Source organism: Scyliorhinus torazame, chromosome 6 (genome assembly GCF_047496885.1).
Source record: "Scyliorhinus torazame isolate Kashiwa2021f chromosome 6, sScyTor2.1, whole genome shotgun sequence".
Lineage (NCBI taxonomy): Eukaryota > Metazoa > Chordata > Chondrichthyes > Carcharhiniformes > Scyliorhinidae > Scyliorhinus > Scyliorhinus torazame.
In genome coordinates, this window is record NC_092712.1 from 221,790,757 (window position 1) to 221,862,845 (window position 72,089).

The 72,089-nt window shown below is 48.8% G+C and overlaps 1 long non-coding RNA gene across 1 annotated transcript; it reads left to right on the forward strand.

Moving 5' to 3' along the window:
• Positions 1 to 21,409: 21,409 nt before the first annotated feature.
• On the forward strand, positions 21,410 to 42,049 carry LOC140425775 (uncharacterized). The gene is made up of 3 exons (XR_011947996.1): positions 21,410 to 21,929; positions 38,778 to 39,021; positions 41,838 to 42,049. It is a non-coding gene; the product is annotated as an uncharacterized lncRNA (long non-coding RNA).
• The last annotated feature ends 30,040 nt before the right edge of the window (positions 42,050 to 72,089 follow it).

The window sequence follows — 72,089 nt, forward strand, 5'->3', positions numbered from 1 at the left end:
GCACCCCCCGGGGTCAGATCGCCCCGCGCCCCCCCCAGGACCCCGGAGCCCGCCCACGCCGCCTGGTCCTGCCGGTAAATACCAGGTTTGATTTACGCCGGCGGGACAGGCAATTTCTGGGCGGGACTTCGGCCCATCCGGGCCGGAGAATCCAGCGGGGGGTCCCGCCAACCGATGTGGCCCGATTCCCGCCCCCGCCCAATCTCCGGTACCGGAGACTTCGGCGGGGGCGGGGGCGGAATTCACGGCGGCCAACGGCCATTCTCCGACCCGACGGGGGGTTGGAGAATGACGCCCAAGATCTTCCCTCCATACCAGACAACATTCTGGTAAATCTCCTCTGCACCCTTTCCAATGCTTCCACATCCTTCCTATAATGCGGCGACCAGAATTGCACGCAATACTCCAAATGCGGCCGCACCAGAGTTTTGTACAGCTGCAACATGACCTCATGGCTCCGAAACTCAATCCCTCTACCAATAAAAGCTAACACACCGTATGCCTTCTTAACCACCCTCTCAACCTGGATGGAAACTTTCAGGGATCTATGTACATGGACACCGTGATCTCTCTGCTCATCCACACTGCCAAGAATCTTACCATTAGCCCAGTACTCTGTATTCCTGTTACTCCTTCCAAAATGAATCACCTCACACTTTTCTGCATTAAACTCAATTTGCCACCTCTCAGCCCAGCTCTACAGCTTATCTATGTCCCTCTGTAACTTGTAACATTCTTCCGCACTGTCCACAACTCCACCGACTTTAGTGTCATCTGCAAATTTACTCACCCATCAAAGGTTGCTGACTGAACGCCATTATTTTCTACAGGGGGTGAAGGGCAAACATGTTATCATGGCGCATACATCCGTGCCCAACCAGGTGCCATGAGCTACACGGTTGCTCTGGTAGGCACCGCGGGCCCCACCCACGCATGTCCTCCCACCTGCCTACCCCAGCCCCGTCGGTGCCCCCTGTCCTGGCGCACATCCCTACTGCCAGGGGCACCGGTGGCTGGCACTACCCTCACTGGGGGCAGCCTTCGGTGTGACCCGAGTGGTCCTCCGGTGTGTGGCAGCTGGTTGGGTGGGGTGGTCAGGTGTGGGGGCGGGCAAGCCATACGCACGTTGTCACTGCGTGCACCCAGGGGCCAGCGTGGGTGGCCAGCAAGATGGCCACTGTAATGGCGGTCGGTGCCCGGGCACCACCTCTGTCCTGTGGTCGTGGGGCTCCCCGGCTGCATGGACTGTGTCCCCGCAAACCCCCCCCCCCCCTCCACCCCCCTTGCCACAGCCAACACAGCCGGTATCCAAGCTGGTAGCCAGCATTCACCCACGACACCTCCTACCTCACTACCTCATACCTCCTCTCTCTGCTGCCGCAGCCAGCACGCCAGGTTCACGATTTTTAAAAGCACATTAGAAACATGCCATCAGCAAATCGGCCCATCAAAGGTGCGAAACCGCTGAGGCCCCGGAGAATCGGTCTTCTGGCCCGCTAACGATATGCCTACTGTACTTTCAGGCCGCGCAGCGAGCGCCGCAATTTCGTCGTTTTTGAGGGGCCGGAGAATCAAACCAGCGTCTACCTCGATTTCGGCATCAGAAGCTGTTTTCCGCCCAATCGGGTTCCACGATTTCGGCGTTGGCCAACGGAAAATCCAGCCCATGAATTTCACTGGCGGAAAATTTTTGTAACTGGTTGCCATCATTCAGAAAGTGCCATCAATTATCAACTGGTCACTCAGCAAAATAATCCATGAGTGACTTATTTTCACCTTGTTCCTTGGAGAATGATATGGAAAAGTGGAAGGATTTGCAGAGGGATTAACAATCTGACAGACTCCGTCGATGGCTGCTACCATCGTTTATACAAGCCAGGAAGATGATTAGACCTATATGACAGGAGCTTTTCAAAAGTCAAGAACAGGCCTCACAAGAAGTTGACTACTCTAATTTAAATGTGCCTGAAGATTGCAATCCAGAGTGAACCGTACTGACTTTCTTGCTGAAAATAAGACTTTGATAATATGTCACTTTTTGGGAAAATTCCTCCCTAAGTCGGTTTGTAGTTCAGATAATATTGTAATGTTATCTTTGGAATCTTAGAGAAGACAGAAAAATTATATAAAACAAGATAAAGAATCTCTTTAATTTATATCAGCTGCACATCCAATGAAGTACTTTTTAAATGTCCTCACTATTGTAATGTGGGAAACACAACAGCCAATTTGAACATGGCATGTTCCCACAAACAAAATGTGATCACTCTTTTTGTTTTGCTCTTCTTAATTGAAGCCCAGGGGCAGGATTCCCCGTTAGCTGACGCCAAAATCAGGAGATGCGATTGGGCGGAGATTAGGTCTCCTCACCAAATCGCAATTCTCCATCACCTTGACAGTGGCGTCAATGCGTTCCGGAACACAGGTACAGGAAACACCATTTTGCACATCATAGCGGGTTTGACCTGGTATTCTCCAGGGCTTCCACGATTCTCCTCCTCCAATGGGCCGAAATCACGACGCCGCTGTTCACTTGTGCCTTTAAAAATCGTGAAACCGGCGTTGTGGTTGATGAGGGAGAGAGAGGAGGTAGGACACAGAGAGGAGCGACCATGGGCTGCTGGGCCAAACACTGGCTGAGCTGGCTGGAGTGCGAGGTGCCCTGTCAGGGCCAGGGGGCCATGACGGAGGAATCCTCCGGCGGCCCAACTAGGGCAAGGCCCATTGTGGCCCCTACGGGGGCGCTGGACGGGGGCCAAGGAGTGTACTGCTGGCAACGGCAGCACCAGCCGATGGTATCCCAGGCATCAGGGATGGGCGCCAGGGCCAGAGGCCCCCACGGTGCCGGGGGTGCAGAGATGGGGGGGGGACATGTGAGGGCAGAACCCGCAGTGTCAACCAAGGCCAACATGTAGCCCGTTGGACCTGGTTGGGTATGCGAGTATGCACCATGCTATCTTGTCAACATTTCATGGATATTGAAATTCAACCAGCAATGGTGGCCTTCCTCCTAGTCGGCGCAGCCCTGGGGGATGCACTGCGGCTGTTCGAGCTGGAGCTGCTCAAGGAGCTGCAGCAGCGGAGCGGGCAACAACTGAGTGTGCCACAAAGGGATAGGAGGCAGCTGGCCAGGATGGAGAGCCGGCTGCCCATCAGGCCGAGGAGGTGCCATATGGGGCCTTGCATGTACCAACAGCACCTGTCATTCGAGGACCTGCCGGACTGGGCATGCCGTCGAAGACTCCGGCTGATTAGGGAGACAGTGTGACATATCTGCCAGATCATGGCACACCTGGCAGTGCAGGAATATGGGGGAGGACAACTGCTCCCAGTGGCCGACAAGGTCATGGTCACCCTGAACATTTACCCCACGGGGTCCTTCCAGGTTCTGAGTGGGGCCCTGTCTGGGATCTCACAGACCTCGGTGCACAGGTGCACCCACGCCATTATGGATCCACTATGTGCCCAATACATCCATTTCAATGTGGACCAAGCCCACCAGGATGCCCGGGCAATGGGGTTCACCACCATCGCTGACATGCCCCGGGTCCAGGGGGTGATCGATGGGATGCATGTTTCCCTACGAGCACCTGCAGATGACAGGCCGCTCAACACAAACCGAAAAGGGTTCCACTCGATGAACGTGCAGCTGATATGTGACCATCAGCAGCGCATCATACACGTCTGCGCCCGATATCGGGGCAGTGTGCACGGCGCCATCATCTTGGAACATTCAACGATTCCAGACATGTTCAAGAGACATCCTCCAGAAGGGGGTGTTGGCTCCTGGGTGACGGGTCATCCACTGCGGTCGTGGCTGCTGACGCCTATCCGGAAGTCACAGACCGATGCAATGACCGGCTACAACGGCGCCCATGCAGCAACCAAGAGCATGATCGAGCGGTGCTTCTGCCTCCTAAAGATGCGGTTCAGATGCCTGGACCACTCTGGAAGGGCCCTCCAGTATGATGCTGAGAGGGGTCGCCCGCATCGTGGCAGCCTGCTGCATCCTCCACAACACCACACAGCACAGGGGTGACGTGCTGGAGGATGCTCCATGGTGCCTCAGCCCCTAAACTGTGATGAGAAGGATGCAGGGGAGGGAGAGGATGGGCAGGACATGCTGTGACATGGAGGACGCGGGGTGGGGCAGGATGGGCAGGACATGGGGCCCAGGCAGGCACTGGAGGCCGCATGAAGTGGGCGCATGGGCCAATGAGCACAGGACGCTCTGACGGGTTCACCGAGTGGGGAGAGGGGGGGAGTGTATCCCAACCCTACACCCCTCTCCCCCTTCCTGACCATCTCTGCCACCTACGCCCAGGCACGGTGACAGCGACGGCTGGCAGCTTCCTGGGCTGGGGTACAGAGTGAACCACCGTGTCCAGGAGGGTCTCCAGCTCGGCGTGTGTGAATCTCGGGGTCGCTCTCCGCGCTGCCATCTTGTTGGCTGGGATGGTGTGTGTGGGGAGTGCAGTGTGTAAATGCGGTTGCAGCTTGTCAGCCTCCTGAGTGTCAATCTCGAAACCGGCGAATCCGACACCGTTTCTCATTGGAATCGGCTGTGTTCCACGTGGCACCAGTGCTAGCCCCTCCACAGTAACTGAATCCGACCAGGTGCGGTGCCGGCTTTGCTGTCATGGAACTCCACGAATCCTGCACCAGCACCAACACTTAGGCCACAATTTTTCGGCCCGTTGCACTCTCGCTCAAGCGAAATAAGGCAGGTGAATAGCCTTTCCAGCAAGTGGTCAAGCTGGCGCTGATTCGTACGCCTTTTAACTTGAACCTGGTGGAAGGGTTTCTGTGGGGAGCTGAGGAGCAGGGTAGCCATCTTTGCTTACAGGCAAAGAGCGCGGGGGTGCTAGGCTTGCCACCACAGTGCTCGGCGGGGAGTGGGTGACCATCGGCTGGGGGTGGGGGACCCTCCGCAGGGGTGGGCCACCATAGGAGGGTGGAGGGGATGCGCTGGGGGGGCAACCGGGGCACCACCATGCCAACCCTTGGATCATTTACCCTTGTCTCTGCCCATCTGCCCCAACAACCACCTATAACCCCTGCCGACTGCTGAGGCCTCTGGCTATGTGGTTGAAGGCTATTGCTGATAGGAATTGGCAATCACTTCACACAATCCAAGTGGGCCCAACCATTGGTGGGTGGGCCATGTAGCATTTGGGAGTCATTGTCTAGCATCCCGATCACACCTTGATGCCTGGACATTCTGCCTGAACACTGCGGGAGGCAAGCACCACCCAACATGCAGCAGCCAACATCCGAACACCCAGGGTTGGGACGCAGCTCCGGGGTGCGTGCTACGGGGTGGGAGAGATGCCTATAGACATGGGCCATGGGATCGGAGGTCAGCCTTCATTGCAGAAGAAAGTGACAGAGGCATCATAATGATGTGCACAGGGGAGTTTAATATGCAATACACTTCCCCACTCTCCTGATGGTGCTGTCCCCCAACCCTCCCTACATACACCCCGCACTTTCCATCCCCCAGTGGCCTCAGTGATCCTCAACGTGCTTGGCCACCCTAGCTCTCGCTACATCCAGGTGTCTCCCCAGGATGCACGTCTGAGGTGGAGGCAGCCAGCTGCTTACCTCGTCCTATGGCCTTCGATGCCTCTGGCGGGCATCTGGAGGCTCTGAGGCTGGAGGGCCCCGACGCAATTGTCAGCAGCACATGCACAGCTGTGCCACCCTGTCCCGTGTGTTGGTTACAAGGTGTGGCCTCATCAGAGGAGTGGAACCCTGAGGAGCTGGTGGCCATCGTCACCACTCCATGGGGGTGGTGCCGGTTGGCACCCAGCACCCCCTCACCCTCCTCAGAGCAGCACAGTGGCTAGCACAGTTGCATCACAGCTCCAAGGTACAAGGTTCGATTCCCCGCTGTGAGAGTTGTGCCGCGATTATAACGGTTGCATCTTTGGAGCTCTCCTCCGAGGTGGTCTTGTGGGAGGCAGGAGATGCTGCCACCTTGGAATGACCGTCTCCGTCGGCTGGAGGACCTGCGGGAGAATGGACATGTGGTCAGCGAGAGGGTCAGTAAGGCAATAACAACTCATCTTTGACAGGACCCCCAGGTGGATCCTGTTGGTTCCTCACCTCTGTGGCATCCGCCAGCCTCCGCGTGGGTGACTGCCCTGTCCTCAGCCACCCCAGTCACCTCCTGGGCCTGTTCATCGAAGGAGATGAGGGTTCTTGAGTCCGGCATCCCACCGCCAGTATGCCCCCCCCCCCAATGATTATGGGAGAGCTTTTCCTGAGGGGACACAGAGAGGGCATTGTTAGCTACATGCGTAGTTCACAGTGGTGGGAGGGGTGTATGAAGGGAGGGTTAGGGTAGGGTGGGGTTGAAGGGGGAGGAGGGTTGAGGGTCACATGGGGAGTTGGGGGCTGGATGCTCCCGTGGGGGTGTGGGGTGTGTTGGTGTCTACTCACTCGTGCTGCCCGGTGTAGGTCGTTGACCTTTTTTCGGCACTAGAGGCCAGTCCTCCTGGTCACACTCACCGAGCTCACAGCTGCCGACACCTCATCCCAGGCTTCACTGGCTTCCCTATGGCGCACCCTCCGGGACCCGCAGGGGAACAGGTCATCCCTCGGGGCCTCCACCGCATCTGGGAGCCTCCCCAGGTCCGCATCGCCAAATCCTGAGGCTGGTCACCTCAGTGCCATTATTGCGAGCTGGCTGGGGTTGAGCGACCAAGTGCAGCTTAAGTGCTGCTCGACCTTGTTAGTGGGGGGCGGTCCTGGCGAATCAGCTGGCGAGCCTTCATTTGCAGCGAGAAGCCTGTGAGGCCTCGTAGAGTGGACCAGTTAACGTTAAATTGTGTTGTTGGCCTCGCTGGACTGAGCGCTGGGAAGCTTGCAGCAATTCCCACTCGCTCCCACACTTCCAACCTTTTCAGGAGAATCACGCCCTTCGTCTCAGGAAGAAGAATCCCGCCGTCTTTCTGTGATTTAGTGTTGGTTTTCCGCTTCCCAACTTTTCCACCCAATGTCTGGATAACAGTGGACTAATGGATGACTGAAGGGGTTTGGTGAACATTTGCCTCTACAGATCTTCTCTGGTCTTGAGAGGCAACCATAGTATTAACCAGGAATTTCTACGGCGCCATAGTGCTTCCAATGTCCTCTCAGCTACAATGGCAATTGGGAACTAAAATCAGATGCACAAAATGAGAGAACACCGAACAATCGGCCCTCACATTTTTTTTACATAAATGCATGGCAAGCAACAGCTAACGTTTATTTACATTAACCAAAAAAGAGAACATCCTTGAATCAATTTGAGCGTTTGGAAACCCAGTTTACAACCCAGTTCACTCCAACTATTTCCCAGTTTCTTGGCTGTTTTAGGTCTGCAGACCTAAAAGCTACTCAGGAGCTTGACAGAGCAATAGGCACATTTGAGAAAAGGCAACTTGGCTGCCACTCTATCAGAAGAAAAGCAAAGATCTTGTCAAATCTTAAAATGTGTTGTGTGTGAGCGAGATTTAATCTGTAATTACTCGTCAAGGAGGTGAAGTGCATTAAAGTGTGAAGTGATGAGTAAATAGGTTTTAGACTTAGGCACCACAAAATCTCTCAAGTAAGCAACAGCTTATTAACAGACCATCGTTCGGCTCAGTAACAATTCATTACCTTCAGCTTGTGTCTGATGGAAAAGCTCTGACTGATGCTTGACTGTGAAAGGCATGTAGATGAAACGTTCACAGTACTTTTCTTCTGTAATTATTTCCCCTCAAATCTTCTCCTTCCAGTACAGTGACCACCATGGGGCGGGATTCTCCGTCCCGCCGCATCCGTTTTCTGGCGCGGGGCGCCCCCGCTGGCAGTGGAATTCTCCGCCCCGACAACCGGCCAATGGAGTTTCCCATTGTGGGCACCCCCACACTGTCTGGAAATCTGCGGGCGTGAGTGCGCTGCCGGCGAAATGAAGGATCCTGCCGACTGAGAATCCAGCACATGAATGTTTCTTGTAGTTGGAAGTGCTGATAAGATGGCTACCACGTTCTCCGTGACCATCATTTCCTGATAAAAAGCTGCAGTCAAATGTGGCCAGATGGGTAGGATCTATTTTTTAGCCACAGTTCCTCAAGTCCAAACATTTTTCTGTTAGACAGCACTAGCTAAAACTACAACTGTGCACTAAGCAGGCATACCATACTGGATTAGAGTAACATTCAGATCTGATGTTCAAGTGCATGACTTCCTGGTTGGAAGTCAAACCTCAGCTGTGAGCAATGACAATGGCAGCTACACTCTTTATAAGTCAGAATGTTGTGAATTCATGTTCCACTCCAGGGACTTGGAACACAAAACCTCAACTGATGCTACCGAACAATACTGAGGAACTGCTGCATTGTGGGAGGTACTGATTACTGTTCCTATGTGTAAAAAGTAGCAGCTGATTTTACCCAGCAAGGTTCCACAAAAACAATGAGATAATAACTGGACATTGGCTTCTTCTGTCAACATTGGCTTCTTTTAAAAATGGTGCCCGATTATGACGGCGAGGCGTCCACCATCCAGCCTGACCCGCCACGTGACAAGGCAGGAAACACCCGACTACATAATTAATGAGGTGGACTCCGCCTGTGGCTCTGCCTGTGGCTCCGCCTATGGCTCCGCCCCCTCGGGGTGGTATGTAGATCTGCAGCCTGTAGGCGGGACTCAGTACAGAGCAGTCACAGGCAGGCACAGATCTAGCTTATTAAAACCACTGTTCGCTTCTACTAATCGTCTTGTGTGAATTGATGGTCGCATCACCTCTGTTGAGGGAAACATTCTCCTCCCCACGATCTGATCTAGTTCCGGAATGGAAAACTCTGCCCGGCATCTCCAACAGTACAATGCTTCCCTCCGCATTCCACTGAACTGTTTTACAATCATATAAGTACTTCCTAGCAGTCACTTCATCACAGAACATGTTTATCAGTCACTTCGTAAAAGTTACTAATCGGTTGCAACACACTTTGGAACATTCTGAGGCTGTGAAAGATGCTATATAAAGTGGACTCATTCTTTCCCTCTTTTTTTCAAACCAGGACAGTATTATAATCATTGCCAATAGGCCAAAATTTCCATTCCTGAGACTAAGGGTGCGATTCTGCAGAAAGATTTCTGAGGACAGGAACTGTCACGCGCTTCCCAGTGCTCGGCCCAGCGAGACCAACAACGCTATTCAACATTAATTGGTCCACTTAACAGGGCGCTAATACCGAAGGTGGTGGATACTGAGTACTCGGCAATCACAATGTCGGATCATGCCCCGCACTGGGTGGATCTACGGGTTAGTGTGGAGAGAGGGCAATACCCGCTGTGGAGACTGGATGTGGGGTTGCTAGCGGATGAAGCGATCTGTGGGCGGGTTAACAAGTCCATCCAGAACTACCTGGAAACAAATGATATGGGGGAGGTCTCTGCAGCGACGGTCTGTGAAGCTTTGAAGGCAGTAGTCAGAGGGGAATTAATCTCGATACGGGCCCACAGAAAAAAAGTGGAACGGGCTGAGAGGGACAGGTTAGTTGAGGAGATACTCCAGGTGGACAGGAGATACTCGGAGGCGCTGGACGCGGTTCTACTGAGGGAGCAGCGGAGGCTACAGGCGGAATTTGGGCTGTTGACCACAGGGAAAGCAGTGGAACAGTTGAGGAAGGGGAAAAGGCAAGCAGAATGTTGGCGCATCAGCTCAGGAAGAGAGAGGCGGCTAGGTAGATAGGTAAAGTAAAGAGTAGAGACGGTAATACTGTCCTGGACCCAGCGGGGGTAAACGAGGTGTTTAAGGACTTCGATAGTAAATTATGTGAGTCGGAACCCCCGGCTGGGGTGGAAGGGATGAGGCAGATTTTGGATCAGTTGAGGTTCCTAAGGGTGGAAGAGGACCTGGTGGAGGGTTGGGAGCCCCAATTGAGATTGAGGAAACAATCAAGGGGCTGGAGGGCATGCAGTCGGGCAAGGCCCCGGGGCCTGACGGCTACCAGGTGGAATTCTATAAGAAGTTTTCAGAGATATTGAGCCCACTGGTGGTGAGGACATTTAACGAAGCAAGAGAGAAGGGAGTCCTCCCCCAACAATGTCGCAGGCCTCCTGAATTGATCCTGAATTGGGAGAAGGATCCAGAGCAATGTGGGTCATACAGGCCGATTTCTCTACTGAATGTGGAAGCCAAACTACTGGCTAAGGTACTGGCCACAAGGATAGAGGACTGTGTCCCGGGGGTGATAGGGGAAGACCAGACGGGATTTGTTAAGGGCAGGCAACTGAAGGCCAATGTTCGAAGGCTTTTGAATGTTATTATGATGCCCTCAGAAGGAGAGGCGGCGGAGGTGGTGGTAGCGATGGATGCGGAGAAGGCTTTTGATTGGGTGGAGTGGAATTACCTGTGGGAGGCACTGGGAAGCTTTGGGTTTGGTGAGGGCTTTATTGACTGGGTGCTGTTGCTCTATCAGGCACCAGTGGCGAGTGTGCGTACGAACTGGCTGAGGTCGGGGTATTTTAAACTACAACGAGGGATGAGGCAAGGGTGCCCTCTCTCCCCGCTACTGTTTGTTCTGGCCATAGAGCCATTGGCCATGGCGTTAAGAGCCTCTAGAAACTGGGAGGGGCTGGTTCGGAAGGGGTTAGAGCACTGGGTCTCGCTCTACGCAGATGACCTACCCTTGTACATTTCGGACCTGCTGGAGGGGATGGGGGAAGTAATGCGAATCTTGGGGGAATTTGGCAATTTTTCGGGGTATAAATTGAACATGGGGAAAAGCAAGATGTTTGCGATCCAGGCAAGAGGACAGGAGAAGAGACTGGGAGAGCTGCTGCTTAGAATGGTGGGGAAGAGCTTTCGATATCTGGGAATCCAGGTGGCATAAGAATGGGAGGTACTGCACAAGTTAAACCTATCCCAGTTGGTAGAACAAATCGTAGAACCTTAAGAGATAGGATGTTTGGGCAGCACGGTAGCACATGTGGCTAGCACTGTGACTTCACAGGGCCAGGGTCCCAGGTTCGATTCCCCGCTGGGTCACTGTCTGTGCAGAGTCTGCACGTTTTCCCCGTGTCTGTGTGGGTTTCCTCCGGGTGCTCCGGTTTCCTCCCACAGTCCAAAAATGTGCAGGTTAGGTGGATTGGCCATGCTAAATTGTCCTTGGTGTCCAAAAAGGTTAGGTAGGGTGACTGAGTTACGGGGATAGGGTGGGGGTGTGGGCTTGGGTGGAGTGCTCTTTCCAAGAGCCGGTGCAGACTCGATGGGCTGAATGGCATTCTTCTGCACTGCAAATTCTAGGATTCTATTATTTTATGGTCGGCGCCCATTGGGCCCTGGGGTTCACCTTGGGATTGATGAGCAGCTGGTTCAAGCCCCGGCTGCCCCTGCACCATCTGGCTCTGCCAGCCCTGGCCCTTCGCCATGGTCTGCACCATTGTGTCAACGCCCTCAACGATGCTCCCCAGTGACTGGAACATGCTCTGCATCACCTCGGCAATGCCCACCTGCGACTGGGACAAGCTCCACAGTGCCTCAGCCAGTTCCATCTGAGAGTGGGACATGTCCTGCAGAACCTCATCAAGGTCAGCCTGGTACTGGGTAACAACCCCCAGCGAGGTGGACATTCTGCCGAGACCCTCAGCCATGGCCGCCACTGACTGCGCGACGCCTTGAACACCTTCACTAACGGTGCCGACATCGTGCACTAGGCTCTCCACTGCGATCGCCAACCCTAGCAGTGTTAGCCTCAGTGCCATGCATTTCTGGCGACGTCTCCTCCGCCCGTAGCCTCTGGGACTCCTCCAAGTGGCTATGGATCTGCTGGTGTCACTGACATCTCCCTCTGAATGTCCCGGCCATTCCATATTGGTTACAGCAGCTCCGGATCCCTCTGTATCACAGACTCAGCATCAGGCTGGGACCCAGCTGGATCCTGGGATCCAGCAGACCTCCGACTACTGACTCACCTGGGGGTTCCTGCCTCCACCAGATGTGCATTAGCAGCAGTGTGGTTCTCACCAGATTGTAACATTTCCCACCGGGTTGTGTGTATCTGCGCTGGTGGAGGGTGGGGATGACAGCTGTGCCGTGATTATAATGGTTGCATCTTCGGAGCTCTCCTCCGAGGTGGTCTCGTGGGAGGCTGGAGAGTGGGCTGCCCGGAATGAGCCAGCTCCGTCGGCTGGAGGACCTGCGGGAAAATGGACAAGTGGTCAGTGAGAGGGGTTATGGGGTTATGGGGATAGGGTGGAAGCGATGGCTTAAGTAGGTCAGTACAGACTCGATGGGCCGAATGGCCCCATTTTGCACTGTATGTTCTATGCATCTATGTATGTATCTATGCTCCCGCTATCACTGGTGGGGAGGGTACTGACCGTGAAAATGACGGTCCTCCCGAGATTTCTGTTTGTCATTCAGTGCCTCCCCATCTTCAGCCCAAAGGCCTTTTTCAAGCGGGTGAATAAGATTATTTTGGGCTTTGTGTGGGCGGGTAAAACCCCGCGAGTGAAGAAAGTGTTGCTGGAGCGCAATCGGGGAGAGGGTGGGTTGGCGCTGCCGAACTTCTGCAACTACTACTGGGCGGCTAATATAGCCATGATTAGGAAGTGGGTAGTGGGAGAGGGGTCGGTGTGGGAGTGGGTGAAGGCGGCGTCATGTAAAGACACCAGTTTGGGAGCACTGATAACGGCACCTCTTCCGTTCTCGCCGGCCCGACACTCCACAAGTCCGGTGATGGTGGCGGCTCTGAGAATCTGGGGGCAGTGGAGGAGATATAAGAGAGTGGTGGGAGCATCGGTTTGGACCCCGATTTATAATAATCATCGGTTTGTACCGGGTAGGCTAGATGGTGGGTTCCGGAGATGGCAAAGGGCAGGAATTAGAAGGATGGGGGATCTATTTATAGATGGGAGCTTCCCCAGCTTGAAAGCCTTGGAGGATGAATTTAAATTGCCAGCAGGGAATGGGTTTAGGTATTTGGAGATGTGAGACTTCCTGAGAAAACAGGTGCCGGGCTTTCCGCTGCTGCCGCCACGGGGGATACAGGATAGAGTAGTCTCCAGTACCTGGGCGGGAGAGGGGAAGGTATCGGATATTTACCAGGAGCTTTTGGAGGCGGAGGAAACTCCGGTGGAGGAGCTTAAGGGAAAGTGGGAGGACAAGCTAGGCGAAGAGATAGAGGCGGGTCTATGGGCGGATGCCCTAAGCTGGGTTAATACCTCCTCATCATGTGCCAGGCTTAGCCTGATACAATTTAAGGTAGTCCACCGGGCACACATGACAGCGGCTAGGATGAGAAAGTTTTTCGGGGTAGAGGATAGGTGTGCGGGAAGCCCAGCAAATCATGTCTTGGGCATGCCCGAAGCTGAGAGGGTTTTGGCAGGATTTTGCTAAGTCAATGTCCACGGTGCTAAAAACACGGGTGGTGCCGAGTCCGAAGGTAGAGATCTTTGGAGTGTCGGAAGACCCGGGAGTTCAGGGGGCGAAAGAGGCCGACGTCTTGGCCTTTTCCTCCCTGGTAGCCCGGAGACGGATCTTATTAATGTGGAGGGACTCAAAGCCCCCGAGTGTAGAGACCTGGGTTAGTGACATGGCTGGTTTCTCAGTCTCGAGAAAATAAAGTTTGCCTTAAGAGGGTCAATGTTAGGGTTCACCCGGAGGTGGCAGCCGTTCGTCGCCTTTCTTGGGGAAAATTAAAATGCCGGCAGATGCAGCATTCTGGGGGGGGCGGGGGGGGGGGATTGTTGTTGTATGGTTGAGATGCATGAAGATTCGGCTGGGGGGGGGGAAATGTTTATTTTACCATGTTGATGTCATTGTTTATGTTACTGTTATAAATTTTTTTTCAAATACCTCAATAAAATTTTATTTAAAAAAGAAAATTGGTCCACTTAACGAGGACCCACAGGCTTCTCGCCGCAAATGAAGGCTCGCCAGTTGTTCTGTTGGGATGCGCTCGCAGCCTCCCGCTAACAAGGTCAAGCAGAACTTAAACAGCATTTTCACAGCCAAAACTAAGCCTTGGCGCCAAGAAGACCGGCCCCAAGATGTGGCAATGCAGACCTGGTGAGGCTCCTGAGATGTGGACGAGGCTAGGAGATATGTGCTGTCCCCCGAGGGTCCCGGAGAGTGAGTTAAAAGGCAGCCAGTGCTGCTTGAATGAGGTGGCGATGGCTGTAAGTTCGGGGAGTGTGACCAGGAGGACTGGCTTCCAGTGCGTAAACAAGGTCAATGACCTACACCGGGCAGCACAGGTGAGTTGACACCAATGCCGCCCCTTCCCGCCCCAATGCGAGCATCCACCCCCTCAACACTTCATGTGCCCTAACCCCCCCTTCACTCCCTTCGACCACCCCCCAACGCTTCCTTCACACACACCCTCGCACCACTGTGGACCACGCACGTGGCTAATAATGCTCTCTCTGAGTCTCTGCAGGAGAAGATCTCCCACAATTGCCGGGGGAGGGTCAGAATAGCGGAGGCGTGCCGGACTTAAGAATCCTCACCACATTCCAGGAATGAGCCCTGGAGGTGACAGGGATGCCCGAGAACAGAGCAGTCACCAACGTGGAGGTTGGCAGAAGCCGTAGAGGTGAGGATCCACCGAACCCCACCTGGAGGATCTGTGAGTTGGTATTGCCTTACTGACTGATCCATCCCTCCCACTGACCACATATCCATTCTTCCGCAGGTCCTCCATCCGATGGCGCCGGCACATGGACGTGGAGAGGATGTTTCCACTTGTGGAAAAACTAGAACCAGAGGACACCATCTCAGACTAAAGAGACGATCCTTTAAAACAGAGATGAGGAGGAATTTCTTCAGCCAGAGGGTGGTGAATCTGTGGAACTCTTTGCCGCAGAAGACTGTGGAGGACAAATCACTGAGTGTCTTTAAGACAGAGATACATAGGTTCTTGATTAATAAGGAGATCAGGGATTATGGGGAGAAGGCAGGAGAATGGGGATGAGAAAATATCAGCCATGATTGAATGGCGGAGCTGACTCGATTGGCCGAGTGGCCTAATTCTGCTCCTATGTCTTATGGTCTTATGGAATCCTGGGGGGACACCTAGATGTAGCGGTAGAGCTAGGAGGGCCAAGCATATCGAGGGTCTCTGAGGGCAGTGGGGGAGGGGAGAGAGGGGGTTAGGTATGGTGTGAGGAGGTTGAGGGTGGTGGGAGGTTGAGGGGTTGGGGATGGTGGCTGGGAGGGTGAGGGGGTGATGGAGAGAGTAGGGCAGCACCATCGGGAGAGTGGGAAATTGAATGACACTTGGGACACATTAAAAACCCTTGAGCATAACCAGTATGACACCTCTGTCACGTTCTTCCGCAATGCGGGCCGACCTCCGAACCCTTGGCCCGTCTCTCCAGGCAGCCCCCACCCCCCCCCCCCCACCACCACCTCCCCCTGGGCACATCGCATGAAGGTGATGGGTGTGTGCGAGCACTCATCTCTCTGCGGGTTATCATCACCCCCCTGCCCTCGACAGTGACCTGCTGACGGTGCCAACACAGTCCCAGCACCCTGGAGTGATGTAACACATACCCTGGGAGGTTGGGAGATGGGGCTGGGTAGGGGGGTTAAGGCATCAATGACAGACGAGGCCACATCCTATGTGAACCGGGCGAGCATGTCCTGCAGCCTCTGCTGATACCTCATCATTCTCGTCCTCCTCCTCCTCGGTGGCCACATGTCCCTCATCACCAACCTCCAGCTCATCGCCCTGCTGCTGTGCCAGATTGTGGAAAACACAGCAGACCAGCACAAAGCGGGCAACCCTCTGGGGGTTGTACTACAGTGCGCCACCGGAACGGTCAAGGCATCGGGACCACATCTTGAGGAGTTCGATGCACCGCTCAAAGACAGCCCAGGTGGCTGCATGGGCCTCGTTGTACCGGGTCTCCCCTTCGGTCTCCAGCCTCTGTACTGGTGTCATTATCCAGGTCCTCAGCGGGTACCCTTTACCTCCCAGGAGCCAGCGTCCATCTGGGGTGATCCACGGAGAGGCCGGGGACTGCCCCAGGATGTAGCTGTCGTGGATAATGCCTAGGAAGCACGCACCTCATGATCTTCATGAGGTGGGCACACACAAGTTGTATGTTCAGCGAGTGCAACCACTTCCTGTTAACATAGGGCACTCCCTGATGGCCCGGTGAGCATAAGGCAACATGCATGCCATCCACTATCCCCTGGACCTGGGGCACTCTGGCGAAAGCGGAGATACCTGCTGCCCGGGCATTGGTCCATGTCAAAGTTGATATTATTTTCCACCCGGGCAAACAGGGCAGCCTTAACCTGTCAGATGCACCTGTGGGCTGTGGCCTGCGAGATGCCGCACAGATCCTTGCCCGGACTCTGGAAGGATCCTGAGGTGTAAACATTCAGGACTGCAGTGACCTTGATGGCCACCGGGAGGGCGTGTTCTCCTCCTCCATGTGGTGCCAAGTCCGCGAGGACATGACAGAGGTGCCGCACCCCCTTCTTGTTGAGGCAGAGACTCCTGCGGCACACGCTGTCCGTCATCTGTTCGAATGGCCAGCGACGCCTGTGCACCTTGGGTCAACACGGGACTCTCCCTCTTGGTCCCTCCCTGACCTGATGGGCGGCCGGGTCGTCAGGGTGTGGGGCAAGGACCGACACATGGTCTGCCGCCTTGAGAATCTACAGGCACTGCTGCTGCCGCCGTCCCTGGCATTTTTCCACACCGCTAGGGCAAGTTCTGTGTCCAAATTCCCGTCCAAATCATTCAATATCTGTAAGGTACTGGGGAGGGTGTTGGATTGACAAACACAGTGGCTCCCTTTTTTTGAACAGGGGTGTAACATTTATCATTCTTCAGCTCTTTAACATTCCGGTAGCTAAGGAGGTTAGGAAGATTATGGCCAATCCCTCTGCAATTTCCTCCCTTACTTTCCTTGGTATTCTCAGATGCACCCCATCTGGTCCTGGGGACTTGTCAATGTTTAATACAACCAGTCTTTCTGATATCTCTGCTTTTAGCCCGTCCAGTGTCTCAATACTAATTTAGTACCTCAGCCATGCTCCCTGCCTACAAATATAGATCCCTTGCTGGTCCTGAATTGACACGACTCTTACTACCTTTTTACTCCTTTAATGCCTATTTTCATGGAAGCCTTTCACATTCCCTTTCATATTATGCATCGCCTACCCTACCACCTTCATTGTATTTTTTTTAGCTAGTTAGGGTTTCAAGTTAAGAAATACCACTCAACAATCATTTGTTGTATATTAAGTAGTGTAACTGGTTAAGATATGAATTTGATAAGGTATTAATATCTCTTCTCATGCTCTCTGTTGGCCTACCTTGTTTTTTTTACTACTTCCCTGCTGAATGTCCTATATTCATCCTGGTTTTTACTTCTATTATTAACCTGAAATCTGTCAGAGCAACTGTACCCTAACTATCTCCTCTTTAAAGGCACCGCATTGTTCTGTTGCAGTCTTTTCTGCCAATCTTTGACTTTAATTTACCTGGGCCAGATCTGTTCTCACCCCACTGAAACTGGGCCTCCATTCAATTAAGTAAGTTTTACTCTGGATTGCTCCTTCCCCTTTTCTACAGCTAACCTAATCCATACAATATAGTGATCACTGATCCATAAATGTTTCCCTCCTGTCACTTGATCCACTTGACCAACCTCATTCCCAGAATTAGATTCTGCCATGCCTCATTCCTCATTGTCCTGGAAACATACAGATTAGGATTTGCTTCCTGTACACTCTTCTGCTTTCTGCCCTGAATGGGGTTAGTATTGTTATGGATGTCTGCATCAACTCTCAGCAGTGGATAAGATTCTGGACCAGAGCCGCAACTTTTTAAAGTTGTTAAGGCAGTGCGAAAAGATCAATTTATTCCGGGAGTGATAATCTAAGAAATAGGGCTTAGTTATTTTTTTATTTTTTTAATAAATATTTTTATTCTCCATTTTCACATTTTCTTCAGAATTTACACTCCACCAACAAACAGTAAACGGTAACGAATACAATGCCAATCCCCTTATTAACAACAACGATCCCATCCTCCCACCACCTCCCAAACAACGGCCCACTTGACATTATAAGCATCAAATAAAACAAACCCTCCGAAGGTGGGAAAAGAAAAGGAAAAAGAAAAAGGAATCAGGAATCGCCTATGGTCACCATTGACATAAACAGTCCACCCCCCAACCCCCCCTAATATTCAATGGCATCCAACCCCCGAAAGACTACCATGAATGACACCCATGAATTGTAGATACCCCCCCCCAGACTCCTCCCCTCCACTTCCTCTTGTAAACTCCTCCCCCCAACCTCAGTTCCATCCCCCAACTTTTCACCCCGACTAGACTCACCAAAACCTGTTCTACCAGGCTCCGATGGCCGCAGCCCCTCCCCCCACCTCACTCCCGTTCACTGGCCGGCTTAAGCCAACCAGCGTGGAGGCCCCCGCCTGGGTCTCCTTCCCCCTTGCCCGGTCCCAGGAAAACCAACAAATCCCCTTTAGCACACAACCTCTGCATACACACCCAAGCCCCAAAGAACCATCATTGCAAATGAAAGTCCCATCTCTTCCCTTGTCCAAATACATACAGTGTCAACTCATTTAGTACATACACCAACACGCAGTGAAAAAATAATGTTACATGAGGCTACGTCGGTACACGACCATTTCTCAATTCTGCCACAGTCCTTCTGCCTTCGCAAACTCCTCCGCTGCTTCTGCCGTCCCAAAATAAAAGTCCTTGGATTTGTAGGTCACCCTCAACTTAGCTGGATATATTATGCCGCACTGCACCTTGCTGATGTACAGTGCCTTCTTCACCCGGCTGAAGGCAGCCCGCCTCCTCGCCAGCTTCACCGTAAAATCCTGGTATATGCATATACCAGCTCCAGCCCACTGCACCACCCGCTTCTGCTTTTCCCAGCACAGGACTTTCTCCTTCACGCTACACCTACGGAAACACAGAGTTACTTCTCTTGGTGGCTCACTCGCCTTTGGTATAGGCCTCCGCGACCGATGAGCCCAATTCTGTTCATATCGGGAGGGATCGTCCCCCTCCCCCAATAGCTTCGCCAACATTGTGGCAAAATACTCCGTCGGCCTCGGGCCTTCCACCCCTTCGGGCAGATCCACAATCCTCTGATTCTGTCGCCTGGATCTGTTTTCCAGGTCTTCCATTTTGGCTCACAGACCCTTGTTGGTCTCTATCCCCTTCCGCAACTCCTTCCCCATTGAGGTGAGTTGATCACTGTGCTGCGATAATGCCTCTTCCACTTCCTTCAGTGTCTCACCTTGCTCCCGCACCTCCGTTGCTGCGCTTGATACCGCCGCCCTGACCGAGGCAATCGCCTCCTCCACCAGCACTTTCAATACCGCCCCCATCTCCTTCTTCATCACTTCCATGTGTTTTGTGAACTGTTTTTCAAGTTCCACAGCCATTACGTTGGTCATTTCTTCTGCTGTGAGAAATGCGGCCTCCACTGGTGCTCCAGCCTCCACTTTTCTTATAGTTCCTGCGCTGACTTTTTCACTCCCCGGCGGACTTCCGTTAACCCCCTTTTTTACAGCCGTTTTTCTCCCAAACTTGGAAAAGGGGTTAAAACTCCGAAATTCCTATTCCCGAGCGGGAGCCCTCCAGTGTGCGCCTGCCTCCCACCTGCCGTCACCGGAAGTGACTTAGTTATTTTATAAACAAACTTTATTAAAACAAAAGAAAACAAAACAATATTTAAACTTTTAAACTTCAACTCAACACTAACAGATTACATGTAGTTTCATAACCTTAACACAATAGTTCCCATTAAACAGCACTTTAAATGAACATGCAGCTCTCACTCCACTTACACAGACAGGTAAAGGCAATACTTGCATTTACAAAGTAATTTTTCTTCTTATGGGAAATTATTTCAGAACCTTTTCCAAAGCCTGCTACTGTGGCAACTTTCATGACCTCACTATGTCGCTTTCCAAAGCCTTCTCTCTGTACATGTTTAAAACAGGATTATTCTCTCTCTGTCTCTGTCTCTCTGTCTCTGTCTCTCTCTCTCTCTTTCTCTTTGTCTCTTTCTCTCTCTCTCTCCTCTGCCCAGCCCCTCAAACAAAAGAACAGAGCCATGCTATTGATATGCAACTAACCTCTCATTGACAGACAAAGAGGTTTTCAGACTATGTAATGGGCTCATAGCTGGTCAGACAGGAGTCTCCCAAAGGACAGTGAATCTCAGATGATTCATCCTTGCTGAACAGGGCCATCCTGTGTATTCCCACTAATGAGTTTAAGTCTGAATGGGACAATGTAACTCCTGCCAGGTCTGACTCCATGCTAGCAGTATTTTCCCCTCAGTCTGTTTCATCCTTAAATTGTCTGCTATATCTTTGAACTAATTTCTGGATGAAATTTCTTAATATCTTCCTCACGTGACAGTACTCCAGTTATATGAGTTTCATTATAATTTTCCATTATACCAACAGTTTTTGCTCCTCTGTAATTTCCCTAACAATGTGCTCCTTTATATCTTTCTGACTAATCAGATTAACGGTATTTCTATTGTTTCTTAACTCTAACCAAATGGATTCTGTTCTTGACCCCTCAAAGGCATTGTCTCTCTCCAACACTGTAATATTCTGCTTAATCAATACTGCCACCCCACATCTTCTCTTTCCTTCCCTATGTTTCAAGAACACCTTGGGTGAGATCTTCCAGTTGTTCATGCCAGTGGGATGTTCCAGTGCTGGAGGTGGCGCACTCCCATCGCGACTTGGGGTTTATTCAGTGGAAAATCCCATTGATAGCAGCGGAAACAGACAATCCCGTCACCGGCCAGCAGGGGTCTGCCTCGTACCACCAGGAAAGATGCCGCGAGAAGGCTGGAGAATCTCACCCCTTGTATCATAGAACATAGAACGTACAGTGCAGAAGGAGGCCATTCAGCCCATCGAGTCTGCACCGACCCACTTAAGCCCTCACTTCCACCCTATCCCTGTAACCCAATAACCGCCTCCTAACCTTTTTGGTCACTAAGGGCAATTTATCATAGCCAATCCACCTAACCTGCACGTCTTTGGACTGTGGGAGGAAACCGGAGCACCCGGAGGAAACCCACGCAGACACGAGGAGAACGTGCAGACTCTGCACAGACAGTGACCCAGCAGGGAATCAAACCTGGGACTCTGCTGCTGTGAAACCACAGTGCTATCCATTTGTGCTACTGTGCTGCCCCAGTATCCTTGCATGCTTGCTGGTTGTGAAAATACCGAATTCACAATCAAGATAACGGACAAAGTAATAATGTGAGAGATGATGGGGCATTGTTCCTCAGCCAAAAGGGAAAAAGCAGCTTTAATGAGATGAGCCATACCAAACTTAATGTGTGCTTTAGCGTGTTTATTATAACAAAAAAACTTAAAACAAAGGCTTAAAAACAAATTAAATAGTTGTATAATTCCACTCTAGAACGTCATCCTTGCTCTGTTCTTTCAAATCTGTAATGTAAACAGTTTCTCAAGACCGTTAGCAAAGTCAAGTTAAATCTATTAATTTGGAACCTCTGATCTGATTAGTGAGTTAATAGTGGATTAAACGAAATGATTTTCTTCCTCTCTGAATGTCGGATGTTCTATTTACATTAGAAACACAAAACGTCAATTGCCCAGGACTACACAAACTCCAGTAGTATTGATGTACCAATCGCTGAGCTTCCGCCATAGGTGCCCTTGGCTCAAGTGATTTTTCTTTCCTTAGATAAATATGTAACGTTGTGGCTCACTGAAGTGTGGGTGGTAGAAGCTAGACTTGGCTGTTCCTGGAGAATCAAATCTTTTGTGAGTTGTGCAGTCTAATGTTACCCAACAGTTTATTTTTTTGGTGAACCACAGCACCCACCGTCATTCTTCTATGTCAGTAGCTGATGATTGAATCTTTCAGGAGCTGTGCATAAGGTATGATGTGTCCAACAATTTCTGTCAGGACTACCAGATTTCTTTGCCTTACAACCTTGTTTCTTTATTTACACAATGTGCCCAGTTTCTTTAGCCGGTACTTATATTCACAAATCTCTCAGTCTGATTTAATTCATCTGCATTCTTGATTCATATGAAATTACTTTTTTTGTAAACTTCAGTGTTTCCCTGTTTCTTGATGTTTGCTTCTGCAATGTGTCTTTCCAAATACTCTGGCCATCGGATACCGAAATACAAGTGGAAGACCACCAGGTTCACCATTAACAGTCTAATACATTGACACTCCTGCTCTCTCTTACATCAGATCTGGGACAATGGGCAGACAACCTGTGGTTTCAGGCTTTTCTGTGCTATCGAAAGGAAAAATCAACCATTTAACATTAACCTCTAGTTTCTTCCTGTCTTAGTCTGTGGTAAACAGGCTGCCTGCTAGTGGCAGCTGCACAGTTAGTTAATTTGGTTGCCAGTTAAAGCTGGTTCCCAAGCCAGCAGGGCATGCTTCTAAAAGCAAAATGCTGCAGATGCTGGAAATTGGAACTAAAAACAGAAAATGCTGAAAGGAAGCTCAGAGGGTTCTTCTGGGAGGCTGGAGAGAGCGCCACCCGGATAGACCGGCGCTGTCGGCTGGAAGACCGTTGGGAGAATGGACTTGTTGTCAGTGGGAGAGATGGGTCAGTCAGTAAGGCAATACCAACTTACATTTGACAGGTCCTCCAAGTGGGTCCCAGTGGTTCCTCACTTCTGCTGCGTCCGCCAGCCTGCACATGGGTGACCGCTCTGTCCTCGGCCACCCCCGTCACCTCCTGGGCCCGCTCCTTGAAGGAGGTGAGGATTCTTATGTCAGGCACACCACCGCCAATCTGGGCCCTCTCCCAACGGTTGTGGGAGAGCTTTTCCTGAGGAGACACAAAGAGAGCATCATTAGCCACGCACGTGGTTCACAGTGGTGGGAGGGATGTGAAGGAATGGTTGGGGGGTTTGTAGGGAGTGGAGGGAGGGTTGGCGATCACATGGAGAGCTGGATGGTGGATGCTCGCGTGGAGGTGGAAAGGCCTCATTGGAGGGCGGGGGAGGTGTTGGGGGTCGTCTCACTCATGCTGCGTGGTGTAGGTCATTGACGTTTTTCCGGCACTGGATACCAGCCCTCCTGGGCACACTCCCGGCACTCACAGCTGCCGTCACCTCGTCCCACGCAGCGCTGGCCGTCCTGTGACTGACCCACTGGGACTCTCGGTGGAACAGGACATTCCTCCTGGCCTTCACTGCATCTAGGAGTGTGACCAGATCCGCATCCCCAAATATTGGGGCCAATCTCCTGGGCACCATTATTGCGAGTTGGCTGGGGTTAGCTGAGCAAGTGCAGCTTAAGTGCTGCTCGACCTTGTTAGCGGGGCGTTGGCAACCGCGGTCCCGGCGAATCAGATGGCGAGCCTTTATTTGCGGCGAGAAACCCGTGGGGCCTCGCTAAGTGTATCAATTAATGTTGAATGGCGCTGTTGGCCTCGCTGGGTCGAGCGCCGGGAAGCTTGCGGCAATTCCTGCTCTCTCCATCCTCTACCCTCCTTTCATGGGCATGGCCCCCCTTGGGCCTCGACCTTTGGAAGTGACACCCTGGCATGTGGGCACCCTTGCACTGCCACCCTGGCAGTGCTCCTGCTGACTTGGCAGTGCCACGCAGGCACCTTGGCAGTGCCAGGTCAGCAGCGCAAAGGTGCAAACCTGGCAGTGCCTAGGTGCCCGCATTCCAGGGAAGGGTCAGGGAGCCACTGTGCACTGACACTAACCACCCAGGGGTCTCCGATAGCCTGTGAGACCCCCTCGGTGCCGTTCCACCTGGTTCACATTTGTGTGGGCCAGTACTAAATGGCGTCCGGCTGCGGTCTCTGTTCCCACGAGGCCAATGGATCACAGATCATAGAATTACAGTGCAGAAGCAGGCAATTCGGCCCATCAGAATTGCACCAGCCCTGGAAAGAGCACTCTACTTAAAACCACGCCGCCACCCTATCCCCATAACCCAGTAACCCCACCTAACGTTTGGACACTAAGGGGCAATTTAGCATGGCAAATGGACCTAACCTGCATATCTTTGGACTGTGGGAGGAAACCACGTAGACACAGGGAGAAAGTGCAAACTCCACAGACAGTCACCCGAGGTTGGAATTGAATCTGGGCCCCTGGAGCTGTGAGGCAGCAGTGCTAACCACTATGCCACCGTGCTGCCCATCCCGGGTAAATCTGCCGAAGTCGGTTTAAAACCAGCTTCGGCGCACACCGTTTGATCCCGCTCTTTGTCGGCGTGTTTCTAACTCCAATGACAGGAGGTCCCTGCAATATGTTTCAAAGTGTATGTCATTTATCATCATGTTCTACTGTGCTCTGCACAATTTGCGATCTGGCACTTGGGCATGAGGTCACTGAGGCACCTCCACACACCTCACAGGAAGACTCCACAGCTGCAACTAATGAGGAACTTGGGCAGGCTGAGGGTGAGCATGAGGAGGCAGCCTTGATGATCCTTGATGACACCAGGGAGGCATTGATTCAATGCTCCTTCTGCTAGGGTGCCAAGGCTTGGCTTCCATATCAGTGAAAGGGTGCCATCTCCATCAAACACATTTTTGAAAAGGCAATCCATGAGCCCAATGTCTCCTCACAACTTCTCTAAGAAGGTTTACTGTCCTTGCCTTCCATCATATGGTACCAATGAGGCTTGCAGCTCTGAGAGACATGAAGGATGCTCAGGTCATTACAACACAATACTTATTTATATTTTTAGCAAACTTGAAAACAAGGAACAGAACATAAAATTGTTGGTACGATTACACAGAAGCAAAACATTACTTTGATGAAATTAACAAAAGTCACCCATGAAAACCCATCCTGTGCTGTGCGTTGGTGCCACCCCTCTCGTTGGTAACAGCAATTGAGGCAAATTGCAGTCTCTGCTGTCCTGTTGGCCCTGATTACCTTGACAGACGTCCTCTGGCCAGCAGGGCCTGAGGAGTGCCCAGCGACATGGTTGGGCACGCCTTGGTCATTGCTTCCTGACAAGATGCCACAAACACTTGCAAAGAAGCAGAGGAACTGCCCCCTCGTGCACAGCGCCTTGAGAGGAGCACACAGATGGTAGGGAGTTTGTCTGCCAGCGTGAGGCACGTTTGGAGCTCTCTGCTCACCAATAATGGACGGGAACCTAGCAGAGAGACCAGGTGCCTGATTCACAGCTCACACTGGCAGCGTCCTGCTGAGATCACTGCCAGTGTGTGGGCTTGCAGGTCCAAGTGCAACCCCAGGAACCCCGATTCTGCTCATGGAGCTGCCTCGCTCAATGAAGAAGATTGTGCGGTCGGTGCCCAGGGTCGACGCAGTGCTCAAGCTCCTCATAGACTTCTCCAAGACTGATACCGTGGCATGCAGACCCTCAGGGATCTCCGCCAGATTGTCTCACACATTCCACTGGATATCCAGCAACTGCCCGCTCACCAGGACTGCCACCTCCATCCAGGCCTTCTTAATCTGAAGGAGTGGCCTCTTCTTGCCATGCCAGGGCACGAGTACTCCACGCTGGGCATTCACTCCCTCCACCAGAGCACACAGATAGTTGTCAGAGAATCGTGGGACAAAGTGCCCAGTGATACTCTCCTCCCACCTGCCATGCCCGCCAGGTGCTGAGGCCATCATATCTGCTAAATTGTGAAAGTCTCCTCCATATACTTTCATATATTCCAGGGGCTGTTTAGCACAGGGCTAAATCGCTGGCTTTAAAAGCAGACCAAGGCAGGCCAGCAGCACAGTTCGATTCCCATAATAGCCTCCCCGAACAGGTGCAGGAATGTGGCGACTAGGGGCTTTTCACAGTAACTTCATTTGAATCCTACTTGTGACAATAAGCAATTTTGATTTTTCATTTCATATACTTTTGCATTGAGAATATTACTGTCTAATGGTAGCGTTTTCTATATGGTGGGATTGTTTTGATCCCTGAAGGAGCACGCCACATTTATCAGCACTTTGTGCAAACACACAACAGTTTAAATTGATTTCGAACTGCCAGTGGCTCAAGGGGTTTTAAGTTCACTCATGTACATGGAATAAATTTGAGGATTAACTAATCTTCACATCTGGTTATTCATAGAATCAAAGAATTTACAGTGCAGAAGGAGGCTATTTGGCCCATGAGTCTGCACCGGCTCTTGGAAAGAGCACCCTACACCATCCCACACTTCCACCCTATCCCCATAACCCAGTAACCCCACCCAACACTAAGGGCAATTTTGGACACTAAGGGCAATTTAGCATGGCCAATCCACCTAACCTGCACATCTTTGGACTGTGGGAGAAAACCGGAGCACCCGGAGGAAGCCCACGCACACACGGGGAGGATGTGCAGACTCTGCACAGACAGTGACCCAAGCCAGGAATCGAACCTGGGACCCTGGAGCTGTGAAGCAATTGTGCTAACCACTGTGTTACCATACTGCCCTTATTGATTTTAAACTGCCGACAAATCACCTCTGGACTGATGACCTGTGTGAATATCTCCGCATATTGACTTGAAGAATCTGACGCAGGATGGTAAGGCTTCTGTGCGTCAGAATACTAGCTGACTAATAAAATATGTGCCTTAGTCAAACCTCCTAAGAGCTCCCCTGTTGTTGTATAATTTTTGATTTGTTCCTGTGATAACCTTCCTCTGACCTCTCTGAACCAGATCACAGAATGTGAGTTCACACTGAACCATGTGCAGTTTTGTGCTATGGACTGAAACCCACTTGAAATTTGGTTGCTATTCATTTTATATACTGAATGGTGGTAAAGCGAGGCATGTCTGGATTAGATTTAAATCCAGTCCTATGAGGTGAAAGGGTAATGAATTAATTGTACATCAGAACAGATTGAAGCCTTCAAAGCACTCTTCAGCAACACCTGGGCCCTGAATTAATTTAATACCTGCCCTTCTTTGTGACATTCCAGGTATAACTTGCAAGAGAACAAAAGAAGGGGAATAGAAGAATTGAAACCATTTGCCGTCAGTAAAACGTGTTTCTATCATGAATGCTGTTCATATGTGAAAATTGCAGTGTTTAGATGGGAATGCTGCAATTATAGACCGGATTGCCAGTCCACATTTAAGCATAAATATACTTATTTTTAGGACCAAGCTTCAGGATTAAGGGATTGAATTGTGTCTTCTCCTTTGTTATATATAACAACAGAAGCCGATGCACTCTTCTCTGTGTTATGTTAAATTGTCAGTGTTATAAATTCATTTGCATCCAGACAGGTGAAAGTTAACTATAACAGGGTTAGTAATGTCTGGAGGCTGTATAGTACCAAGCCCAGCTATTGTGCTCTCATCATAAAGTTATCATAGAATTTGCAGTGCAGAAGGAGGCCATTTAGTCCATCGAGTCTGCACCAGCCCTTGGAAAGAGCACCCTACTTAAGCCCACACCTCCACCCTATCCCCGCAACTCAACCTAACCATTTTGGACACTAAGGGGCAATTTAGCATGGCCAGTCCACCTAACCTGCACATCTATGGACTGTGGGAGGAAAGCAGAGCTCCCGGAGGAAACCCACGCCGAGATGGGGCGAACGAGCAGACGCTGCACAGACAGTGACCCAAGCCGGGAATTGAACCCAGGTCCCTGGCGCTGTGAAACAACGATGCTAACCACTCTTCTTTACCTCTTTCAACTTCCCCTCTCCCACAACTTTGTTAGGCTATTCACCTTTAATCAGGTGAAACAACACTTAGCTTAAAATGACAAATTTGACTATTCTGCCAGAAATATTCTGTCAGACCCCAACCAAAACTTGAAAACTGAAAGCAAACTTTTTTACCTTACTAATCACTAAGGATGGCCCGGTAGCACAGTGGTTAGTACTGTTGCTTCACAGCGCCAGGGTCCCAGCTTCGATTCCTGGCTTAGGTCACTGTCTGTGCGGAATCCGCAAGTTCTCCCCGTGTCTGTGTGGGTTTCCTCCAAATGCTCCAGTTTTCTCCCACAAGTCCCGAAAGACATGCTGTGAGGTGAATTGGTCATTCTCAATTCTCCCTCTGTGTACCCAAACAGGCGCTGGAGTGTGGTGACTAGGGAATTTTCACAGTAACGTCAATGCAGTATTAATGTAATCCTACTTGTGACACTAATAAAGATTATATTAACCGCAAAGGACAAGGCCGAGGCCTACTTCCTAACTTGATGTAAGTCAAACTGAAGTAAGGATAATGAATAAATAGTAAAATGTTGTCATAATTTTATCACCTGTGCCTCCTGTTATAACCTGCCTACTTACGATTGGCTGGGGACTAATGACTATCCCACAATCCTATGGGAGTATGAACTTCCCCAATGAGGGGGGCGGAGAAACTCCTAGTACAAATAAGCTGGCCAGTTCAGGAACCAGCAGGAAGGAGAAGGTAGCAAGGGAAGTTACTGCTACTGTTATATATATATATTGTTATAGTAAATAAACGTTATTATTTTGTATCCTTAAAACTCGTGCTGGATTCTTCGTGGCCCTTACAAAACCTCCATAAAATGCAAACCCAGCCTGCTGACTGGACACTTCGATTTATTGCAATATAGAAACCCAAGTTTAAAGTACTCATACCCAGTTTCCAAATTTCATGACAGTATAATTTAGTATTTATTGCAGAACAGCCAGCATTGAGTGCGGAATGGCTGAGGAGACCGAGACAAGCAGGTTTCTGAAATGTCAGGAATGAATGATATTTTATGACAGATAAATACAGTCAGCATACATTTTGAAACATAAGTAAGAACAAATAAGTGGCAAGTAACATTTGCAGCAACACAAATGCTAGGCAATGACCATCCCCAGCAAGAGCGAATCTAACCGTCTCCCCTTGATGTTCAACTACCCCGCTGTTAACATGTTGGGTTTACCATTGACCAGAAACTGAACTGGACCAACCATTTAAATACTGCAGCTCCAACAGCAGGTCGGAGGCTGGAATACTGAGGAAAGTAACTTGCCTCCTGACTGCCCAAAGGCTTTCCATCATCTACAATGCATGATTCAGATGTGTGACAGAACATCCTCCAGTTAGTTTGGATGAGTGTAGGTCCAACAACACTCAAGAAGCTTGGCCCATCCAGGAGAAAGCAACCCAACCTCATCCACAACTGAAATATTCACTCCCTCCACTACTGGGTCACAGTGGACGCAGCGTGTACCATATACAGCACAAACTTGCCAATACAGCAATGACAGCACTTTCCAATCAAGGGAGCTTTCGAAACTAGAAGGACAAGGGCAGCAGAGTCCCCTCCAAGTCACATATCACCCTGACTTGCAATTATATCACTGTTTATTAATTGTCGCTGGGTTGTAGGCGCATGGTAGCACAGTGGGTAGCATGTTGCTTCACAGCGCCAGGAGCCTGGGTTCGATTCCTGCTTGGGTCATAGTCTGCACGGAGCCTACACATTCTCCCCATATCTTCGTAGTTTCCTCCGGGTGCTCCGGTTTCCTCCCACAAGTCCAGAAGGATGTGCTTGTTAGGTGAATTGGACATTCTGAATTCTCCCTCTGTGTACCCAAACAGGCACCTGAGTGTGGCGACTACGGGCTTTTCACAGTAACTTCATTGCAGTGTTAATGTAAGCCTACTTGTGACAATAATAAAGATTTAAAAAACAAATCCTGGAACTTCCATCCTTACAACACTGTAGGTGTACCTACAGGGGCTGGTTTAGCACAGTGGGCTAAACAGCTGGCTTGTAGAACAAGGCAGCAGTGCGGGTTCAATTCCCGAACAGGCACCGGAATGTGGCGACTGGGGGCTTTTCACAGTTACTTCAGTGAAGCCTACTTGTGACAATAAGCGATTATTATTATTATATTACCACATGGACTGCAGCAGTTCAAGAAGGCTTCTCACCACCACAATCTCAAGGACAATTAAGGATGCGCAACAAACGCTGACCTTGCTAACAACGCACTCGCAATTATAAAGTGGCAAAACTCTTTTATGCCTCTTTCTTTCTCTGGGCGCACATGTGTGTAAAAGAATGAGTGGGTTGCTGAGTCAGTCCATGTTGGGGAATGAGTGTTTCCATAAGCTGAAACAGCATTTCAACTGCTGCAAAATAAATCTTAACTTTACTTTTATAAACATTTACTTCTCCATTACACCAAATGAAAAAAAAGCTGATGACAGATACAATTAAGTACAAACTTCTTGTGGGAGTCATGTTACAATATATTTGATTCACAAAGACAATTAATAAACCAAAGAATAACAAACTTTCTGGATATATTTTCTGGAGCAAAATTACAGCATGTGAATGATATATTACTGACAGAACAATGAGGGGAAGTGGAAACACATTTGTAACTAAATATATTGAGAACATTTCAAACTTATAAAGACCCAACTTGTTAGTTGAAGGGGCCTGAACATACGGACGTACAAATTAAGAGCAGGAGTAGGCCATTTGGCCCCTCGAACTTGCTCCAGCATTCAATAAGAATACGGTTGATCTGATTGTAACCTGAATCCCACATTCCTGCCTATCCTGATGACTTTCACCCCCTTGTTAATCAAGAAACTAACTAGCTCTGCCTTAAATATATTCAAAGACTCTGCTTCTTCTGCCTTTTGAGGAAGAGGGTTCCAGAGCTTTGTAAGGTCCACATTCGAAGCTCAGGATCAAATAATGGCCCATTTCCATTTTATGCCTGATGAACTATTTGATGCTGAAGGTTTATGAACTAGAAATCTGGTAAATACAGATCCCATATACTCCAGTCAAACTTACATTTATTACCTTGGCTGACACAATGGGCAATGTCTAAAAGAGGCAACGGTAGTCTCGTCCGCCTGTTGGTGAGCTGTTGGGAGCCCCACATCACTTCTTTTGGGGAATGCCCACTGATTTAAATGCCAAACATAACTGGCCAATGGCAGGCCTTTCCCAGAATCAAGGATCCCTCTGGGACTTAAATCCCATTCCTGAGTCCTGCTGGCAATCAGAAGCTGGCAGTTGTTCACTGAAGACAGCGCAACAGGAACAGTGGCAGCTGACAGCAATGCACCCAGGAAGTGGCCTAGGATCACAGATGGAACCAAGATACTGGTGAGGGTGGGATGGGCATCGCAGGGTGAGGATTGGGCAGTCGGTAGGGGTGGGAGTGGTTTGGTTCTCAGTGGGACCCCCTCTTCCCTTGCCAAGTCCCTCAATCGGGCGTTGAGAGTCTTTGAACACACTGAAGGGCAAATATGTCAGGGTTTATTAGTTTTCTGAAGGGGTGACTCCTGTAATATAAGGGGTAATTCTTTTTTTTACATAAATTTAGAGTACCCAATTATTTTTTTTCCAATTAAGGAGCAATTTAGCAAGGCCAAACTACCACTCTGCACATCTTTGGGTTGTGGGGGTGAGACCCACACAGACATGGGGAGAATGTGCAAACTCCACACGGACTGTGACCCAGGGCCAGGATCGAACCTGGGACCTCGGCGTCATGAGGCAGCAGTGCTAATCATTGCACCACCATGCGGCCTTATATAAGGGTTAATTCTAATTGTGCGAAATGCTAATGAGACAGTATACATCATCACAGGAAGTGATGCAATGTCTCATGTTCTTGCTCTCTCTTTCAGAACTCATGACAAAGAAGCCATAGTAAGTGATATGCCAATAAAGTTAATGCTTTCCTTACCTCAGCAGACTCCACATTCTGTGCTAACACAACAAACCAAAAATATAACACCTGCTATGCCTGCTGCTGTATGAATTCCAATGGTGCGGGATAAGGCCCTTAAGTGGGCATTAAGTACCTATCCATAGACCTCAATTGGTGGTTGGGCAGGAAGGCCATCCATTAGCCTTTCTGGCCTAGGCTTAATTGGGGCATAGGAAGGAAGGTGGCAGGGTCTCCACCGGGCACCCTGCTATCCGATTAAATGGCCGCTCGCCTCCAAACTCATGTTGGGTGAGGGCATTAAGTTCCACCCAATAATGATCTTTATTATTGTCACAAGTAGGCTCACATTAACACTGCAATGAAGTTACTGTGAAAAGCCCCTAGTCGCCACATTCCGCCGCCTGTTTGATACACTGAGGGAGAATTCAGAATGTCCAAATTACCTAACAGCGCGTCTCTCGGAACTTGTGGGAGGAAACCGGAGCATCCGAAGGAAACCCACGCAGACACGGGGAGAACGTGCAGACTCTGCACAGACAGTGACCCAAGCCGGGAATCGAACCTGGGACTCTGGTGCTGTGAAGCAACAGTGCTAACCACTGCGCTACCGTGCCACCAAATATCACTGATGACAATGAATGAGGAACTATATGAACACTCCTGTAAGTTCTTTCAACAGGGTCTGCTTTATATAGATGTGCTGTAAAGATTGGCTGAGCAAGCATAAATTTATGGAGACAGCTGCAGGTGATCTCAAGATAGTCCTGTTAAAATAATCAATTAGTTCAGCGGGGGAGATGAAAAAGATAATTAGAACTAGTCAAAGTGTATCTCGATATGCCACCAGGTTTTCATGCAGTTGAATAGTTTTCTCCTACATATCAGTTCTATCGTGTTTTATTTCTTTCAAAATAAATAACTTTTATTTTCTGTCAAATAAACATGATGAAAACTATTTTGCTTAGCTTTTCTAGGGGCAAACATTTATGCACCCCCCCCTCCCATGGTGGATTCTGAGTGGGTTGGGGGGGGGGGAGGGGAGGTGGGGCAGGGAGGAGCGCCAAATTGAATGGAGACGATTTATCCGAGGAATCTGCCCACCAAAATCCAGATGCAATTTCAAGCCAGGACAGCAGGACCTCAGGTGGGAAAACCACCCTTTTACGCTTTTCCCACCCAACCTCAATATTTAGGCTGTCAGGAGCAGGCACGAGTAGGCCAGGAAACTGACAAAAAAGCCTTCTTCCACTGGGGGGGGGGGGGGTGCCTCATTCTAAAGGACCCCTCAGAATTGGGATGCCCTTCCCTCTGAGACTTTTGGTCCCCCCCACCTCCTCCCCCCACCCAACCCACCCTGACACCACTGTGGTGTTGGGTGTTCTGACACACAGATGAGCCAACACGGTTGTATATGGTACAACGCTATTTTATTCAAACTTACTATGTACAGTTTGGTCTTTGCACTCTGCACGTGGGGGTTCCCTGCTTGTGATGTTTTAACAGCTCTTTCTTGTTTCCTTGTCCCCAGACCTACTGACCACCAGGTGTCGTGCTCGTGCTTTTTATGTGGTTGGTGTTCTTGTCTGTGATTGGTTGTGGTGTTGTGTGCTCTGATTTGCCTGTTGGTGTGTCCATCATGATGTGTGTGTTTGAATATCATGACATCCCCCCTTTTTACAAAGATATGTGCCTACGTGGTAATAAATATGATCTTGTCGTGAGTGCATCTAAGAGTGTGTGTGTGTCGTGTGCAGCATGTGCATATGACGGAACTATGTACATGGGGCGATGTCGGGTGCGTCACATGAACCAAGTTGTACCATAACATAACATAAATGCGAACGAGAGAAGAAAAAAACTTGAACAGTTGTCCAGTCAGACGACATCTGGAACGATAAACAACAACAGGTTATCATGTAAAATTGTGCAACTTGTTAAACATATGAACGGTATTATAAGTCCAGTCTAATGGGCTTGCGACGAGTTCGGGTTGACCGTCAGGGTGGCACACCACTCATCGGCTGGATTGATGGCATTGACCTTGTTGACATCGATGACGGAAACGCGGAAGGCATCCTGGTCATCTGCATCACTTAACTGGAAGTCTTGATGCGTGGGCTGGACGGTCCTGACTTGTCTGCGAGATTGTCGAGGATGCGCCGGATCCATGGGTTGAGCCAAACGACAGTGGGCTGCGTAGTGGCCCATCTTGCCACATCTGAGGCACTGTCGGTTTTTTGCAGGACATTGCCCTTTTAAATGTAGAGCTCCACAATTGCCGCACGTCATGACGTCACGGCGTTCGTTGCGCCACTGCGCATGCGCAGTGCGATCTTGCGGTGGGCGCGCCTGCGCAGCGCGTCCCTCATTGTGGCCGTTATTTTTGGCGCGCACCTGCGCGGGAAACCGCGAAAAGCGCGGGAAGCGGCCGCTGTCGTCCGGGCCGTGGGTCGGGAAGTAATCGACGGCCTGGATGCGTTCGACGTCGTGGGCGGCCTGGCTTGCCGACTCGACGGCTGGGGACCCCCTCTGTGCCAACTCGGACGCCTGAAATCTGGCAAAACGGCAGGTAGCATTTTCGTGGAGGACACAGGCTTCCACAGCAGACGCTAAGGTGAGGCTTTTTATTTTAAGAAGCTGCTGGCGTAGGCCACTAGAGGCAACGCCAAAAACAATCTGGTCCCTGATCATGGACTCTGTGGTGGTGCCGTAACCGCAGGACTGCGCTAGAATCCGGAGGTGCGTCAAAAAGGGTTGAAAAAGCTCCTCCTTACCTTGCAGGCGTTGCTGAAAGAGGTATCTTTCAAAACTTTAATTTACTTCAACTTGAAAGTGCTGGTCCAGTTTGAGGATGACCGTGTCATATTTAGATTGGTTTTCGCCTTCTTCGAACACCAGTGAGTTGAAGACGTCGGTGGCGTGCTGACCTGCGTAGAAGAGGAGCATTGCAATCTTCGTTTCATCCGAGGCACTCTGTTTTTCGGTGGCACGGATGTACAGGTCAAATCGCTGCCTGAAGAGCTTCCAATTGGTACCTAGGTTCCCCGCGACTTGCAACGGCTGCGGTTTGTCGGTGCGGTCCATGTCCAGAATGGCAGGTTAGTAGGCAGGTATCGATCCACTCCTGTACCATGTGGTGTTGGGTGTTCTGACACACAGATGAGCCAACACGGTTGTATATGGTACAACGCTATTTTATTCAAACTTACTATGTACAGTTTGGTCTTTGCACTCTGCACGTGGGGGTTCCCTGCTTGTGATGTTTTAACAGCTCTTTCTTGTTTCCTTGTCCCCAGACCTACTGACCACCAGGTGTCGTGCTCGTGCTTTTTATGTGGTTGGTGTTCTTGTCTGTGATTGGTTGTGGTGTTGTGTGCTCTGATTTGCCTGTTGGTGTGTCCATCATGATGTGTGTGTTTGAATATCATGACAACCACGATTGCTACGCCTCCCGACTCCCTGTGGCATCCCCCTGCCCTCCCATCCCTGGGACCCCTGGGGCTTTCCAATGGCCCCGTGACTGTGGGCTGGATTCTCCGCCCCGCAGTCTCTAGGATGCTCTGTTACGCTGGCCAGTCAATGGAGTTTCCCAATGTGGGGCAGCCCCACACCGTCGGAAACCCTCGGTTTGCCGGCAAAATGGAGCTTCCCGTCGGCGGTGAATCCAGCCCTTTGTTCCAGGCAGAGATCGGCAGTACCGTTTCTGGCCACTGCAGCACTGTGCCTGGCCGGGTTAGAGAGCTGTGGGCTAATCTGACTGGCCGACAGCTCTCACAAACAGGACTTCCTTCCAAAGGTGGGTGGGGGTCCTGCCAAATGCTAATTGACACTCAAGTGAGGATTAAATTGCAATGAGATTTTGAGGGTTTGCTATAGCGCATTTCATGCTGACTCTTGGGATGGCGAGTGCTGTGGCGACTTATTATTGGAGCTCATCATTCCTAAAATTCTACCCTAGATGTTCTAAGACAGGGGTTTTCAAACTCAGGGTCGCGACCCGCGTGTGGGTCACGATCAGGTTTCGGGAGGGTCATGGCGCTCGGTCGTGGCATTCCCAATCGCGGGAGGTACGTCCAACAATCACAACTGTTTTTTTTAAATGCCACCCCATGCACGCATGCCATATCAAGCAGTGTGCAGGCCCGGAGCCCAGCAGGGTGAACCGCCTCCTCGTGATGTCAGCGCGCTGTCCAGGGCCAGCTTTGTTCAGCAAACAACGGTGGCGGTGGCAGTGAGCAGGTCACGCGTCTTGTACGCTTATGTCACATGCTCTGGGTGTGAGAGAGATTCCTCCATTTTATAGCTGCCAGCAGTGCTGGTGTGAACTCCTGGACCTTTGGTGAACAACCCATAGAGAAGAAGCTGAAAACAGGAACAAACAACATAAAGATGATTTCCTGAGGTGTGGGTTTCTAAATTGTGCCACTGTAAAGCAGGATTCAAAGTTCATGTGTGTTATAGCAGGGAAGCACTGGCAAATGAAAGTTTAAAACCCTCAAAATTTCAAAGACATCTGAAGACTAAACCCCATGGCAAATTCGAGGACAAACCTCTTGATTTTTTCAATGGATGCAGTGAGAACTTAAATCAATAGAGGAAGTCATTATCAGAAATGTAACATTGATGAACAAAGCAAATGAGATTGTGAGGACCAAGCAGGTTCATCTGTCACATTAAAGGTAAGTGAAAATGGTGGGTCGCTAAGGTCGACCGATGAGGGTCACTAAGGTCAGCCGACATGGGTTGCGAAGGACTGCCAGTTGGTAAAAATGTTCCCGGGCAAAAGAGTTTGCGAAAGCCTGAACTAATGTACCGATTAAAATATTGTTCCAGAATAAAGACAAATACATTAATATGCAGAACATTTTTTTCTGAATGGTATCCTTTGAATGAAGTGACCCTTGCTTTATTTCTTTGGAAATTGTTTCAGCACATAAAACAAATTGAGGCTTTGGAAAGAACACATTACAGGTGAAGTCACCCTGTGCTTTATTAGTGTGATTGTATGAAATGTCACTGAATGTGTCACTGAGTAGACCAATAAAAATGTTTATAGTATAGCCTTAGAAAGTCCAACAGCAGTAATGGGGTGCAAGTTGTTATGGTTACAGCTAGTGGCAGCTTCCAGCTGTTTCATTTATGACTGAACATCTGGTTGCTCAAGGGAAAGTCCTTCTTGGCAGATTGTTCACTGATGCAGAATAAATAAATTCGGAAAAGTACATGCATGGCGCGATAAGTATTCATAACCTGAGATATTTGTCTACATCTGTTATGTAATAATCTTTCCAATATAATGTTCTTTCTATTGATGATGTATTTTGTTAGAAGACAATAGTGGTGCTAAAATACTACAACTCGAGGAGTTGAATATCCTACTCCCCTGTTCTTTTGTTTATAATGGACAAGTGTGTCTTGGGGAGGTTTTGTGATGGTAGAGTTTCCAGGAGCTCAGGGTTCAAGTCCCACTTAAGAACTTGATGGCCATGGAAGAAGTGTTCCTAACTTTGCCAAACTGGTTGATTGTCAGCCTGCAAATCCTTTCCACATGCCCGATGAGCGGTGGTAAGAGTGGGGAGTTTCCTGGTCAGTCATACTGCAGAAGGCAATGGCAAACCACCCCAATTCTTTTCCAAGCATGGGCCAATCCATTGGTGGAGCCATGGAAATCAGGGGATGCACAATAGGATGGAAGTGGAGAAGGGCAGAGATCTCAGAGTGGTCTAGGGGCTGGAGGTGGTTACAGAGTAGGGGAGGCTTGTGGAAGCTGGAGAAACTCCCTCCCTAACAGCTCTGTGAGTATACCTACACCACATGGACTGCAGCGATTCAAGAAGGCAGCTCACCACCATTTCATCAAGGGCAATTAGAGATGCACCACAAAGCAGGCCGTAAATCCTCCTTGAACCCCTGAGGCCATTACTGCATTAGGAACCTGGAACATGGATTGCCACCTTGTCACTTGCAATGCAATGCTTAGGCCAGTGTTTTTCAAACTTTTTTTCGGGATCCATTTTTACCAACCGGCCAACCTTCGGGGCACAACCCGGCCGACCTTCGCGACCCATGCCGGACGACCATCCGCGACCCACGCCGGCTGACCTTCGCGACCCACGCCGGCCGACCTGCGCGATTCACCATATTATCTTACCTTGTTTGTTGCTGACAGAAATGGAGGAAATGGTTTTGGGTCCGTTTGGCCCCAATGGCCCCTTTGTCCCGTTGGCCCCCCGAACTTGGAAAAAAAAAGGCTGCCACCATATAAAAACAAATGCAACCGCACTGCGCATGCGTGCCCGATCACCGGTGCGCACTCGCATAGTTTTGCGCATGCACACTGATGATCGGGCACGCATGCGCAGTGCTGCAAATTTTTTTATCTGTTCCTGGCCATTTTGAAGGCCGCTTGCAGCTGCCATTATTAAAAGCCGGTTGCTGCGGCTGTTGCGTGCGGATTTGCGCGATCGGGAGCGCCGCGACGGACGGCTCCGCGACCCTCCCGACACCCGCCCGCGACCCACCCGGCGGGTCGTGCCCCCGAGTTTGACAATGCCTGGCTTAGGCCACCAAGTTTGTCCTGACCATGCGACACGTGGAGCATCAACTTCCCCTTACACTATTGCATCCCACAAAGCTCATGACAAGGAAATATGTAAACACGCCACATGCTGACCCCTATGCCTCCTCTTCCCTTAACCTGGGATGGCCAGAGCATAGATCAGCCAGGAACCCTGGGAAGGAGATGTACGCAGGTTGTCAGGAAATGAGTTGGAGATTTAGTAGCAGCAGGTGGTGTCCCACACAGATGTCCTGTTCTCCCTGGGGCCCTGGCTGCCTCCCAAGACCACGAAGGCAGTCTTGCTCAAGATAGCTGCAGTGGTCAGTGTCTAGGCCACATGTCCAAGGCGCTGCTGAAATTGCCCAGGCAGTGACATAGGCTGATGGGTGGAGGGGTATGGATGGGCCTTGAGGATGGCATCTTGGGCGCTAATGGTGAGGGGTGAATCCAAGTTATAAAGGCACTCGGTTTGGGAGGCACTGACTGGCAGCAAACACAGTCTAGGTACAGCTTTGTAAGAAAATAATCAGAATGGGGATTCGGTGCATGACTTCACCTCATGTCTTGTGTTTCTCTCACAGGTGTCAGAACTTAAATACTACCACCTACACCCAGCCCCAGAGAAGAGCCCGACTTCAGGCAACAGGACGAGGTATACATGTTGGGGGGTGCACCATCACCACCTTCGGAGACAGCAGAGAAAAATGAATGAATGGCTTGCAAATTGAAGATCTGAGGGGGTTTAAACACAGTTGACTGGTTTTCTCTTTCCAGGAATTGACAGATGCTGCTTATTATGTTTGAGCCAGCAGATGCATTTCCCAGGTGAGTGTTAAAGCAATGGTTCTTTTCATTGCCTCTGTCTGGACTGTTTTCTAGCTCCCAACAGGGTTCTCACTTCTGGGGGACTTCCTGATGGGGGTCTCTTTTCTAGGGGCCTTCCTGTCAGTGGTCTGTCTTCTGGGGCTCATTCTGACAGGGATCTCTCTTCCAGGGCTTTTCCTGATGGGGTTTCTTTTCTGGGGGTCTTCCTGACAGGGGTCTCTTCTGGGGGGCCTCTCGGGGTTTCCTTATTTAGGTGTCTCAGTGGGGGTGTCTATTTAGGGGGTCTCTATATTTAGGGGTCTTTGTGGGTGGCCTCCTTTTTTAGGCGGGCTCTGTGGGCGGTCTCTTTAATTAGGGGGGGCGCTCTGTGGTGGGGAATGTCAGACCCATGTACAGGGGAACCTTAAAAATCTGGGGGTGGGGGCCTGAAATATGCTCAATTGCAGGAAGGCCGCATTATCGTGCCACTCGCTCAAAATGGCAGTCTGATAGTGGGATTCCCTTGGAAATCCTTAGTAATCCTCGCCATGCATAAATTTGCATGCCTAAGGATTGGGAATCGCTTCCTGATTTGCGTTCCCATGGGAAAGCACAGTCTCCAAAATGGAGAGGTTTTGTAGAGTAACATAACAGACATGTGTAAATTTAGATAAAATCTTTACCATTGCAAAATTATAACTACTTACAATATATTCACAGTTAATTGGATTCTCTGTACAGTCAAAAGTTTTTTTATGTCACATTCACCACCTGCATCCACTTGGCTGCCTTCAATCCTCAAATAGGTTTGCTTAAAGTATGCTTACAACTTCATTACCAGAGTGACAACAAATGTCCATCCCTACCTTGCACATTAACCTTTGCATTCATTGAGTGTTTCCATCATGTGAAACACCGTTGTATCAGAAGGTCTCTGGCCATGATGTGTCCTGCATGGACTCCTCATAGATTCTAAGGCAACATCACCTCTCACTGGACTCCATCCTCCTTACTTTCATCCATACTCTCCTCATCCACCTGGGAGTAGTTCAGTTGGCTGGACAGCTGGTTTGTGATGCAGAGCAAGTCCAACAGTGTGAGTTCAATTCCTGTACCGGCTGCGGTTGTTCATGTAGGCCCTGCCTTCTCAACCTTACCCCTTGCCTGAGGTATGGTGATGCTCAAAGGGGAAAGCAGTCTATGGCCACCTGGGTCTATGGTGACTTTACTTCCCTAGAGAAGCTATTTTTCTTTGAATACTAGCAGGCTATTTGGCTAAGAATAAATTAAAAGTGCACCAGACTCAAGTTTACTTTCACTACGCCCGAATGTAGGTTAGAAAAGGGAATACAACTAGAGAGGAAAATGCAATCTTGGGCAAGATGATAAAAATGTGCACTAAATCACACAAAATTATTTTACTGTTGCAATACTGCATTAGTGCCCTCTCTAACTTAATTTAATGGTTTAAAGTTATAGTTTAAAAGGCATTATTGAACTATAAAAGGTCAAAAACAGAATGGAAAACTAAGATCAAACACATAAACAGCATGCAATCTCAATTTTACATTAACATCTCCTATTATTAGATTCTTGGGCTATACTCAATACGTTTTTGGAACATTGTTGATGATAAAATCAATTATATACCATGTGAGAGCTGAACTTATAACCCTGCATATAGTGCAGCAGAAAACCATTCATACAATGGCAGTCATCAAAATCTTTAACTTCTATAAATATAGCAAATCAGTAACACCTTTATTTTGCATCCAGTCTATTTTTTTCCATTAATTCTTCTTTAAATGTCTAATTTCCTCCCTCATTTATTTTTCCTGTATTCTTGCTGGCAAGAAACTCTTTTTTTTTCACATTACATCTGCTTTCTCACCATTGATTTCTTGGATTTGATTTCCCATTTTTTTTCTTCTCTCAATTATTCTTGCTTGTTTTCATTTTCTAATTTCTCAAATTCCTGGTCCAGTAACTTGCACAGCGACTAGGAGAAGATGAGTCTATTATTACCAGAGTGACAACATATTTAGGTTAACATCTTTATCCTTGTCATGCTTTAACTGATTGTTAGTATTTTCAGCAGATATTGAAATTATTTGTCATGGTTGCAAGCCAGTTAAGTGATGCATATTGACAATGATCAGTACAATGATCTACAGTTGGGGATTTATAACCAACATTCCTAAACTTATCAGACAAATACATTCTCCAATCTGTTACCCAGGGGCTGGAGGTGGTTACAGAGTAGGGGAGGCTTGTGGAAGCTGGAGAAACTCCCAGGGGGAGGGGAGGGGGAGGGGAAGGGGAGAGGGGAGGGGGGAGGGGAGGGGAGGAGGGGAGGGGAGGGGGGAGGGGAGGGGAGGGGAGGGGAGGGAAGGTGGTTTCAGAAAGCAGTCCAGAGATCAGTTTGCCAGCAGGAAATCGACTAAAGTGTTGCCTTGGCAGTGAAAAGCTGCCCAAGGCCAGAAAACAATGGCAAAGTGCCATTGAATAGAGGGGTGGTTCTCGGCAGTGCAGTGGAGAAACACCCCGCCAAACGTATCAAAGAGTGGGCTTAACTTTTGTCAGCTGAATCGTGCCCTTCAGGTTTGCTTCCTGATATGTTGACACATTTGATAAGTTAACAAATCTCAATATGGGAACTACAGTATAGCCTCAGTGCAGTAGGAGGGGAATCATCCAGGGTTCCCGTATCTAATGGCTATCTATCCATTGAGCCTTGCTGGAACATGTATGTGTACGAATGTATGAGTATGTGTGTGCATATGTGAAAATATTGGGTAAAGGGGTAAAGGCATTAACCTACTTGCGTCTCTCCACAGATGCTTTTCTTTTTGATCACAGGCCCCCTTGTCAGATGAACTGAGTATCTCAATTTGCATAACTGGTTAGCTTCATTCCCAGCTTCCACTCATCAAAATAAATGGCTACACGACGATCAATTGGCCAGGCTTTGGAGAAATTGATTCTTAAGACGACATCATTAGTGTAAAGATTGATTGTGAGTTTCTATTTCCCCTCCATTGCTATGCGGCTGCATTTTTTTGTTGACAGCAAATAATGTTGTCATGCGTTTTGTTGCTGTGGCACCTGTATTGTTGAAAATTTGTCTTTTAACAGTTCACTTAGTTGCTGCTACAATTGAGCTTATGTCTATGTGGCAAAGATAGGAATTCCTTTGTGAGTTCTGAATATGCTGCATTAACCAAGTGACAAAGATGAGTTCATAAGGAGGCAACAATACGTGATTTGTTATATCTGTACCCATCTGTATTCTCTTAATAAATGCAACGTCTTTACCTGGACACATTAGAGAAGACCAATTTTTGTTGTCTCCACTTTATAAGAAAGGTTGTCACAAGTAGATTTCTAGAATGAGGACAGCTAATTCTTGTAGCTGCAAAAATGACCACAGAATTTACTCTTACTTTTGCAATGGAATGCTCCCACATCTGACATGGTGAGTCAGTCCACCGTGCTCAGATGTATCAAGTAAATGGCAGGTGTTTGCAAAATTTTATCGGTTTCCCTGCAGCTCAATTGGATATGACACAAATCAAGGTGGCAATGTTCCCAAGAGAACAAACCATATATTAATAATATTAATCATAATAATCTTTATTATTGTCACAAGTGGGCTTACATTAACACTATAATGAAGTTACTGTGAAAAGCCCCTAGTCGACACATTCCGGCGCCTGTTCGGGTACACAGAGGGAGAATTCAAATGTCCAAATTATCTAACAGCACGTCTTTCGGGACTTGTGGGAGGAAACTGGAGCTCCCGGTCTCTGATGGTTGAGTCTCCGATATGGGGGTCTCTGACGGGGGGCTCTGATACGGGGGTCTCTGATATGGGGTCTCTTTTATGGATGTCTTTGAAAGGGATGGTCTCTGATATGGGGTTCTCTGATGGTTGTGTCTCTGATGGGGGGTCTCTGATATGAGGGCCTCTGGTATGGCATCTCTGATATGGGGGTTTGATGGGGGGAATCTAAAGAGGAGTTTGGGGGGTAGGGTAGGCAGGATTTGCATTGCATTGTGGGAGAGGGGCCCCTCTGATAGTCTTTGGGAGCACCAAAATGAAATATTTGCCCCTTTACCCACTGCGGAGTCCACTGCGTCAGGGCCACACTTGAAAATACTTGTCCCAATCCATGCCCCCATGAATCCTGGCTAAGTGGGTCGGAACATGACAGGGGCGTGGTGAATCAGTCTTCCAGTCCATTAATCAGATACAAATGGGTTCAAATGACCATTCGCATTCCCCTGCCAGTGCAGGGGGTGGAGCTTGCTGCCGCTGGCGGGGTACCGGAACATCAGAACGGGCTCCGATCCTGATTTTTGCCCAATGCTCAATTCTCTGCCACTACCAGAGAATCCACCTCCAGATTTTCCCTCATATCGGCAAAGTCTAATGTCAGGGCAAAGGCGGTGTTGGAGCCAACAAATGCATTGGTGGTTTTCTCCATCATATAATGCAGCACTTTGAAAAAAAAAGGTTCAAGTCACAGATGGATTGTTCTTCCTTCAACAAACATTCAAACCCTCCACCACCGGCGAACAGTGGCCGTTGGTGATACCATCGACAAGATGCACTTCAGTAACTCACCAAGGTTCCTTCGACAGCACCTTCCACTACCATCTAGAAGGACAGAAGCAGCAGCCCCGATCTGCGAGAAGCTTTTCCTGCTGACGTTGGCAAGACGCCAACAGGAAATCACTCTAACTCTGGCCTTGGTGGAGAGAAACTCCCAAAGGCCAAAATAAATGGCAAAGTGGCGTTGAATAGCAGGGTGTTTCTCGGTTCTGCAGCCGTTGAGAAGTACCCCTCTAAATGCACCCAAAACCGAACATAGATTTTTTTCCTGTTGAATCGCACCCTAAAGGGTTTACTAGTTGGAGTAATAGTGTGCATAAAGTAAATTGTACCTGCTGTTACTACATTTCTCGTGGGCTGACGGCAGTGATGTTACGTTCCACTTGATAACAAGGCAATTCTGAAAATACATCATATGTTATTACTGCTGAAAGATTGGAGCTGTCCCACCACACATTCTGGAACAAATTAGCAGATCTTCAACACTTACACAAAAGATGTTTTCCTCAATGAGCTCTTTTCTGAAGACAGGCTCACCAAGGTGGAAATAGTTTCTCTGTACTTCACTCAGCTCGCCTCAAAACGGTTATGTAATCTGTGCTGGCGTGTGAGTCACTCAAGTTGTGCTATGAAGATTTCCGGCCCAGGCTCCTACCAGCTGATATTGCCTCTTGTTTTCAATAATCTGTTTGAAGAGAAAAGGCTGATAATGTTAATTTGATTTCAGGATTGAATCTGTTGTAATGGATTCAGATGCTGTGATTTAAAGATGCCGTTTTATAACGTAAATCTCCATGTTACAAAGAAAGCAAGAGTAAAAATGAGACTAATGAAATAAAAATGTCCATTAGTTGATGGAAACCCACCTCCAAATTCTCCATCCCATACTAAAATTCCGTGCCAAAAAATGCTGGCAGCCATTTTGTCGAAACTGTAACAGTTGGCGGAATTTTCAAAACAAATGTCAGGTTCCGACTGAAAACTGTGTTTCAATCCAGAAACACAGCCAGATTTTCTGTCCAGGTGTTCGACACGGTCAGAAAAAAATCAGGGCAGCGATGTTTGCGCCAACACTCTGGCGGGGCCTAATAGAGCCAGCAACCCGGCTACACGGAGATCGGGGTGCCATCTTCTTTTTTTAATATAAATTTAGAGTACCCAATTCATTTTTTTCCAATTAAGGGCAATTCAACGTGGCCATTCCACCTACCCTGCACATCTTTGGGTTGTGGGGGCGAAACCCAGGCATTCACGGGGTGAATGTGCAAACTGCACACGGACAGTGACCCAGAGCCGGGATCCAACCTGGGACCTCGGCGCCGTGAGGCAGCAATGCTAACCACTGCGCCACCGTGCTGCCCCTGGGGTGCCATCTTCATAGAATCATAGAATGTACAGTGCAGAAGGAGGCCATTCGGCCCATCAAGTCTGCACAGGATCTTGGAAAGAGCACCCTACACCCTACCTGTGCCTCCACCCTAATCCTGTAACCCAGTAACCCCACCTCACCTTTTTGGACACTACAGGCAATTTATCATGGTCAATCTACTTACCTTGCATATCTTTGGGCTGTGGGAGGAAACCGGAGCACCCGGAGAAAACCCACGCACACACGGGGAGGATGTGCAGACTCCGCACAGACAGTGGCCCAAGCCGGGAATCGAACCTGGGACCCTGGAGCTGTGATGCAACTGTGCTAACCACTGTGCAGCCGTGTTGCCCGAGGATCTTTAAAGGATGCTCTGATCAGCTCTCACCTCCGGAACCTCCAGGCACCTCCGCACCCCATGGTCATCATGACTGTTTTTCGTTTTTGAAAGGGGTACATTACGCGGGGCTGGAAGGTACGGTGTAAAACCAATTAATGCGATTTAAATCAATGTAAATTTATGGTAATCTGATTCCCGCCCCTTCTGGTGTGAACCTGATCACATCACAAGTGGGGGGGGGCAGGGAAGATCTCAAACTGAGTTCTTGCTGGCACAAATCCCATTTGGTCCTCTCGCGAGATCTCACAGCTATAATGGGATTTGCGCCCGTAGCGAACAGACTCAAAAAATCACCCAGTGTCTGCATTCCTGAGCCGGCTTCTTGTGGAAGCCCACACTCGACTTTGTGTTAATTGTTAGCACAGGGATGGCCACACAACATCCCTTCTTGTGACAGTGCATTTCAATGTGCATTTCAACTCCAATTCTATTGGCTGTCAGCACACCTTTTAATGCTCGGGTACCACTGCAAGTGCTACTTATGTCCTCTCCACAGAAACTGTGCCCAATAGTTTTCCTATTATTAAGGGGTGTGTATAAAGCATCAAGACTGTTCTGCATTATGCTTGTCTAATGTTGCCGCAGCTGAGCATTTGCATTGTACCATGCATAAATGTGGAAGAGAAAGGAAAAGACTTGCATTTATATAGCTGCTTTCATGACCTCATAATGTATGCAAAATAATTTAAATATCTTTAAATAAACATCTTTTGATGCACAGTCAATGCTGATGTAGAAATGTACATGTTAGAATGTAGAAACATAAGAAACATTCGCCCATGAAACCCCTTGAATTTGATCTGCAATCCAATAGTCGCATAAATAACAATGATTAGAAAATTAAGGATTTGTGAAAAATGGATTGCATTTATTTTGGCACCAGAAACATCTTACACATTTACAACCAAGTCCTATTAACCTGGCTGAGTGCATTCAATTTTTGGATCTAGGCAGGATGTCCATTTGCTATTACTGTACCTCGACAAGAGGAGCTCCAAGGAAGAACCAGAATAAAATGCTTGACGTTCCTCTCATTTTCTTTGGTTCCAATGGGACTTTCAAATCAAACAAAAAAAGCACATCCTCCAATCTGCAAGCAATGTCCTTTAAGACATGTTGCTGTACTCAATTTCCTCCACTCCCTCCAACCAATTGCATTGCTAGTTCCGTTTATTGCATCTTCAACTTTATGTCCAGAAACTTTATTAAATGTGAAAGGTTGGTTTGACTTAGAAATATTGGTGTTTAGGCCACCTTGATGCTGGCACACATCTGTGATGTGCACTGTCCCATGTCTGTTCCATTCTCGGGCATAAAGAGCAGTTAGATGATTTCATAGAATCATAGACTCTACAGTACAGAAGGAAGCCATTCGGCCCAGCGAGTCTCCACTGGCTCTTGGAAAGAGCACCCTACTTAAGCCCACACTGCCACCCTATCCCTGTAATCCAGTAACCCCACCTAACCTTTTTGGACACTAAAGGCAATTTATCATGGCCAATCAATCTAACCTGCACATCTTTTGACTGTGGGAGGAAACTGGAGCACCTGGAGGAAACCCACGCAGACACGGGGAGAACGTGCAGACTCCGCACAGACAGTGACCCAAGCCGGGAAACGAACCTGGGACCCTGTAACTGTGAAGCAACTGTGCTAACCACTGTGCTACCATGCTCCACTTAGTGCTGCTCTACGACTGTTTAATGTGCAACAACTAACTTGGTTAACCTCAAACTCTTCCTTCGCATTTTCTTCCTCTCTATGAATTCTCACATTATCTTCACAGTTCCTTGACAGGCCAAGTGAGAATGGGAGTTATAGTGTACTGATTCTTGGGTAAGGAAGATACTGGAACATGAATCTCATCAGCATTAAAATGTCTGCATGTGTTGAATTCACATTTAATGATGCATACGTCCATTTGTTAACTGGCAAGTGAAGAAGCATGTGACTTAAGGTGTGCATGCCTTGTGGTGATCAGGGTAATAATTTTAAACACTGTGTTTACACAATGGTCATCCATCATTGTATTGTGGCACAGATACACAGCCCTAGAGCAGCTCTAAATTTAAGTTCTTTACCAGGAATAAATTGAAATGCAATCTTACCTTTTTCCTTTAGCTTGGTGTAAAAAACCATTTGCTGTTTAGATTAATGCAACTGCCTTTCTATCAAACTTTACTTTTCTCAGCCTACTCCCAGCATTATTAAGGCCTTAACATTCAAACGAATCAGTCCTCCACTTTAAGCAGGAGTGTTTAATAAGATAGCAGATTAATTTATTACAGAGATGCTTATCTCTACTGTTCTCCTTGTCCACCAAATTAAGGGACATCATGACATCTTTGCTGAGTGCGTAGTATGTGATAGAGAAATGGATTTGCAACAGCAGACTCGAAGGAGCATATATCCATCAAGAAGCTGGCCTATTGATTGATGTGCCTTAATAGACGTAAGTATTTAGGCAAAACCGCTATTGATCATTTCAAATAGATTGCATAAGCTCAGTCACATCATAAGTATATTTCCTTCTATGAGAATAAATTCAGATATCACCCACCAATTTTCATTCAATAATTCATTCAGTGCCACAGTTTAATACACTTCAGTCTAAACTCAGAACAACTTCCACATAAGAACAGTCCAAATATCAGTATATTTATGTGGATTTACGCAAGAATATAAATACAATCAAACCTGCAAACAAATGCTGCAATAACAAACCTTTTCTGATAATAAATTACAGTGATATGCATCACTGTAAATACACAAGGGGTTAATGTAAATCCACTATAACTAAGTAAACACTAGAGGGAGCACCAGAGATGTCATGACATGCAGACATACAGCTAATGAACACATAGAATGGGACACGGCCAATGGGCAGTCAGGACACCCAGAGGTGACACTACCACAAGGGGGCATTACAAAACCCATATATAAAAGGACAGGGCACACATACTCTTTCTCTTTCCACAGGCGACACTTAGAGAGAAGGACAGGGGCAGGTCAGAAGCATCACGCCCACCACGTGGCTTAGAGCAGACTGGTTAGTTAGACTGAGTTACTATAGCAAGATTAACAGGAGAGTCGAACTCATAGAGAACTGTGCTAATGGTTCAATAAATCACATTGAACTTACTTCAAAGTCTGGAGTATCTTTTGGTCAAAGCTGCATCGAGTTGCAGCCTGTGTTATCCCAGAGTACATAACACATCAGAGATGACTTCAGTGCTGCATGAGGTGAATCCCTGAGAAACAAACATCAACTTTCCAGTGCCCATGCGTAAGTAACAATGAGGTATTTCTTTCTTTCATTTGTCACATTCAGTTTGATGCATTTTACTTCTACCATGTGCTTAATATGTTTCAATATTGACATTGATTGGCTTTCTTATCTCCCCACTTATTGAAGAGAATTTCAATTTAGCACCCAGCATTAGTACGATTTCTCTGGCCCTCAGGATGGGCAGGCTTTCAGCAGGAATGTAAAGAGGTAACATTTGAGTTTGAGAGGGAGCTGTACCGTTGGGGCGGTCATCACAGAACTTTGCGGGGATTAGTGCTCTGGTGTGTCTTATGACTGGTGCGATAGAGAGGCCACCGTTCAAGGTTAATTAAGGAAGCTATGGAGAGTGTCAAATTGAAAGAAAAAGTGTCCAATTTCACGAAGATTAATAGCCGAACAGAATATAAAAAACAGCAAAGAATGACTGAAAAGGTAATGAGGGAGAAATTAGATAGGGAGAGAAAGCTGGTGAGAAATAAGGGCATGATTCAATGAGGAAAAACAGAGTCCGCTTTTGGGCGTGATTAATGGGGTGTTTCTTGGTACCTGCAGGGTTGAGAAAGACCCCACTCTTCAGCGGCACTTAGCCATTTTGTTTTGGTCTCGGAAAGGAATGTCCCGCTGAGGCCGCATTTACATCGTTTCTGGCACCAACGAACTCAGCTCACCAGTGCAGGAAGATTACTCGCGATCGGGATGCCATTTTTAAAGGCAGACCCTGGGCTGGATTCTCTGTTTGGGAGACTAAGTCCCCACGCCAGCGTGAAAACGGTGGTGTTTTACACCTAGAAAACTGGCGCAAAACAACCACCGATTCCCTGCTCGGGGGGGGCTGCTAGCAGGCAGGCAGCATAGAGCTCCGTGGCTGCGCATGCAGTGGCTATGCCGTGCTTCATGGAGGACTCAGCCCGCAGACCCGGACCACAAACTTAGTATCCACCTTCGGCCGCTCGTGCGCCCCAGACCGCACCGCCCCCCCCCACCCCCCCAGTGCCCCCAGCCGCGAATGAAGTTCCCCTGTCCGCGGATGTGCCCTAGCCCTGCTATGGCAGCGCTGGACTGAGTCCGCAGCCGCCATGCTGAGTTCACGACGGGTGGGACCACACGTGTTCCTCGCCGTCAGTAACTCGGCCGGTCGGGGAAGGAGCATCGGGGGGCAGGCCTCAGACAATGGCCTGAGGCCTTGGATGCAGCTTGCGGCATTCTCCTAGAGTACGCCGATTTTCAGGAGGCGGAGCATCACAAAAGCGGCGCCGCCCCCCTCGCCGAACGCAATTTTGCCGTCGCGGATCGGAGAATCCAGCCCCATATCTTTCATCAGCGATCTTTTGTCTCCCCTCCACAGCCTCTAGACCCTCCACTGCACTCAACATTCCTCTTCCGGGGTCCTCGAGCGCCCACCTGGCAGTGTCACCCAGGCATCTTGAAAGTCTGGATGCCCGGGTGGCAGTGCCAATGTGCCAGACTGGCAATGCCAAGGTGCCTGGGTGCCAGTGGGAGTGCCAGGGTACAACCCTGCCCAGAGCACGGTTGCCTACAATGGCGTGGGAGACTCCATCCCCTACCAGGTGCCGTTATGAATGGCCTACCTTAGTGTGGACAGTACTGAATGTCGCCCGGCCGAGGACTCGCTCGGCCAAGGGGGAATCCAGCGCAGACACAAATATGCTGATCTGGATCATGCCCAGTGAGGGTGTGATCCAGATTGCAACGTCTCATGAGTTTTGGTTGAATCTTGTCAGACGTCCCGGGCGTAGCAAATCTTGCAAGAGGCCTGGCACAACATTCAATGGCCTCGTGGCATCACCAAGTCGGGTGCGACGAGGCCAGCACATCCCACCCATTATATCAGACAGTCAGAGTTCAAGACTCCAACGGGGAGTGGGTAATGCCTGGAAAGTGCCAGGGGCACTGCGGCGGGTTTCCATTGGGGAGATTCGGGGTGGTGGGGGGTTCACAGGGAGTGGAGACCCATGTCTTTTGGAGGGATCGGGTGACCATGGTGGGTGGGGGAACTGTTCTTTGGGGGGGTGCTCTGTGACCATGAGAGAAGGGGTTTCCCTGCCTGGGGGGGAGGGGGGGGCGTTTCCATGTCCGGTTTGGGGGGGGAGGGTGCTCCTTATTATTAGTTTTTTAAACATACACCCTGATCTGCCAGGACCAGAAGTTGCCTACAGGCCGCCTCTGTCAACAAGAAGTTGTGGGACCTGGCTGCTTGATTGTTGTTTTTACTAAATGTCAAAAGAACATGGCAGGTGGTGCCGGAGAGCTACGCCCCGCTTTCCCGTCCAAGCTGGCACTGAGAAAATTCCACCCATTTGTATCTGAATCTGCACAACATTCATAACAAAACAAATGAATTTTCAGCGAAAATAAAAATAAATGTGTATGATCTGAAAGTCATTACAATGACTTGTTTGCAAGATGGCAGAGGCTGGGATTTGAATATACAGGGGTACGTGATGTTTCGGAATGACAAGAAGCTGGAAAAGCTGGTGGGACAACTTTTCAAATTAAGGATGATATTAGCACAATCGAGAGGTTAGCTTAGTTCTAAAGCTCATGATGGAGAAGCAGTTGGGGTAGAGTAAAGGGGCGGGATTTACCGAGCGTGTTTTTCAGCGGCGGAGACGGCTTGCCAGCGGGAATTTCTGGTCCCGCCATTGTCAACAGGATTTGCCATTGAACACACCCCTCGCTGCCGGGAAACCCAAGGCAGCAGTGCGCCATCAGTGGGACTGCAATATCCCACCGGTGTCAACAGCCGGCAAGTTCCACCCAAGAAATTAAAAAGGTAAGATGGCACTTGTGGGAATAGTTTATTTAACAGAAATAATGGGTTATATTAATCTGCATATAGATTGGATGAATTAGAATGGCAAAGGTAGCCAAGAACATGAGTTCCGTGTTTTTGGGACAGTTTATTGGAGCAACAAGTTTTAGAATCAATCAGAGAACAGGCTATTTTAGATTTGATAATGTGCAATGAGGCAGGATTAATTAATGACCTCATAGAGATGTAGGTAGCAATGATGAGGTCATCCTTAAAATAAATGGCTGCAGAGATAGTGAATACATTGGTTTTCATTTTCCAGAATTCCCAAGATTTTGGAAATGTCCCATCAGATTAGAAAATAGGGAATGTTCAACTCTACTCAGAAAAGGAGAGAGACAGAAACAGGACAGAACAGGCCAGTTAGCTTGACATCTGTCATAGCAAAAGTGCTAGGATTTGTTATAAAGGAGGTTATAGCAGGGCACTTGGAAAATCTCAATGCAATCAGGCAAATTTAGGTTCAGTGAAAGGTAAATCATGTTTGATTAGTTCATTACAGTTCTTTGAGGAAGTAAGAGCAATGGGGAACCTGTGGATGTGGTGTGCTAAGATTTCCAGAAGGCATTTGACAAGGTGCCATATAAAAGGTTAACATGGTGTATTGGATAACACATGAGCATAGATAGAGGATTGGTTATCTAACAGGAAACAGAGTGTATGCAAAAATGTGTAATTTTTAGTTTGCCAAGATGCAACAAGTGGAGTGGCACAGGAGTCAGTGCTGTGGCCTCAACTAATTAAAATGTATTTCAATGACTTGGATGAAGAGTATGATTGCTAAATTAGCTGATGACACAGATAGGAGAGCAAGTTGTGAAGAGGACATAAGTCTGCAAAGATAGGTTAAGCAAATGGGAAGGGAAAGGACTTTGCAGATGGCGTAAAATATGGGCAAATGTGAACTTTGGCAGGAAGACTAGAAAAGCAGCATGTTATTTAAATAAAGAGAGATTGAAGAACTCCGTGGTACAGAGGACATAGTCTCCCAACGTTTGTAAAAAAAAAAAGGTTTTTGAAGTTTTCTATTTGAGCCTGCGGAATCTCTTCCGCAGAAAGCAATGGAGGCAGGGTCATTGAATATTCTTAAGGCAGTTAGATATATTCTTGGCTGACAAGGGAGTCAAAAGCTGTGGGAAGGAAGCAAGGCAGTAGAGTTGAAGCCACAATCAGATCAGCCATGAGTGGTTGAGCTGGTTTGAGAGGACGAATAGCCTACCCCTGCTCCTAATTCATATGCTTGTATGTTCTTATGTCTTTCTACACTCACACCTGTTCAAAGAAGCAGGTGCACAGACCTTGATAGCGTTACTTGACAATGTCAAAGCTGGAGATCTGCCTCTTTGGTGATTGTATCCACCAGAGAAGTAGATCCTGAATTCAATGGGGATTCTGTCAGTGACCTGCTATAAATCTAGCAGGTGACTGATGAAGCCCTAAGGAAAACAATGTGAATATCAGTAAATTATCTTTTTAGTCCATTTCCCATATGGTCCCGTGACCTCCTAGAGTTATGTCAGGAAACTGCAAACCCTCATGGATTGTTCGGGCTGCAGTCTGAGTTTTGTTGCCTTCCACAGTCTGACTTGCAGATGCCATCACCCAGGACTACGCATGTCGGTGAAAGTTTCTACTGACATTGAAACTCAATGAAATGTTCCCCTTTTGAACGAGTGGTCAGGTAGTCTGCTGTGCACTGCTCCTTCATCAAGTCACCAATCCCTTGTTTACCAGAAAGGGATTCTCCGACCCGCCAGCTCTGCTGGCAGTGGGATTCTCCATTCCCGCAACCGGCCAATGGGGTTTCCATTGTGGGCCACCCCATGCCATCAGGAAAAGCACGGACGTGGGTGCACTGCCGGTGGGCAGAGGATCCCGCCAATGGAGAATCCCACAGCATAACTTTATTACTTCTATGAAAGAGAGTAGCCTTCATCAAGAGAAGGCTTCTGCATCTTTTAATGACAGCCATGTTCATACAATCACCCCTTCCATTAATCACACTCATCACAATTCTTCATTGCATGTACTGAGGCTAGAAAGCGTTGCTTTGAGCCTTTGATTATGAGATCAATTTGTTCTATCCACAGCCCTGCTGCTACTTTCCGAGTAGCACTGCATGTTCATCATATTGGTGTGTCATTTGAAAATGCATGCAGTATTGTTCCTGGAATTCCCTTTCATACAACCCATTGAACCAGGCTTAATCTTCTGGCATACTGGAAATGAAGGAACATGTTACATGAAGCCATGAGATTACAGACTGTGCCGTTTTACAAATATCATATTACCATTGACGGTCCACAGTGGCACATGGATTTCCAATGTTGGGTTGCTCGATCTACCATCAGCATAATGGTAGGGCCACACTCCAGAGTGGAGAGTGTCCTCATTGGAAAGATGAGACTTTGTCACTCCTATTAATGGGTATATGTGTCTGAGACTTTCCTTCATATTGATTCTTTCACCATCTGACATGGGTCCCATCTGGCAGTTTATCCTGCAGGATTCTATCAGCTTGGTCACTGATGGCACTACCAAACCACTCCTGCTATGAGTCAACATAGGATTTGTAGGGTGACTTGGTGTTGAAATGTCTTCAACTGAGGTACTGTCTTCCAGGTATTGTCAGGTTCAGGTGTTGTCAGGTTCTCAGGAATGTTTACGTCTTCACTTGGCACAGTTTATTGAAGGCTCTCGGTTGACTCTGTCTCTGGCAAACTAGTTTTAGTTGCTAAAAATTGGTCAGGGTGTCTTCTCCACACAACATCGTCCCGAGTTTGAACGGTGTAGGAGGCCAGACCTATCTGTACTAATAGATGGCATACATCCACTTCTCATTGGTGGTGTAGTGCCTTGCCAATACTTCTTGACCTTTATGAAAAACATGGCATTGAGCCCTGTTTTCATGTCATAGAACCTGATTTGGTTGCTTTTTCTGAGCTTTCACTTCAGAGGCTACGAACTTTAATTCACACTGCGGAGCTTGGCACACCCAGAATAGATTTTAACTGGAGTAAGGTGGAGCTGAAATTCTGCGGGTGATGGAGTTTTCCGACTTTGCTCCAGCTCCATTTGCAACCCCTTTAGTTCTTGCATCGAGGTTTCATTCTCACTGCATTCACCCTGGAATGCAATTTCTAACCCCTCCAGTTCAGGCTGTTGCTTCTGAGAATTTCCAATCGGGCTCTTTCCCTTGAGGAACATATCAAATTTAGTCTTTAGGTTTGGGTTGTTAAGCATAGTCAGGTTATGGTAATTCATCTTGCTGTTGGTATGTTCAATAGACTTCAGATGCCGTTGTACAAAGAGAAATAGGAAAGGGATATTGTTGTTGCAGACTGCACTCTGAGCAGCTCCAACTCTTTTCCTTTGGTCGTCTGGATCAACTCCCATCCAAACATCCTTCACAATTTCTGAGCTGGCTCCTTCTGCTCCTGTTGTTGCCAACGATCAGCAATCTTTTTATTCTTGTTGACTATTGATGTATGAAGGAAGTCAGCAGCTCTTTTTCCAAACTGCATGTTCTTTCCAATGAACTTGAGAAAGAGCATTCTCAATGTTCAGGCATTTCGATAGGCACATCAATTTCTTGTTCCTCTATGATTTGGATTTTACAAATAGGCCACGTAAATGCATTCCAGACATCCTCGCCGAATTTTTCAGTGTACTTTTGACCTTCATTTTTGTCAAATCATTCATATGCATCTTCCGTACGCTCTTCCCCCTTTGTTTCTCGATCCTGAACCACATTTGTTACAGTATTCTGAGCCTTTGTCATCTTGGTCCCAGCACTGGAGCCTGAGCCTCGGCCACAACTGATTTTAGAGCTTTTTCAGCAGCTGCTACTTTCTGCTCCTTTAGGCTTTTCGTTTGACCTGCTTCAGCATCTGATATGAGATTCACCTCAGCCCAACTTAACCAACCAGGTTCTCCCTATTAGGGCTGGATAGTTGCCTTTAACGATATGTCTATGGTCTGTCTCTTTAGCTGCACATTTACCTCAAGACAGGCCCTCAATGGCACTACTTCTCCGGTATAGGTTTGAAGTGTTAACTTTGAACGTCAAAGGTAATATCTCATAGTTTTACTTGATAAACAGTTTCTGGGACCAACAAAATGGCTGCACCAATGTCCACCTCCATTTTCATTGGTTGTCTGTCCAGTGAAGGAGTGACCCACAGATGGTTGGCTGCACTAGTAATGCCCAATACGTTCAATGAGAATTGATTATCCTTTTGAGTATCGGGGAGACTTTTCCCTCTATTTGATTTTTCATTTGATATATTTGGTTCTTGCTTTTATAATTCTTGTTTGTAGCTTGTTTTTTCAAACAAGGTACCCTTGAGTCTGTTTCCTTTTGAGTTTGGAATACCTCCAGCCCTAAACTATTGTTGCAGGGTACTACGCTATTTTACTTACTACTTTCTGGGCAGGGCATGTGGCCAGCTTCTTTCGATGTTGTTTTCTCCAAAATCTGTGGTTAAACGTTGGTTCCTTCGATGGAGTTACTGCTATTATTTGGTACCCCCTGTTGTCAGCTTTGATGTAATAATGTTTTCATCTTCTTAATTCTTTTTGGATGGCTTACTCCACTGGATTCCAGCAGTTCTTTTTCAGATGTTTGCAATGTGGATTAACCATCTCATTATCAGTTTCTTTGTGGAATTTTTAAAGGATAGGCTTGCAGACAATGAAGGCAGCATAGTTTTGTGAAGGGGTTGTCGTGTCTCACTAAGTTGATAGAGTTTTTCGAGGAGGTCACAAAGATGGTTGATGCAGGTAGGGCAGTGGATGTTGTCTATATGGACTTCAGTAAGGCCTTTGACAAGGTCCCTCATGGTAGACTAGTACAACAGGTGAAGTCACATGGGATCAGGGGTGAGCTGGCAAGGTGGATACAGAACTGGCTAGGTCATAGAAGGCAGAGAGTAGCAATGGAAGGATGCTTTTCTAATTGGAGGGCTGTGACCAGTGGTGTTCCGCAGGGATCAGTGCTGGGACCTTTGCTGTTTGTAGTATATATAAATGATTCGGAGGAAAATGTAACTGGTCTGATTAGTAAATTTGCAGACGACACAAAGGTTAGTGGAATTGCGGATAGCGATGAAGACTGTCAGAGGATACAGCAGGATTTAGATTGTTTGGAGACTTGGGCGGAGAGATGGCAGATGGAGTTTAATCCGGACAAATGTGAGCTAATGCATTTTGGAAGGTCTAATGCAGTTAGGGAATATACAGTGAATGGTAGAACCCTCAAGAGTATTGAAAGTCAGAGAGATCTAGGTGTACAGGTCCACAGGTTACTGAAAGGGGCAACACAGGTGGAGAAGGTAGTCAAGCAGGCATACGGCATGCTTGCCTTCATTGGCTGGGGCATTGAGTATAAGAATTGGCAAGTCATGTTGCAGTTGTATAGAACCTTAGTTAGGCCACACTTGGAGTATAGTGTTCAATTCTGGTCGCCACACTACCAGAAGGATGTGGAGGCTTTAGAGAGGGTGCAGAAGAGATTTACCAGAATGTTGCCTGGTATGGAGGGCATTAGCTATGAGGAGCGGTTGAATAAACATGGTTTGTTCTCACTGGAACGACGGAGGTTGAGGGGCGACCTGATAGAGGTCTACAAAATTATGAGGGGCATAGACAGAGTGGATAGTCAGAGGCTTTTCCCCAGGGTAGAAGGGTCAATTACTAGGGGGCATAGGTTTAAGGTGAGAGGGGCAAGGTTTAGAGTAGATGTACGAGGCAAGTTTTTTACACAGAGGGTAGTGGGTGCCTGGAACTCGCTACCGGAGGAGGTGGTGGAAGCAGGGACGATAGTGACATTTAAGGGGCATCTTGACAAATACATGAATAGGATGGGAATAGAGGGATACGGACCCAGGAAGTGTAGAAGATTGTAGTTTAGTCGGGCAGCATGGTCAGCACGGGCTTGGAGGGCCGAAGGGCCTGTTCCTGTGCTGTACATTTCTTTGCTCTTTGTATAAAAAGGAGCTTTATTGGAAAGGTGTTTACTCTACAGACAGCTAAAGAACAAAGAACAAAGAAAAGTACAGCACAGGAACAGGTACCTTCTCCACCAGTGTTGCCCCTTTCAGTGACCTGTGGACCTGTACACCAAGATCTCTCTGACTATCAATACTCTTGAGGGTTCTACCATTCACTGCATATTCCCTACCTGTATGAGACTTTCCAAAATGCATTACCTCACATTTGTCCAGCTTAAACTCCATCTGCCATCTCGCCGCCCAAGTCTCCAAACAATCTAAATCCTGCTATTTCCTCTGACAGTCCTCATCGCTATCCGCAATTCCACCAACCTTTGTGCCGTCCGCAAACTTACTAACCAGACCAGTTACATTTTCCTCCAAATTATTTATATATGCTGCGAACAGCAAAGGTCCCAGCCCTGATCCCTACGGAACACCACTAGTCACAGCCCTCCAATCAGAAAAGCACCCTTCCATTGCTACTCTCTGCCTTCTATGACCTAGCCAGTTCTTCATCCATCTTGCCAGCTCACCTCTGATCCCATGTGACTTCACCTTTTGTACCAATCTGCCATGAGGGACCTTGTCAAAGGCCTTACTGAAGTCCATATAGACAACATCCACTGCCCTACCTGCATCAATCATCTTTGTGACCTCGAAAACCTCTATCAAGATAGTGAGACATGTCCTCCCCTTCACAAAATGGTGCTGCCTCTCGCTAATACGACCTCTTGCTTCCAAATGGGTGTAGATCCTGTCTCGAAGAATTCTCTCCAGTAATTTCCCTACCACAAACATAAGGCTCACCGGCCTGTAGTTCCCTGGATTATCCATGCAACCCTTCTTAAACAAAGGAACAACATTGGCTATTCTCCAGTCCTCCGGGACATCAGCTGAAGACAGTGAGAATCCAAAGATTTCTGTCAAGGCCTCAGCAATTTCCTCTCTTGCCTCCTTCAGTATTCTGGGGTGGATCCCATCAGGCCCTGGGGACTTATCCACCTTAATATTTTTCAAGACACCCAACACTTCGTCTTTTTGGATCTCAATGTAACCCAGGCTATCACACACCCTTCTCCAGACTCAACATCCACCAATTCCTTCTCTTTGGTGAATACTGATGCAAAGTATTCATTTAGTACCTCGCCCATTTCCTCTGCCTCCACACATAGATTCCTCCCCTGTTCTTCAGTGGGCCAACCCTTTCCCTGGCTACCCTCTTGCTTTTTATGTACGTGTAAAAAGCCTTGGGATTTTCCTTAACCCTATTTGCTAATGGCTTTTCGTGACCCCTTTTAGCCGTCCTGACTCATTGCTTAAGTTCCTTCCTACTTTCCTTATATTCCACACAGGCTTCACCTGTTCCCAGCCTTCTAGCCCTGACACATGCCTCCTATTTCTTTTTGACAAAGCCGAAAATATCCCTTGTTATCCAAGAATTGCAAGATTTGCCATATTTATCCTTCTTCCTCACAGGAACCTGCCGGTCCTGAATATCTTTCAACTGACATTTGAAAGCCTCCCACATGTCAGATGTTGATTTACCCTCAAACATCCGCCCCCAATCTATGTTCTTCAGTTCTCGCCGAATATTGTTATAATTAGCCTTCCCCCAATTTAGCACATTCACCCGAGGACCACTCTTATCCTTGTCCACCAGCACTTTAAAACATACTGAATTGTGGTCACTGTTCCCGAAATGCTCCCCTACTGAAACTTCTACCACCTGGCTGGGCTCATTGCCCAATACCAGGTCCAGTACAGCCACTTCCCTAGTTGGACTATCTACATATTGTTTTAAGAAGCCCTCCTTTATGCTCCTTACAAACTCTGCCCTGTCCAAGCCCCTAGCACTAAGTGAATCCCAGTCAATATTGGGGAAGTTAATGCCTCTAATCACAGCAACCCTGTTGCTTTTACTCCTTTCCAAAATCTGTCTACCTGTCTGCTCCTCTGTATCCCGCTAGCTGTTGGGAGGCCTGTAGTAAACCCCCAACATTGTGACTGCACCCTTCTTTTTCCTGATCGCTACCCATATAGCCTCGCTGCCCTCTGAGGTGTCCTCCCGTAGTACAGCGTAGTACAGCTGTGATATTCTCCCTAACCAGTAGCGCAACTCCTAAATCCTGTAATAAGTTCATCTGCGTTACCTGTTATACTTCTTGCATTAAAACATATCACGGCAGCACGGTAGCACAAGTGATTAGCACTGTTGCTTCACAGCGCCAGGGTCCCAGGTTCGATTCCCTGCTGGGTCACTGTCTGTGCAGAGTCTGCACGTTCTCCCCGTGTCTGTGTGGGTTTCCTCCGGGTGCTCCGGTTTCCTCCCACAGTCCAAAGACGTGCAGGTTAGGTGGATTGGCCATGATGAATCATCCTTAGTGACCAAAGAAGATTAGGAGGGGTTATTGGGTTACGGGGATAGGGTGGAAGTGAGGGTTTAAGTGGGTCGGTGCAGACTCGATGGGCCGAATGGCCTCCTTCTGCACTGTATGTTCTATGTATCTATGTATCTATATGCACTTCAGGCCACCAGTCCTGCTGTTTTCAGCAACATCTCCCTGCCTGCTCTTTCTCAGAGCCTTGTGGCCCTATTTCTTAGTTTTCCCTCAATTTTTTCACCTTCTGACCTATTGCTCTGGTACCCACCTCCCTTCCATACTAGTTTAAATCCTCCCATGTGACACTCGCAAACCTCGCGGCCAGGATATTTATGCCTCTCCAGTTTAGATGCAACCCGTCCTTCTTATACAGGTCACACCTACCCTGTAAGAGCTCCCAGTGGTCAACATAACTGAAACCCTCCCTCCTACACCAGCTGTTTACTCACGTGTTTAGCTGCTCTATCTTCATATTTCTAGCCTCGCTGGCACGTGGCACAGGGAGTAATCCCAAGATTACAACCTTGAGGTCCTGTCTTTTAACTTTCTGCCTAGCCTCACTGCCACATACAGTCCTGGAGTCTCTTTCACATCCACAGAAGCGCCTATCTGTGCCCCTGACTATAGAGTCCCCTATGACTATTGCCCTTCTGCGTTTTGACCCTCCCTGCTGAACATCAGAGCCAGCCGTGGTACCACTGCTCTGGCTGCTGCTGTTTTCCCCTGATAGGCTATTCCCCCCGACAGTATCCAAAGGGGTATACCTGTTCGAGAGGGGGACAACCACAGGGGATTCCTGCACTGATTGCCTGCCCCTTCTGGTGGTCACCCATTTCTCTGCCTGCACCTTGGTGTGACCACGTTTATATAACTGCTGTCTATGACGCTTTCCGCCAGCTGCATGCTCCTAAGTGCATCCAACTGCTGCTCCAACCGAACCATGCGGTCTGTGATGAGCCCCAGTTGGGTCACTTTCTGCAGATGTAGCCATCCGGGATGCTGGAAGCCTCCCGGACCTGCCACATCTCACAGTCAGAGCACTGCACCCATCTAATTGACATTGCCAAACAAGACTGACTGGTAGCCCTCCCAAAATGCCGATGATGTCATCAAAAACATCACATGATCAAACTCTTAAAGTGTCATTGTTCCACTAGAAACAAAGATGAATCCACGACAGATAGATTATTGATAGGCAAGGGAATCAAAGGTTTTTGGAGGTAGATGGGAATGTGGAATTCGAAACACAAACAAATCGGTCATTATTTTATTGAACGGCAGAGCTGGCTCTGCCGGGCCGAATGACTTACATCTGCTCCTATCTTGTGCGTTTGTATGTTCGTAAGTTCTTTGGACTCCAGCCTGTAAATGCTAGCGAAAGTCCTTGCGGGGTTGACGTGGTTGGCGGATTGCTTCAGTCTTATTCTTAACAATCCTGGATCATTGCTGACAAGTCTGCAGATGGGTGCGATCTAACGGAAACATTTCTAAGTGTGGTAGCGAGTGGAAAATGCCAGGTGTTTCCCGGCGAGGCAGTCACCGGTATCTAACATTAATTAGGGCACTTAATGATGCCCATGGGCTTCACGCCGGAAAAGACTACCCCACCGGCTGATACGCGGGACCATGCCCGGCAGTTCCACACTAACGAGGGGAAGCACTACTTAAACAGTCCCGCAGAGCAAACCCCAGACAGCACGCAGCCATGCTACCGCATAGACAGCTCCACGATTCAGGGATGCTGACCAGGCCAGACTGATGGATACGGTCAAGTCCAGACGGAATACCTTGTTCTCCTGAGGGGCTCAGAGGGTCAGCCACAAGGCAGCCAGGGCCGCCTGGGAGGCAGTGGCAGCGGCCGTCAGCTCAGGGAGTGTCACCAGGAGGACCACCACCCAGTGCCGCAAGAAGCTCAGCGACCTTCACCAGGCCACACCCGTGAGTTAGCCCCCCTGGCACCGGTGCCATCTTCGACCCCAAAGTGTTGCTGCAGTTGTATAGGGTGGTGGTGAGACCACATCTGGAATATTGTGTCCAGTTTTGGTCTCCTTATTTGAGGAAGGATGTGGTGGCATGGGAGGCAGTTCAGAGGAGATTCACCAGATTGATTCCAGGGATGAAGGGGTTGATGTGTGAGGAGAGAGTAAACAGTTTGGGCTTATACTCGCTGGAGTTTAGAAGGATGAGAGGGGATCTGATTGAGGTGTATTAAATATTAAAAGGAATTGATAAAGTAAACGTAGACCAAATGTTCCTCCTTGTGGAGAAATCTAGAATGAGAGGTCACAGATATAGGCTGAGAGGCGATAGATTTCAAACTGAGATGAGGAGGAACTACTTCTCGCCGAGGGTGGTGAATTTGTGGAACTCGCTGCCCCATAGTGCGGTGGAATCAGAGTTATTAAATGGTTTCAGGAAAGAGATAAATACATTTCTGATTTGTTTTAAACAGGTTAAAGGGACTTGGGCAAGAGGTGGGGAGGTGGATTTGAGACCAGGAAGAGATCAGCCATGATCTGATTGAATGGCAGAACAGGCTCGAAGGACTGAATTTCCTATTTATGATCCTAATTCCTATGATCCTGTGTTCCTATGTTCCTATGAGTGGAGGTGGCCACAGCATTGGTCAGTCAGTTATGGCCATGGCTGAGGGCCCTGGCATCATGACCCAGTTGCTGGAGGAAGCATCCCTGATGCAGGTCGATCTCTCCAAGGCGCTGCATAGGATGTGCCAGTCTCAGGTGGATATTGCTGAGGCACTGGGGAGCATATGGCCTGGTCGCTGGGGGACGTGTCGCAGTCTCAGGTGGACCTTGCTGAGGCGCTCCAGAGAGTGTTCCAGTTGCTGAGCACCATATCCGAGATGTAGGTGGACATTAGCGAGGCACTGCAGAGCATGGCCTGCTCACAGAGGGGCATTGCTGAAGGCATCAACACCATGGTGCAGACAATGGGGAGCCACCAGGGCTGGCAGAGCCAGATCATGCAGGCGGATCCAGAACTTAATCCAGCTGCCCCTCAGTCCTGAGGTGACACCAGGGCCCTATGGACACCGACCGGGAGGAGGGAGCGCTGGAGGCCGACCTGGAGCCTCTCTACGGGGTGACGATTGCGGTCAGCAGCTCTCCCGAGTCCACCTCTATTACCCCTTGGACCTGGGGCATCCCAGCAATGGCAGGGAATCCTGCTGCCCGGGCATCTATAGGGCTTGGTCCAGGTCAAAGTTTATGTAGTTGGCTGCCCAGGCAAACAGGGAATACATGACTTCACGGATGCACCTGTCGGCTGTTGGTTAGGAAATGCACAATTCCCCGCTCGAGTCCTGGAATGATCCTGAGGTGGAAAGGTTCACGGCTGTGGTGACCTTGACGGCCATTGGGAGGGGGTATACTCATCCTCCACGTCGTGCCAAGTCCACAGGACATGGCACAGATGCCGTACCGTCTCCTTGTTGAGGCGGAGTCTTCTGCGGCACACGCTGTCCGTCATGTGTTCGAAGGACCAGCTATGCCTGTACACCTTGGGCTGTCGCAGGCCTCCTCCTCGGGGTCCCTCCCAGGCCTGATGGGTAGCCGGGTCCTCAGGGTGTAGGGTGGAGCCCTGAACATGGGCCACCTCCTCAAGCATCTGTCGACGCTGCTGCCACCGCCTTCTCTAGTGTCTGGTCGCCTGGCCTGCTAACACAACACAGCTTCTACGGGATCCAAGATTTCATCCACAATGTAATATTTATAAGGAATTGGAGAGTGTGTGAGACTGACAATCAGCTATGGCTTCCACCCCAGTAACCCCGGATCCCCCAAGTGTCCCCCACCCACACATCCCCTGCCATCCCTCAGGGTGCCATCCAGCAGGCGCTGCACACGCACCCCCGACTTGGGCAGTGGTCCCTGGGCACTGGACTCCAAACCCTGTACCCCAGGCACCTGCTGGAAATGTGACCTGGACCGGGCGCTGGTTCCCTCCCCAGTCCACACACCTACCCTCTGGTCGTGGGGATGTCCCCAGTGCTGGGGCCCAGCTCTTGGCTGTTCGGATGTTGGCTGCTGCCTCTGTGGTGTTGATGCCTTTGGTGTTTATCATAGATTATCATAGAATTTACAGTGCAGAAGGAGGCCATTCGGCCCATCGAGTCTGCACCGGCTCTTGGAAAGAGCAGCCCACCCAAGGTCAACACCTCCACCCTATCCCCATAACCCAGCAACCCTACCCAACACTATGGGCAATTTTGGACACTAAGGGCAATTTATCATGGCCAATCCACCTAACCTGCACATCTTTGGACTGTGGGAGGAAACCGGAGCACCCGGAGGAAACCCACGCACACACGGGGAGGATGTGCAGACTCCGTACAGACAGTGACCCAAGCTGGAATCGAACCTGGGACCCTGGAGCTGTGAAGCAATTGTGCTATCCACAATGCTACCGTGCTGCCCACAATGCTACCGTGTCCAGGACTCACAGCCTGATTGGGATGCTGAGCAGTAACAACCACCTGTGTCACAGCATATGTACCCACGGGGATTCACGGGGGAGGGTTGTGAAGTGCTCGCATTATTCGAAATGTCAATTCCCCATCAGCACTAGCCTTCAACTCTGTGGCCAGAGCACGCCATGGTCAGCGGGGATTAAAGTGACCTTCACCATATTAGTACAGATGGGGCTGTTTGGTGTGATGGACAGGCAGCAGCTGGAGTTGCCTCCATTATAGATATACACAATCCGGGGGCTCGCAACCCCAGCCCAAAGACAACCCCCCCCCCCCCCACCCCCCCAAACGATGGCGGCACACCTCCCCCAACCAAGCCCATTCCCTTCCCCGGCGGTTCCTGATTTCGGCCTATCCTGCTATCTAACCAGCCCGCTTGTTTTTGCACCTGTGAGACGTGGCCATTAGATCGTGCCCGATATGTCTTGGTCAGCTTTGCCGTAAATTTTGCAAATAAGGCGCTTGCTAGGCCACCAGAAATGTACTTTATCCAAGGTCCCGCTAAGAAGTTGGCAGCTGTTAAAGCATGATTCTGTGCCTCCCATGTCTGATATGCAATCTGATGTGATTGTGTATACCTCTGTTGTAGCTCTTGTGAAGGACCCACTAACACTGTGGGCGCGAACCGGTTGGGAGAATCGCCTGGGCCGCCAAAATTTCCGGGGACACCGGTCCGATGCCCTCCCGCGATTCTCCCAAGCGGCGGGAACGGCCCGGTTGAGTTTCGCGGGCCGCAGGCCGGAGAATCGCCGGAGACACCGAAAATGGCGATTCTCCGGCACCCCCGCTATTCTGAGGCCCGGATGGGCCGAGCGGCCAGGACAAAACGGCGGGTTCCCCCCGACGCCGTCCACACCTGGTCGCTGCAGTCGTGAGCGGTGCGTGAACGCTGGGGGGGGGGGGGGCGGCCTGTGGGGGGGGTGAGGGGGGATCCTGCATCGGGTTTTACCTGAAATGTGGGGTGGCCCGCGATCGGTGCCCACCGATCGTCGGGCCGTCCTCTCTGAAGGAGGACCTCCTTCCTTCCGCGGCCCCGCAAGATCCGCCCCCCATCTTCTTGCGGGGCGGACTTAGAAAGGACGGCAACCACGCATGCGCGGGTTGACGCCAGCCAACCCGCGCATGCGCGGATGACGCCCGTTATGCGGCGCCGGCCGCGTCATCTATGCGGTGCCGCTTTTACGCGGGCGACAAGGCCTGGCGCGTGTAGATGACGCGGCCCCGATCCTGGCCCATTGTCAGGGCCTGAATCGGTCGGGACCGGGGCCGTTCCGCGCCGTCGTGAACCTCAACGGCGTTCACGCGGCGCGGCCACTTCGGAGTGGGCGTGAAGAATCGCGTCCTGTTTCTCTTGTTATTCAACAATGGAATCTAGTTCGTATGTAACATTGCTTGGTTGTTGTTACTACCTCCCACTCCCACAAGAAATCAATGTACAGGCTGAAATTATCAAACAGTACTGGTGCTGCAGTCAGACAATATCCTGGGTTGAGGATCATACTGTATTGGAGTCTCCCGTGGGCTGCATGTTGTCAAATGGATGCTAGCAGTTCGCGCTCGTGAAAACACACAGTAACATAGCTACAATATCAGAGGAAGCAGCCCAGCCTGTTGCAAGTGTAGAACCATCCTTAGTATGCGATGATCACTTGGTTTGTAGGATAACACATCAGATAGGCGGGAGTTGGATCGAAGGAAAATACAGCTCGAAATTCTCTTCCCCCATTCAGAGAAAGAGTGGTTACTGCAACTATGCCAATTTGCACCCTAGGTTCATGTCATTGCAATGATTTCAGTGCCAAAGCTATTGATGAGCACTGACTGCAATCTCCGGATTTCAGCTTATAACTGTGCATGTGTGAAGCCAGACAGCTAATTCACTCCATAACAGCAGCGAGTGCCGTTAGCCTCACTGTTATTTCTGTTGCAAAATCCAAGCAGCTGAGAAAAATGACAAAAATCCAGAGGGTTTCCTTGATGAATAATACAATTTATTTGTCAGGACTCTAGAAATCTCTGCTTCTTCTTGTGTCGAACTGATTTCTTTCTCTTCGAAGCATTGCTTGCTGGAAGATATAATTCAGCTATCTCTTAAACCTCATCAGTATCCTTCTCCAAGATTCCCATTTCTCAAGGGTTCAATCCAACATCCCGAATGAGGATAACTCATCTTTGGAGACAGGAAGCACACTGAACCATTAATTACTTTAAATTACATATGCACTGGAAATGCAGAAATATTTTATTGATGCCAGAGAGGCACCAGATCATTTATTCTGTTGGAGTATAGCAGGGTATTATGAATGCCAGATATAATCCTGCGATTTCAAAATGCATTGATGAAGACGATATGAAGCAGTGCTTTCAAATTACTGAGTATAATTTCCTCCTCTTGTTATTGTAAGAGAAAAGACACCAAAGGGGTGCATGCATTTCATTCTCATTAAAATAAAAACATAGGTCTCCTGTTTGGCACAAAATATGGCTCATGCATATGAGACATGTGTTTCTATTTATTTTGGACATCATGATGAGAAGGTGGACACTTGGTAATTTCGTGGACAACTGCCTCGTGTCGCACCCCTTCATTCACACCTGTATTCACCTGCGAGGCATGATGACCTGCTGTGGCCTGATGACCATTGATCGGACATGTACATTCTATCCAAACCATATTCTAATTCTTTTCCTTCTCCACCTTCTCTATGATCCACAGAAGGTTTGGGGCACACAGAAAGTGGTAAATTATTGAGGAAAATACATTGTCACCAACGTTTGCCAGCACCAGTTTAGAAATTGACACTCTGGGTGACGTAATGATTTTGAGACAGTGAACACAAGTGTGCAGGAGCAGATGAAGGTGGTAAAGGTGGCTACCCAAAGGGCCAGCTCTCCTTATATTTCTGTTAAGCAGCGCAGAGTTTTGAACCTCAGGCAAACTGGAGTTCTGAAAAATGAAGCACCAGTGACTTGGTCGAGTCATGTGCCAGCTAGTATGGCAGAATCCAGTTCGTGCTTTGTAGGTTTAACATCATCCAAATCCTACAATTCACCATGGAGTAGGTGCTCAGCCCAGCAAATGGTTCACCTGTGGAAAACCTGCCTATGGTAGATGGAGGAAACAGTTCATGTTTATTTATCCAAATGCAAATCAGATTTCCTTCAGAAACCTATGATACTCAAATGAGAAATTTGAGACATGACATGCGGTGAGAGATTATGCATAGGGGGACAACATTTGATTTTGGGACTTCGGGGGCGGGATTCTCCGATCCCGTGCTGGGTCTGAGAATTGGCGGGGGGGGTGGGCACGAATCCCACGACGCCGCTCTGACGCCGAGCTCGGCCGAGTCCTGCCGGCATCGTTCGCGTGTGGTCCTACCCCGCGGGACCTCAGCGTTCTGGCTGCGGGGGCCATCCTGGTGGGGAGGAGGGCGGATCCGACTCCGGAGGGGGCCTCCACGGTTGCCAGGCCCACGATTGGGACTACCGGGGGGGCCTATGTTCCTCCGCGCAAGGCCCCTGTAGCGCTCCGCCATGTTGCCTGGGGGCTGGCGCGAAGACGGCAACCCACGCAAATGCACGGACCCACGCCGGCCATGACGCGCATGCGCGGACCCGCGCCGGCCGTGCTGAGGCACGTAACGACAGCTGAAGCTGCATGAAGCGCTCCAGTGCCGTGCTGGCCCCCCGGGGGTTGGGGGATCGCTGCTCCTCGTGGCCAGATGACGTTGTAAAATGCTCCGGTGTTTACGACGGATTCAACACTTAGTCCCATTAGCGGAGAATCCCACCCTGGATTCCCAAAGTTGTCCATTAATGGTACAGTTGGCGGTATGGTGGTGGTGAGGGGGGTGTCCTTACATAATTTCTTGGTCTGTTGTGGATTAATTGACAGAGATTAGATTCTGTGATTGGACAACAACTCCATCATCATTATATCATGTGACTACCAGGATGGTAAAAGGTGAAGAAGATGGACCATTTTCTCTTTGTATATGAATTTCTATTTTCCTATGTCCTGTCAGCTCATTGTTTTCTCTTGAACCTGCTTTTCTGTAGATCAAGACTCAATACAGCAAAATAACTTGCATTTATATAGTGGACTGGATTCTCCGGTTGCCCAGCCGCGTGTTTCCCGTTCGCTGCTGGCGGGATTCTCTGTTCCCGCCACTTGCTAATGGGATTTCCCATTGTAGCCACCCCATGCCGCCGTGAAACCCATGGGTGGAAGTGCGCTTCCGGCGGGAATAGAGAATCCCAACGGTGGGGAATTCCAGCCAATGTCTTTCATGATCTCAGGATGTGCCCTAGCACTTTACAACCAATGAAATATCTTCTTTGCGGAGAGGTCCCTTCTCTGAGACACTGTTGTAATGCATAAAACTCTGCAGCCAATTTGTAAACAGCAAGGAGCCCACAAATAGCAATGTGACCATGAAGTGTTTATCTGTTTTATTCATATTCATTAATGGATAAATATTGGCAATAACCCAAGGAAAAGTTCCCTCTAGTTCTTTGAAATAGTGCCTTGGAATCTTTAATGTCCAGCTGAAAGAATAAGTAGGGACACAGTTTAATGTCTCATCCACAGGAGTAAAACAAAGTCACACTCTAAGAATGGAGACGTTGCTGTCTCGCAGCATGATAACATTTCTATAAATTTGTACCCTCACGCTAACCAATGTCTGCACTAGTTCCGGGGATCTGTTGGTCAGTAGTCGCTAAGTTGATACAGTTGGCCTCATCAGGCCTGTGCTCACAGAGGACATCTCTGAAACAACACCTCCCATGAAACTCACTAATGACCTGTACAACCAGAGCAAAAATTCCCTACTTTTATATTCCATTCTCCTTGCAATAAATGACAACATTCCCTTTGCCTTTCTAATCACTTGCTGTACCTGCATACGAACATTTTTTGATTCATGAACCAATCTCTCTGAACCTCAGCGTTTTGCAATCTCGCTCCATTTAAATAATATGCTGCTTTTCCATTCTCCCTGGCAAAGTCGACAGGTTCACATGTTTGCACATTGTGCTCCATATGCCAAGTTTTTTGCATTCACTTAAACTATCTTTATCCATGGGCCCTGATTCTCACCACAATGGAGAGGTTAGCTGCCATGGCCACAATCCAGAAATGGCCAAATTTTCTAATCCTGTCTCCGAAACTAGCATTTCCCAGTTTGGAGGGGGCAGGACTGGAGTCGGACCAGAGTTTACCCCTGGCTATTTAAATAACCAGCTGCCCCCACTGACGTCTGATTCTTGAACCCCAGCTGTGCGAATCCAGGAGTGCATGGAGAAAGCCAGGCAGAAAGAGGTCTGCTGTATTCTTTGGGTAGTCAGGGTACACTTTCGGAGATGTAGCTAACTCTTCTTGATAGGGGCCTAGGATACCTTCGGGAGAGATAAAGCACCCTCTGGGAGAAGTAAGACACCCTTTGGGATTATTAGAATTAAACATAATTATGTACTTCTTATGAACAAACTCATTGAAACTGTCAAGCTATCAAAGAATTATCAAGCTGTCCAGGAAGTATTAACGGTATCCAGCAAATGTCAAAGTTATCCAGAAATGTCCAAGGATTTGAACAACATAGAACAAAGAAAAGTACAGCACAGGAAAAGGCCCTTCAGCCCTCCAGGCCTGCGCCGACCATGCTGCCCGTCTCAACTAAAACCTTCTACACCTCCGGGGTCCGTAACCCTCTATTCCCATCACATTCATCGATTTGGCAAGATGCCCCATAAACGTCACTATCGTCTCTCCTTCCACCACCTCCTCAAGCAGCGAGTTCCAGGCACCCACTACCCTCTGTGTAAAAAGCTTGCCTCGTAAATCTCCTCTATACCTTGCCCCTCTCACCTTAAACCTATGCCCCCTGTGGATTGGTCACGCTAAATTGCCCCTTAATTGAAAAAAAAAATAATTGGGTACTCTAAATTAATAATAAATAAATAAATTATGCTCCTAGTAATTGACACCTCTACCATGAGAAAATGTCTCTGACTACCGACTCTGTCTATGCCCCTCATACTTTTGTAGACCTCTATCAGGTCGCCCCTCAACCTCCTTCGTTCCAGTGAGAACAAACCAAGTTTATTCAAACTCTCCTCATAGCTAATGCCTTCCATACCAGGCAACATCCCAATAAATCTCTTCTGCACCCTCTCTAAAGCCTCCATATCCTTCTGGTAGTGTGGCGACCAGAATTGAACACTACACTCCAAGTGTGGCCCAACTAAGGTTCTATACAGCTGCAACATGACTTGCCAATTTTTATACTCAATGCCCTGGCCAATGAAGGCAAGCATGCCGTATGCCTTCTTGACTACCTTCTCCACCTGTGTTGCCCCTTTCAGTGACCTGTGGACCTGTACACCTAGATCTCTCTGACTGTCAATACTCTTGAGGGTTACCATTCACTGTATATTCCCTACCTGTATTAGACCTTCCAAAATGCATTACCTCACATTTGTCCGGATTTAACTCCACCTGCCATCTCACCGCCCAAGTCTCCAAACAGTCTAAATCCTGCTGTATCCTCTGACAGTCCTCATTGCTATCCGCAATTCCACCAACCTTTGTGTCATCCGCAAACTTACTAATCAGACCAGTTACATTTTCCTCCAAATCATTTATATATACTACGAACAGCAAAGGTACCAGCATTGATCCCTGCGGAACACCACTAGTCACAGCCCTCCAATCAAAAAAGCACCCTTCCATTGCTACCCTCTGCCTTTTATGACCTAGCCAGTTCTGTATCCCCCTTGCCAGCTCACCTCTGATCCCGTGTGACTTCACCTTTTGCACCAGTCTGCCATGATCGACCTTGTCAAAGGCCTTACTGAAGTCCATATAGACAATATCCACTGCCCTACCTGCATCAATCATCATTGTGACCTCCTCAAAAAACTCTATCAAGTTAGTGAGACGCAATCTCCCCTTCACAAAACCGTGCTGCCTCTCGCAAATACGTCCACTTGCTTCCAAATGGGAGTAGATCATGTCTCGAAGAATTCTCTCCAGTAATTTCCCTACCACTGATGTAAGGCTCACCGGCCTGGAGTTACCTGGATTATCCTTGCTACCCTTCTTAAACAAAGGAACAACATTGGCTACTCGACTCTCCAGTCCTCCGGGACATCACCTGAAGACAGTGAGGATCCAAACATTTCTGTCAAGGCCTCAGCAATTTCCTCTCTTGCCTCATTCAGTATTCTGGGGTAGATCCCATCAGGCTCTGGGGACTTATCCACCTTAATATTTTTCAAGACACGCAACACCTCGTCTTTTTGGATCTCAATGTGACCCAGGCTATCTACACATCCTTCTCCAGACTCAATATCTACCAATTTCTTCTCTTTAGTGAATACTGATGCAAAGTATTCATTTAGTACCTCGCCCATTTCCTCTGGCTCCACACATAGATTCCCTCCCCTGTCCTTCAGTGGGCCAACCCTTTCCCTGGCTACCCTCTTGCTTTCTATGTACGTGTAAAAAGCCTTGGGATTTTCCTTAACCCTATTTGTCAATGACTTTTCGTGACCCCTTTTAGCCCTCCTGACTCCTTGCTTATGTTCCTTCCCACTTTCCTTATATTCCACACAGGCTTCATCTGTTCCCAGCCTTCTGGCCCTGACAAATGCCTCCTTTTTCTTTTTGACAAGGCCAACAATATCACTCGTTATTCAAGGATCGTGAAATTTG